Here is a 72089-nt window from a genome sequence, read left to right on the forward strand (position 1 = left end):
ATGTCCGACTAAATATCAACAAAATTTGGGGGGGAGGTCTTCGGATGCAAGTGGGTGTGAATATCCCACCATACAAGTATGGTGGAGAGGAAGCTGTGAATAGCCGACCATAGTTTGGAAAAAGCGGGTAAGAAAAGGTTTGAATGCCCGAACATACACCATCAAAAGAGGGAGCGGAGGTGTTCCGCTGTACGAAGGTGTGAATGTCCGACCATACTTGGTAAAAAGCGGGTAAGAAAAGGTTAAAATACCCGACTGTACACAATCAATAGCGGGAGCGGATGTGTTCGGCTACAAGAAGATGTGACAGTCCGACCATGGTTTGTAAAAAGCGGGTAAGAAAAGGTGCGAATGTCCGACAATGTATGATCAAAAGAGAGAGCGGAGGTTTTCGGATACAAGAAGGTTTGAATGTCCCACCATAGTTTGTAAAAAGCGGGTAAGAAAAGGTTCGAATGCCCGACTATACACCATCAAAAGCGGGAGCAGAGGTGTTCCGCTGTAAGACGGTGTGAATGTCCGACCATAGTTGGTAAAAAGCGGGTAAGAAAAGGTTAAAATACCCGACTGTACACAATCAATAGCGGGAGCGGAGTTGTTCGGCTACAAGAAGGTGTGAAAGTCCCACCATGGTTTGTAAAAACCGGAAAGAAAAGGCTCGAAAGCCCGACTATACACCATCAAAAAGAAGGTTTGAATGTCCATCAATAATTGCTTTAAAACAAGAAAGTAAATTTTCGAATATCAAACCGCACATGATCATAAGCGGGAGAGGAGGTGTTCGGCTGCAAGAAGGTGTGAATGTCCACCCATAATTCATGAAAAATGGGTAAAAAAAAGGTGCGAATGCCTACCAATACATTATCAAAAGCAGGTGTGAATGTCAGATCATAATTTGTAAAAAGCTGATGAGATAGGGTGAGAATGCCCGACTATACACCATCAAATGCGGGAGCGGAGGTGTTCGGCTCTGAGTAGGTGTGAATGTCCGACCATAATTGCTGAAGAATGTGTTAGAAAAGGTAAGAATGCTGGACCATACATCATCAAAAGCGGGAGAGGTGGTGTTCGGCTGCAAAAAGGTGTGACTGTTCGACTAAAGTTTGTAAAAAGTGGGTAAGACAAGGTGCGAATGCCTGACAATGTATGTTCAAAAGCGGGAGCGGAGGTGTTCAGCTGCAAGAAGGTCTACATGTCCATCAATAATTGCTAGAAAACATGAAAGAAACTTTTCGAAAATCAAACCGCACATGAGCATAAGTGGGATAGGAGGTGTTCAGCTGCAAGGTGTGAATGTCCACCCATAATTCCTGAAAAATGGGCAAAAAAAAGGTGTGAATGCCCAACCATACATCATCAAAAGCAGGAGCTGAAGTGTTCGGCTACAAGAAGGTGTGAACGTCCAACCAAAATATGTAAAAAGAAGTTAAGAAAAGGTTCGAATATCCAACCAAACATAATCAAAAGCGGGAGCAGAGCTGTTCGACTGCAAGTAGGTGTGAATGTCAGATCATAATTTGCAAAAAGCTGATGAGAAAGGGTGAGAATGCCCGACTATACATCATCAAATGCGAGAGAAATAAAAGGACACCTTTATTCAAACTCATTTTGACAGGTGACCTCTGACCTCTTATCGATCAATCAAATTAATATGACAGGTGACCTTTGTTTGACATCCGTTTGCTGACATCTGGGGATATGACTTTTGACCTCTTATCGATCGATCAAGCTATTTTGACGTGTGACCTCTGTTTGACATAGATTAGCCATCTGTTGAAGAGATCTAAGGAAGGAAGGGGGAGTTTATGGCTAGGGTTAAGAATGATTACAGCTAAAGTCAGGAGGTTGTGAGAAATATATTAGTTGAATGTTTAAATAAGAGAAAGGGTTAGGGTTAATAGAAAAGGTTAAGTTGTAGAAGCGGTCAGCATTTTAACAGCTTCAAAGACCAGTCCCTGTAAGGTAAAGATGGGAAAATAATTAGATGTGTGGGGTGGGGTATTGTTCGACCCCCAGGTTTGAGGGCCAATGGGTGGACAGGGGAGGTGTTTCGAGTAAAGGATAAAAACCCTGAGACAGTCAGTGTGTAGAGAACGACTTTGGGGTGAAAGATAGCTGATTCAAGATGCCGAGGACAAGAAGCAGAGTGAGTGTAGAGGATAAATCTACGCAGGCCCCGGAGAGGACGTGTGCTCTGCGGTCTCTCATTTGTGAGACTCCGGTAACGATAATTGAAGATCAGCCCTTGGTACCTAATGCTCCCAAGAAAAGGATGGTGTTTCTGTGCAGAACGCAGCAACCGCCGCCCGTGTCTCTACGGGAAGAATGGTCACTGGAGCCTTATGGACTGCGGGGAAGATGGGGCTATGTGTTCATGTATGAAACAGGTGACCTCTGTCTGTATCAGCTTGACGAGGGTGGTGAGAAGCCGGGACCTCTGACCACTGTGGGTATGCTAACTTCCAACGACTGGGGAGTGTTGAAACTAGCGATACCGCGTCATAGAGAAGGAGGCATGGGCTCGGCTGAGGAGGTGTTAACAGTGAAAGAAGAACCCGAAGAAATCCCGGCAACGTCTGCAGCCAAACGGCCGAGACTGGAGAGTCCGAGACTGAGGAATCCTCTGGATGATGCTGAGCTGGCCAAAACAAGGATGGTTTTCACTGCTGTGTGGCAATCGAAAACAGGCGTTACAGGCCGTTGGTTCTTCCGTGCAAGCCACCGGAAATCTAATGAGAATGAAGACGGGGATCTTTTTGTTCTTGAGTGCTATAACTCTGACTGTGGTGTGTTTAGGACGCTGTTAGCAATACCTCATGCAGCCTGGGTGGAGAAGATGAATGATATAGCGGATCGAGTTTCCACGCTGTTCCGCAGTTGCCAGAACTGGGGTGAGATTCTAGCAGTCAAGAAAACCCTGGCTGTGTAGACCTCCCTCCGCTGAGAACCCTCCTCCTCAACCTCAATAACCACACCCCCTTCAGGTTTATAAGGACACACTCCAGCACAGGTCATACACCGATCAACACGAGGAACAGGATGAGAACTAGCGTCCAGAAGACATTGTGCGAGGAGATCGCTGACCGCGATCTGGAGAATGCTTCTCCGTCGCTATTGGTGCATACAGGGAGTCCTTCTTCAACATCCACATCACCGCAGTTTGGATCACCAGACAGCGACAGATACTACCTGGAGCCGTATCACCCTCCTTCACCAGCGACTTCGTCTGAGTCTTTCTTCTCCTCCAACTCCTCCTCTTCTCTCGAGATCGAGTTCTCAAACTCGGCGCCTGATGACCGCTGCTTAACGCTCTACCCGATAGGATCCACCGTGGCCGTAACAACGGAGGAAGCTAAATCTAACGAAATGGAGGACTCTCAGCTTCCACCAGGCCAGGGGTCCCCTGCACACACTCAGGATGCCGGAGGAGAGGGTGAGGACGAGTTTGATGGATGGGTCCCCTCAGGTTTCATCAAAGTTGTGAAAACTGCAGTGATACACCTCTTGAACGAGACCATCAAAAAATTTATGATTGAATCATGCTACGGGTGTAGTGTCGATCACCCTAGTTTACGCCAACATCAGTGCAAGGATGTCCTCGAGGACGACTTTTTTCATGACCATTACTACACTCTGATGCGGAGACTTTATAATCAACGATTCGTTGCTTCCATTCAACATCTTCTAACTGCGCGTAACATTTGTGAAGATGATGCCAGAGTCAGGGCTGTGGCAGAAGCTTACTTGTACGAACTAACTCTGGTGAAACAAATCAACACTTCTATACACGATATGTACGAGCAGTTGATTGGAGATGATGTAAAGAAATTGCAGCAGCTTCAAACCATGACAAAGTTCTGGGAGGGTTAAAAGAGGGGTGTTACATTCCTTCTTTCCATCAGCCGGATGTGTTTAGACTAATATTGTATTCGTGTGATGTTTTTATAACATTTAACTTTTCTTAAATCCTATATTACTAGCATTCCTGCTTTTTGTGATCATTTGTATGTGTGTGTGTGTGTGTGTGTATTATTACACATTAGAGAAAAAATAAAAGGTTGAAATATACTTGCGTTTTGTGTTTTCTGTCATTACAAGCCAGAGTTTGTATAAGGTGAGATGGCTGAAACGAGATTAATGAAAAAGGTTTTCTACGATCCTATCCACCCTGGTAGTTTTGGGGGAGTAGAGAGGTTGCGTAAAGCTGTACAGGACGAAACGGGTAAGAAAGTCGCGTGCGAAAAAGTGCAAGACTTCTTATCAGAGCAAGATGCATATACTCTACATAAACCTGCAAGAATACATTTTCCGAGAAACAGAGTTTTTGTCACCAGCCCCTTAAAACAATTCCAAGCAGATCTCTGCGACATGCAGGCCTTGGCTGAGTACAATGACGGGTATAATTATCTATTAACCGTCATTGACGTGTTTTCAAAAAAGGCTTACGTTCGCACTATGAAGAGAAAAACAGCCGCAGAGGTCGTAAAGGCTTTTGAATCTGTTTTTAGAGAAAGCGAGACCCCTAAAAAACTTCAAACTGATGCCGGGAAAGAATTTTTTAACAAAAAATTTAAGGCATTATTAGAGAACCACAGAGTTGTGCATTTTGCTACTCCGAGCGAGGTAAAGGCATCTGTGATTGAGAGGTTTAACCGCACGTTAAAAACCAGGATGTGGAGATATTTTACTGCTAATAACACACGTCGATACGTCGACGTCCTGCAGGATCTCGTGGAAAGTTACAACCACAGTTACCACACGAGCATCAAAATGAAGCCTGTAGAAGTGACTCTAGAAAACACCTTTAAAGTTTTTCAGAACCTGTACGGCTCTGCACGCGATCGATGCTGCAAGGACTCAAGGATAAAGTTTAAAAAAGGAGATCTTGTAAGAATATCTAAACTGCGAGGTGTGTTTGACAAGAAATATGAACAAAGTTTTACAGACGAAGTGTTTACAGTGACCGAGCAGCTTGCACGATCTCCCCCTGTGTACAAACTCAAAGATTTTGATGGAGAAGCTATTGAAGGTTCATTTTACGCGGAGGAGATTCAAAAAGTTAAACTGAATAAAGACAAGATGTATCAAGTGGAGAAGATATTAAAACGACGCAACATCAGGGGTGTAAAACAGGTTTTTGTCCGTTGGAAAAACTGGCCTGAGAAATTCAACAGCTGGGTCAGAGCCAGTGACCTTCACGAGGTATAAAGGGGGCCATCGCTACTCCTAGCCCGCTACATTACACCATGAACCGAACGGTGGAGGATGAGGGGTTTTATATCACCCTGCCCTCCAACGCTAGTCTCAACGTCTTTAAGAATAATACCAGTTCCAGTTTCCGCGTGGATTTAGCCCAGCATATCGATTTGGAAGGTTCTTGGCAGGTTGCCTTGACGGAGATTTCTTATCCGTACACATGGCATAACGCCCCCAAGGACCAGGCTTTTTTTGAATGGAGGAAAGCGGGGCTGGAAAATTTCTACCGCCACAATATAGGATGGGGACATTTCAAGGATTTGAATCAGCTCAAAGCCGAGATTGAGGGTCACCTTAGAAAAATAGGTTCTGATATTTATTTAGTCGTGAACACGGTGGAAAATAGACTCGTGTATCAGGCAGGTGGCCAGTACCACCTGCGTTTTTATCCACCACTGAGCTACATGCTAGGTGTGGAGCCTGGCAAATGGATCGTGTTTGATAAAAGGAGTGCCCCTGGATTTAAAAGCAGGTTTCTACCAGCTTTACTGTTACAGCGATGTGGTTGCTCCTCAGATAGTCGGCGATGCTTATGCCCCGCTCTTGCGAACAGCTAGAGTAGAGGGTAAGTTTGGCGATATAATTACGCATACTTTTAACCCGGTCAACTATCTACCTGTAGCAAAGAGGCATATTGAAAACATCCACATAGAGATTAAAACGGATCAAAACACTCCGGTAAATTTTACTTATGGGAAAACCGTTGTGAGACTACACTTCCGACCCGTGATATCACAACGCGTAATGAAATGATGGTCATTCACTCTAATATCACAGAGAGAGTAAGAGGTAATATATATATATATATAAAAACGGGTTGATCACAGACTCATTAGTCACTATCAAACAAACGTTCAGTCAGAGGTCACCTCAGTGTCTGTGTCTGTGTCAGGAGGAGGACGACAAAACAAAGCAACATGGTTCAGATAAACATGAGGGATGATCCTCACCGCTTTGTAAACTATTACCAGAACCAGGTCGGAGGTACCCTGCCTGGTTTTTATGGAGCACCTGTAATGTACGGTCGTGGAATAGGTTCTATATTTTCAAAATTATTTCGCTTCGTAGCCCCCCTTGTTAAAAAAGGTTTTGCTATAGCTAAGCCTCATCTGAAAACAGCAGCTACAAACATTGCCTCAGATGTCATAGGCAAAACCATGAGAAGGATCTCTGGTCCTGCAGAGACGGGAGGACAAGAAGGATCGGGTATCATGGTTCTGTCACGAAGACCAAGAAAGCGGCCGCCGGGTGAACGTGTGAGGAGGTCACAAATAGTGAGGCCGCTCAAAAGAAAGAAGTCAGTTGGAAGGATCAAGCCTAAAGGGAGGAAGTCTGCACGGAGCAGGGATATATTCCACTGAATCATAAATAGAGAGAGAAAGAGAGTGAAACATGGCTCTTTTGCATCACAAATCCCCTGAGTGCACCCTGGCAGAACTGGACTTATTTTCAGTCCCTATGACCCAGCTTTCTATCGAGGATAAGATCTACACGGAAATTATGCCTCTATCCGCTATTACTGAGAATGGTCCGATTGAGTTTTTTATACCGGGAGATTGTGAAAAGTATCTGGATCTCAACGATACCTTGTTACATCTACGCGTGAAGATCACCAATGCAGACGGCACAAACTTGGCGAACGACGCACCTGTGGGTCTCATCAATTATCCTCTCAATACACTATTCAGTCAATGCGATGTTACTCTGGGTGATAGATTAATTTCACAGTCTAGTGCCACCCACCCATATAGAGCTATGATCGAGACTCTGCTAAACTTTTCTGAAGACACCTTAAAGAGTCAGTTCAGCGCTGGTCTTTATTGTAAAGACACAGCCGGCGCCATAGACTCTATAGTAACCAATAATGGGCCAAACAGAGGGCTAAACCAGAGGGCTCTCTGTACAGCTAATTCCAGAGAAGTACACCTATTGGGCCCCCTCCATGGGGATATCTTTTTCTGCGAAAGGCTCCTGCTGAACTCTGTGGATATGAGAGTTAAACTAACCAGAGCCAGTGAGGCCTTCTATCTCATGGGAACCAGAGACTCGACTTACCGATTAATGATATTAGGAGCCTCTCTTTTTATCAAAAAAGTTTCCGTCTCCCCCGCTGTTCGTTTAGGCCACACATCGGCCTTAATGAGAGGAAACGCTCTCTACCCACTGTCACGAGTGAATGTAAAAACATACTCCATCCCTGAAAATTCGAGGATATGCAATCAGGAGAATCTCTTTTTGGGAGCGATGCCTAAATATATTGTTTTAGGTATGGTGCACCACGAGGCATTCACGGGAAGAAGGGACTTGTCACCCTTCAACTTTAAACATATGGATATAGAGTATCTAGCTCTTTGTCAGGATGGTAAACAAGTTCCCGCCAAGGCGTTCCAGCCTCAGTTCAACCAAGGCATTTCAGTCCGGGAATTTTACAATTTGTTCACAGCGACAGGTCGTCATTTAAAAGATCTCCCTCTGAGTATCACACGTGAAGAATTTAACAACGGTTACTCGCTGTTTATCTTTAATCTCAATCCTGGTGAGGATAGCGACGCCTTGTCACCTGTTTCTAATGGGAATTTAAGACTGGAGGCGAGGTTTAGAGTTCCGCTACCTCACACCACAACCCTCATTGTCTACGCATGTTACGATTCCATTTTGGAGATCAACTCAAGAAGACAGGTGCTGGTGGACTATTATTAAAAGAGTAAGCATGAATAACCACCAACTGGAGAGCCTGTTGCACCATCTACTGGGTGACCTATTTTGTGGCGTGTGGGCTAGTGACCAACTCCCCTTGCTCACACAAACGTTTACAAAGCCGGCTTACTTCATTGTGAACACACATCCTTCTCACATGCCTGGGGAGCATTGGCTAGCTCTGACTCTGGAGGAGAACGGTCAAGCCACCTTTTTCGACTCTTACGGGCTACCGCCAGATTTTTCTCACTACCCCTCAGACATTGTGTCATTTCTGAAAGACCGATCCCTGAAGATAACGTACCATAATCGCCAACTTCAGAACACCTTGTCCACCGTGTGCGGTCAGCAGTGCGTTTATTACCTCTGCCACCGGGCGTGCGGAATGTCTCTGCAGCAAGTATTATCCTCCTACAGTGACGATGTTCTTAAAAATGATGTGATGGTATCTAACTTTGTGAAAAAATATCAGAGATGCATCAGAAAGCACAGTGCTACCTCATTTCATCACGGAGCCTGTTCTTTACAGATGTTCAAAGAGTGCTATAAATTGTGAATGCATGAAAGTGATGACTCTGTAGACTCTGAAAATTGGAATCAATAAAAATTTTTTATTGAGAACAAATGACGGTATCATTTTATTCATTTCTTACAGAAATTTATGGTGAAAAGGTAACCCAGCGCGGAGGTTTTATCTTTTTATGCAGACTATGTTCATCTACAGCCTCGTCTCGCTCACCATGTCCAGATCTTAAAAAATGTGGGGAGAGGGTTATCTTCTTCTTCGGTTTTACAGATGGTATTTTCTCTATTCCGCTCGACTCTGTTTTGAGACGACGATATTGTTCACGGGCTTGCGGATTATTCACAGAGGATAAAGGTATGTTCAGTTCATTCAGAACATTGAGAAAACTTGTCCAGCCTGCTGGTTGCATGGTTTGGGCTTTTCTTTTAAAAGGGAGCAGAAGGTTTTTAAGTAAATCAACCAAATGTGATCCTCTCACAACCTGCCCCTGATAAACAAATTCTCCTCTGGTGGTCCAGCCATTTCTCTCAGATAATTTCCTCAAGATGTATTCACCATTTCTGCGATCGCGCTTTGGAAGGATTTTTAATACCTCACTCGCCGTTGCATCCAATTCTAGCTGATCGGGCTCGTGAACACGATCCGTCTCACGGGAATCTGATTCAGGTATTGGATCATTAAGATTGTTTCGCTGAAGAGTCACAGTCATCCGCGGCTCCTCCATCTGACCTTGCTTGATTAGGGTGAGGTATCTTTGCAGCAGGGCGTCGTATTTCTTAATTTTTTCATAAGAGGTCATTCCTGACTCGTCGAGTATCGCTCTCATTTTACTATCCAAATCATCCTCCGCCGTCTGTCTGATAGAAGTCTCTGACTGACTCAAGTGTTTGAACTGATGAGGTGAGATGAGAAACATCTTTTGTGCTGTCCTGAGCGACATCTTATCTTCTAATGATTCCGGCCACTAGATCCCCAATTACGGGTGCAAGAGCCGTTAGGATGGGGAGAATAAACCCTCCTCCTTGACTTTTGAGAGCCAGCTGCTTACGTTTTAAACCGGTTCTCTTATCAGCCAGCAGTCTGATAACTTTCTTTTGCTTTTTCAAACTCCGATACTGGGGAGGGGATAGCTTAATGTTACCCTTTAAAATATTCAGAGCAATCTCACACAAAGCTTTAAGAAAGTCGGGTGAACAATGGCCGAGAATGTCCTTACGTTTCTGAGGTGTGGCGTGGTACAGAGCTCGGAGTAACGGAGCATTCCTTTTTATACGGGCTGACATGATAAATTACTATGCTTTCGGAACATAGACAACTGGCCACTGACTAGGAAGTAAACCCGTTCTCAGTCTGTATTGTTCTGGGCATGAGTGGGTCAGGTCGACGATTAAATACCCGTGCGGCTCTCTGGTGGCGTCCTCAAAGCTCTCCAGAAAAATAGCTTTCTCTGAGGGGAAGATTTGACGGGCTAGTATATTCACCTGCAATCTATCTCTGGGATTCTTAAACAGCACCAGGTAGTTACTGTTCAGGCTGATGGTGCGACTGTATTTCCCTTGATGAAATACATTTTGAGTCAACATCATGACACTCATATTTCTGTGATGTCTGTACTGAGTGAAAATTTTTACCACTTCAGGATGGTCTGAAGCCTGAAAAATGACATCGTCCAGAATAACCAAGTGCTTACGATCAGGAGGGAACAGATTTTCATCTTCAAAAGAATGAGGCAATCCTTCCACAAATTTGATGTTTTTATTCAACCGCTGCAGTTCAGCATACAGTGGTTGGAAAGAGGTATAAATCCAAACAATATTATCCGGTACAACATCCATCACATGGTTACACTTTTTTAAAACACTTTTAACAAAAAAATGATTTTCCACATCCGCTGGGCCCCACAATCAGACATGAAAAAGGAGTCTTTAGTCTGGGGTCAAAATCAATCTCCTTCATATCAGAAAATTGCGGCATTTTTATTTTTTATTTTTTTCCCTCTCTTAACCACCTTAATACCTTAATAACCGAAAGGCAGAGTTGTACCGTCAGGAAAAAGGCGTCTCTTGTCATACACCACCCGGAACTTTTTCTGGAATGTCACATTTTTTAACATAAACCCCTTTTTATCTCTTCTGATGGTACGCTGAGGGGTCTCGATCACTGTTTCTCTGGAGTCAGCCAAGTATCCCTCCACTAACTCTTTGACGCTGTCAAAGTTGACCTTCTCGCTGCATTCATGCGTCTTAGTGATGCCTTTAACGCGCATCGATACTTTTTTCTGATTTCTGGTCTGGTAGGCGTAACTCTTGGGTCCTGCTGCAACAAATTCCTGAATTGTGTCACCTCCCAGCTCGTCGGTCAAATCCCCCAGATAGTTTCCCAGTTTCAGTGGAGTCTCACCTTTTTTCACCACATAGATCAGACTGTCTGTGTCTATGTAGAGAATTTTGTCCTGCATTACTTCCAGACAGCTGTACAGTTTTAAACGTGCATATGCGGTGGTAAATGCTGCAATGAATACATTGTTTACCTTGTTGGGTGGAGCGATGCACCGTTTGTTGTAAGTCCACTGCAACATGCACATGTCAGGGTTTAGAAAGTGGAAGTAGGCTATCTTGTATTTACCCGAGAACATGAAATTAAAAAATTCATTCGGGTCTGTGACGATGGTGGTCTGATGGAGGTCGCTTCTCTGCGCAAATTTCCCCCAGAAACTGTTCAGACACAGTTTAGCCACCTGTCTTTTAGCAGGGTTCACCTCTATTTTGCTGGTATCCAACTGAATACCTTGATGGAGTTTGTAATCTCTGACGTACCTCTGCTTACTCTCCTCATCAACTGCGTCTGCGGGATATCCTGAAGCCTCTTGTTTACCCTTAAGAAATGTGTGTATGTAGTCTACAAAGATTGAGCTACTGGTCCTGTCAAAGTGCCACACCTCAGTGATTTTAGCAAGGCGATAACCAAGCTTTAACGCCTTGCTAAACTCCACACTCACCCACACACCTGTTAGTGCTCTCTCCTCATCGCTGTGGCTGCACGCACCTGCCTGGTTATTCATTTCAGCACAGGTGCGACAGAGAGTGAATACAAGTTTTCCGTGAGATGACTTGTAAGGTAAAACTGGGAAAAACAGCCCACGCGGAGGATAAACAACAGCTCTTATGAAACCAAAGTAGCTGTCAGGGTCATCAAAATCTCTGCAGATGATTCTGGGATGGCCGAGAGGGTAAGGAAAGCTGCAATTTACATAGGGGTAAAGAGATGTAAAGTCAGCGTAGTGCACAGTTTCATCTACCCCCGCACTGTACCTCAACCTGAGTGCGCAGGTCCGACCACCGTACAGTGCCTGTCTTGGAGAGAGAGGTTCAGGGGCGTTAAAGCTCTTGAGAAATTCAATCACCTCCGGATGGGACTTTTTCATCTCAGTCCACTCGTGCTCCCACATGATATGCAGACGAAGACCGTACACTGACTGAAGTTCTCTCTCTCTCTCATGGGTCTCTGCATAGAACTTTTCAAACGGCTCCTTCCTCAGCGGACATGTGTCTTGAGGCTGATAGCAGATGGGGCAGCCGTGAAAGAAACAGCCGTAAAACTCAAAAGCTACCCTCACACCGTCAATTTCCGCATACCCATCTACGTGATAAGGACCGATTCCTTTTTCCCCTGTGTTTAACGCATGGCTAATCTCAATCCCTCTGCTAAACGCTAACCACTCCAGCCACTGGATGGATGCGTTTGAGAAGGTCTTACTCTGCTGACTGTAATCAACGGGTGAAGGTATGGCCAGGGTTTTAGGCTGCAGAAAGTTGGCGGTAAAAACCTTCATACAGGCCGACGCGATCGTGATGCATTTCAGGGGGTCCACGCGCGTCTCGTTAAAGAATTGCTCGCGGAATTTGACACACCCCTTGAACAGTATATCTACATCATTTTTGCAATAAAGCATGCTCTGTTCACGAAAGTTAAAGGTGCCTTTACAAACTCCATCGTACCATCTGTAGAACTCTCCCTGCTCACTGGGGCTCATGAGTTCTACAGAGTAGTAACTCAGTGAAGGAAAAGGCCCCACATATTTCAAATTCTGCTCTGAAGAGAATCTGTGGGGAAAGAAACCTTTGGTATGATCACTGAAACCTAACGCTTTCGGCATCATACTCAGTTTCATAGCCAGGAAGGACAGACTATCGATGAATCTCAAACCATAATCACAGTCTGTAAAACAGAGAATTTTACTCCCCTGTGTGATGAGAGAGGGCTTCATACCTAGTTGCACCATGACGTTAAGGATTAGATAACTATCATAACCTCGTCCGTTGTGAGCAATAAACGTGTATCCACGGTAGCGTGGTCTCCTGAAACGGAGGAGGAATTTCTTGACACAATCCAACCCGTAGGCAGACCACTCCACACCTTTCAGCGTTTTTGCACAGACCAGAAAGGGGACATGCACATCGTTCTGACCGACTAAGGATTCAAAATCATAAAAGATCAGTTTTTCGTCAAGCCGTTCGTCGGTGCTGGTAGGCTGAATGTAACACTGATATCCACCGAGAGTTGGTGTAGAACCGAGGGTCAGTTTCTCACCACAGATTTTACATTTTAAACCTTCACACACGTGGGGGGTTTTTACCTTAGTCATCGCAACGCGATAAAATCTCTTACACGTCGGACACCTTTTAATCAGATCACAATGACTCACTTGCATTCTGGCTTGGGGTCTCTCACGAGGTTCTTTGTGTCTGTTGAAGCACGACGAGTTACGACAGCTTCTGTTGCAATCGCCACAAAATACAGGACTGAGCTCTTGATTTGTACATGACGAGTCGCAACACACAGGACAGTAACCAGGACAGTAGTGTGAGTGTGGCTCATTGTAACTGGTGTAGCAGTGCTCGCAAATGTACTTCGACCCTAAAAATCCTTTGAGGTTTTTTATTCCATAGTAATGGTTTTGGAGTAATAACAGAAAGAGAGGGCTTGATCGATCTCTGAAATCAGTCTCAAATTTACACAGAGCTCGATCACCCTTGGTTCTGTGAAACACCACAATTTTTCTGTTTAGGATTTTTTCGAATTTTCCAACATCACCGAAAGACACAGGCGTCTGATCAGTCAGCCCTGCCTGACGCTGCCACTCTCTCGCCTGGGCCGAAGCCTGACTATCGGTAAATTTAGAACCGGAGACGTGCGCGAGACTGATGGCGAAACAGAGCTGATTGTCACAGTTATCTGTAATGTACAAGTGACATTTTTTCTTATGGATTAATTCGCATTCTAAGGTTTTTGAAGCCTTCCGTTTGGCGCCCCCTGTAGGGTTTCTTACTACCTGGAGGACTAACTCCATGTTAGTATCAGAGGCAATCTCTGCGTTCGATTGAGTTAACTCGTCTAAAAAGTCCAGAAAGGCTTTCAGGATTACATCAGACTCATTTGTGACAGAAACGGTAATATGTTGAGAAATACTCTCACCTACTAATTCTAGCTGGACGACATCATTACATCTGGCGTGTGATCGCGCTGTTTCTGCCACTTCAATAAGATTGCTCATAACAGCTGAAGTGAACTCAGCGATGTTGGGCATTCTATCAGGGCACGGACGCGGTATTGTGACGGGACGTCTTATTTCAAGACAATTGTAGCGTTCCCGCTCAATCGGTTGAGGTGTAGCTCTCCGACTCGTTTCAGGGACGGCTACGTTCTCCTGATTCACCCCCCTACCATGCTGCAGAGTTTGTTCTGCTGCAGCTGGAGAAGGTAAAGAATTCAGATTTGATGAGGCTGTGTCTGATGCTGAAGATTGAGAAGCACTAATCGCTGAGGCTGTCTCTAGTGATGTGACACAAGGAGCTGGATTTGATGACTCATTTTGTAAACTCGGGCCGGGTGGCGGAGGCCCGTTTAAATTCAGGACTGACGATTCTAATTCAGGGACGGCTACGTTCTCCTGATTCACCCCCCTACCATGCTGCAGAGTTTGCTCTGCTGCAGCTGGAGAAGGTAAAGAATTCAGATTTGATGAGGCTGTGTCTGATGCTGAAGATTGAGAAGCACTAATCGCTGAGGCTGTCTCTAGTGATGTGACACAAGGAGCTGGTTTTGATGACTCATTTAATGACTGATGATTCTAATTCATGTAACACATCAATTTGACCATTTTCATCTTCTTCAATATTCATAGGAGATGATTGATAATCGATATTAAGGAGCGCATACTCCAGTGGTGTAAAGTAATCCCACACATGAACCGGTATGGGTATGTTTTCCAAATTTCCCACAGCCTCGGATATTACAGCCGGCACAGCTCTGCCTGCTTGATTATCCATCTTTACACAGAATTGAGAATGGCTAAGAGGGGTTAAGATATCTACTTATATATATATACACACATTTACTTTACTTCGAAATCACGGCCAAGTCACGGTTAATTCTCTGTATAAGAATCTCGCTACTTCTCATGAATGCCCGAGCTCTTGATCTTTCACGTCGGATGGTAGCGTTTCTTTTCCTCCACAGACGAGAGTCGGGCCGGCTTGGAGGATTTATCCGTTCTATTGACAGATCGGCCTCTGTGGTTGAAGGAGAAATAACCATAAAAGTATTTTGAATATACCTGGTTCAGTGATTGTGAATTTAAAAAAAATAAATAAATAAAAAAAATAAATAAATAAAAAAAAATTAAGAATTAAAAATTTAAATTAAAGTTTAAAAAAAAAAAAATTTAAATTAAAAATTAAAAATTTAAATTAAAATAAATGAAAAAAATTAAAGAAATTATATATAAAAAATTTTTAAAAAAAATTAATGATAATAATTTAAAATAATAATAATAATAATAATAATAATAATAATAATAATAATAATAATAGGCTGTACCTTTCATTAGCCCTTCGACAAGCGACAGTCTGTTGCGCACTCTATTGCACCGCCGATTCTACACCACGGACCTCACGGGAGCTATAACATCAGATTCTGTCAAATTGAAACACAGTTTAATAGCGTAAAATAGATAAATAAATAAATTTAAAAAAAAAAAAACCTTGCTTAAGTATACACTATGTGAAATTTGCATAGATGTTACCATGTAATGCTCCCGTTGAATGCAGCACGGATAAGTGGACAGAGCAGTAATAATATATCAACTGGCTTGTTTTACAGGCACCAGACATGAGTTCTACTGGAAAAAAAAAGGCTGCGCTCTTTTAACCCCTCTCACCCTTCACGCTCTCCCTATGCGTCACATCCGTGTTGATGACGTATGACGCTTACGCGCTCACGTGAGAAAACAAAAACAATGAGTGATGAGTTTTTTTTAAAAACTTACCCCGCTGATCAGGCTGTTTAGCGAGGGGTCCCTCCTCCCCGCGAGCAACGCTTGGCGCCTCTAATAGCTGCGCCGTTATGCAGCCTAGTAAACCGACAGCCCCTTCAGCCCCTGCAGCCGTGTCGGTATGGTAGCCGCTCACAGGCGACTCGGGTCGTTGGGTTTCTCGTGGGCTGTAAGGTATACTCGGTGGTGTGTGTAGAACAGATGTTTCCTGCCGTCCGTCCTCTGTACTAACACTCGGACACTCAGTTGAAAACTGGTTGTGTTGTACAGGGAGCAGTCTTCGTCGTAGCCGGGATTTATTCAGGGAAAGTCCGTTTCCCCCTCCCGGCGCGTTTAAAGTCAATTCACCTTCGAACACGGCTGGGTTCTTCTTTTTTCGGCCTTGCTCCACACTGTTTAGTAAATCTGTGAACAATTACATCTGTTGTTATTTCATTGAAACATTTCACTTGTTAAAGGTTATTAAAGTTAAAGTAACATTACCATAATCGGCTTGCGTCAATATGAAGTCATCCAAATCCTCTGCGTCCAACTCTGGAAATTAACACTCTGTCATGGTGTGGTAATATAATTATACACGCATTCATATGTTTATCATCAGATCTTTTTTACTTACCGTTGAATACTCCTAAGAGTGCCAAAGAACCGCCGGTTGGCTGTGTATGGATGTCAGCTCTTGTTTTCCGTCCTAAAAAAGTTGTTTGTTGTTGGTTTTTTTTTTTTTGGTTTTTTTTTTTTTTTTTTTTTTTTTTTTTAAGTTTTAAGGAGACTTTTTGCGTACCTGTGTCCATGGTTCCTATCCTGTCGGTTGAGCCCCTGACGTAAATGCCTGAACCATTTTATATAGTCTTACCCCCCTCCATAGAAATAAGGGAGTGTTTTAAAAATTTCTTGAAGTGCTAATTTCAACCCATTTGCTCTTCACACTTAGTTTATATCCACCCTACGGTTAGTAACAGATTGATTCTGTTTACTTGTGAAGTAAGACGTTGTCTCATTCCCACACAGCATGGTGCATCCTAGTGAACATCATATATGTTCATTTGTTTACTTGCGAACTAAGACAACGACATATACTGTTTACCACACTGTACTTTGCATTCTTAATGAACCCATTTGTCCTTACTGTTCAGTGCCACAGCATGATGCATTCTTACGACCCCCTGCAGTTGGCTCTCATAGTATCAGTCAGAGCGAGAACTACATGTAAACTTTATGGGCAACCTGTTCTATTAGTGAATTCTCTGTAGATTAGCCCATGATACCATATACAACATGTATGCAAACTAAGAGGGAAACCTTTTTCATGTAATTTAAACCTACCTCTATTTGCTATAAACAACCCATCCTCCGTTCAGTGTCACAGTATGGTGCAGCCAGAGACAACCAGATGTCTGTTAACAGACCCCACCCCACACATCTAATTATTTTCCCATCTTTACCTTACAGGGACCGGTCTTTGAAGCTGTTAAAATGCTGACCGCTTCTACAACTTAACCTTTTCTATTAACCCTAACCCTTTCTCTTATTTAAACATTCAACTAATATATTTCTCACAACCTCCTGACTTTAGCTGTAATAATTCTTAACCCTAGCCATAAACTCCCCCTTCCTTCCTTAGATCTCTTCAACAGATGGCTAATCTATGTCAAACAGAGGTCACACGTCAAAATAGCTTGATCGATCGATAAGAGGTCAAAAGTCATATCCCCAGATGTCAGCAAACGGATGTCAAACAAAGGTCACCTGTCATATTAATTTGATTGATCGATAAGATGTCAGAGGTCACCTGTCAAAATGAGTTTGAATAAAGGTGTCCTTTTATTTCTCTAATGCGGGAGCGGAGTTGTTCGGCTGTGAGTAGGTGTGAATCTCCGACCATAATTGCTGAAAAATGTGTTAGAAAAGGTAAAAATGCCGGTCCATACATCATCAAAGGCGAGAGAGGTTGTGTTCGGCTGCAAGTAGGTGTGAATGTCCAGCCATAATTACTCACAAACGGGTAAGAAAAGGTAGTAGCCAGACCATATATGATCAAAACAGGGAGCGGAGGTGGTTCAGCTGCAAGAAGGTTTGAATGTCAAACTAAAGTTCAAATATATTAACAAAAGTGGGAGGAGAGGTCTTCGGATGAGAGTGGTTGAAAATTTCCAACCATAATGTATAAAATGCGGTGAAAAAAAAGGTGTGATAGAACACTAAAAGGTGGAGCGGAAGTGTTCGGCTGCAAGAAGGTGTGAATGTCCGACTATATTTGGTGAAAAGCAGGTGAAGCAAGGTCTGAATGCCCAACCTTACATCATCAAAAGCAAGATCAGAGTTGTTTGGCTGCAAGAAGGCCATAGTTTGCCAAAAGCGGGTAAGGTGCGAATGTCCGACTAAATATCAACAAAATTTGGGGCGGAGGTCTTCGGATGCAAGTGGGTGTGAATATCCCACCATACAAGTATGGTGGAGAGGAAGCTGTGAATAGCCGACCATAGTTTGGAAAAAGCGGGTAAGAAAAGGTTGGAATGCCCGAACATACACCATCAAAAGAGGGAGCGGAGGTGTTCCGCTGTACGAAGGTGTGAATGTCCAACCATACTTGGTAAAAAGCGGGTAAGAAAAGGTTAATATACCCGACTGTACACAATCAATAGCGGGAGTGGATGTGTTCGGCTACAAGAAGGTGTGACAGTCCGACCATGGTTTGTAAAAAGCGGGTAAGAAAAGGTGCGAATGTCCGACAATGTATGATCAAAAGAGAGAGCGGAGGTTTTCGGATACACGAAAGTTTGAATGTCCTACCATAGTTTGTAAATAGCGGGTAAGAAAAGGTTCGAATGCCCGACTATACACCATAAAAAGCGGGAGCGGAGGTGTTCCGCTGTAAGACGGTGTGAATGTCCGACCATAGTTGGTAAAAAGCGGGTAAGAAAAGGTTAAAATACCCGACTGTACAAAATCAATAGCGGGAGTGGAGTTGTTCGGCTACAAGGTCTGAAAATCCGACCATGGTTTGTAAAAAGAAATTAAGAAAAGGTTCGAATATCCAACCAAACATAATCAAAAGCGGGAGCAGAGCTGTTCCACTGCAAGTAGGTGTGAATGTCCAGCCATAATTACTCCCAAACGGGGGAAGAAAAGGTAGTATTGCCAGACCATACATGATCAAAACAGGGAGCGGAGGTTCAGCTGCAAGGTGTGAATGTCTGACTATAGTTTGTAAAAAGCGGGTAAGACAAGGTGCGAATGCCCGACAATGTATGATCAAAAGAGAGAGCGGAGGTGTTCGGCTGCAAGGTCTGAATGTCCAACCATAATTTGTAAAAACCGGGTAAGAAAAGGCTCGAAAGCCCGACTATACATCATCAAAAGCGGGAGCGGAGGTGTTCAGCTGCAAGAAGGTGTGAATGTTCGACTAAAGTTTGTAAAAAGCTGTTAAGACAAGGAGCGATGTCCCGACATTGTATGATCAAAAGCGGGAGCGGAGGTGTCCAGCTGTGAGTAGGTGTGAATGTCCGACCATAATTGCTGAAAAATGTGTTAGAAAAGGTAAGAATACTGGACCATACATCATCAAAAGCGGGACAGGTGGTGTTCAGCTGCAAGAAGGTGTGAAAGTCCGACAATGGTTTGTAAAAAGCGGGTAATAAAAGGTTCGAATGCCCGAATATACATCATCAAAAGCGGAAGCGGAGGTGTTCGGATGCAAGAAGGTGTGAACGTCCAACAAAAATATGTAAAAAGAAGTTAAGAAAAGGTTCGAATATCCAACCAAACATAATCAAAAGCGGGAGCAGAGCTGTTCGACTGCAAGTAGGTGTGAATGTCAGATCATAATTTGCAAAAAGCTGATGAGAAAGGGTGAGAATGCCCGACTATACATCATTAAATGCGGGAGCGGAGTTGTTCGGCTGTGAGTAGGTGTGAATCTCCGACCATGATTGCTGAAAAATTTGTTAGAAAAGGTAAAAATGCCGGTCCATACATCATCAAAAGCGAGAGAGGTTGTGTTCGGCTGCAAGTAGGTGTGAATGTCCAGCCATAATTACTCACAAACGGGTAAGAAAAGGTAGTATTGCCAGACCATATATGATCAAAACAGGGAGCGGAGGTGGTTCAGCTGCAAGAAGGTTTGAATGTCAAACTAAAGTTCAAATATATTAACAAAAGCGGGAGGAGAGGTCTTCGGATGAAAGTGGTTGAAAATTTCCAACCATAATGTATAAAATGCGGTGAAAAAAAAGGTGTGATAGAACACTAAAAGGTGGAAGAAGACCATAGTTTGCCAAAAGCGGGTAAGGTGCGAATGTCCGACTAAATATCAACAAAATTTGGGGCGGAGGTTTTCGGATGCAATTGGGTGTGAATATCCCACCATACAAGTATGGTGGAGAGGAAGCTGTGAATAGCCGACCATAGTTTGGAAAAAGCGGGTAAGAAAAGGTTTGAATGCCCGAACATACACCATCAAAAGAGGGAGCGGAGGTGTTCCGCTGTACGAAGGTGTGAATGTCCGACCATACTTGGTAAAAAGCGGGTAAGAAAAGGTTAAAATACCCGACTGTACACAATCAATAGCGGGAGCGGATGTGTTCGGCTACAAGAAGATGTGAAAGTCCGACCATGGTTTGTAAAAAGCGGGTAAGAAAAGGTGCGAATGTCCGACAATGTATGATCAAAAGAGAGAGCGGAGGTTTTCGGATACACGAAAGTTTGAATGTCCGACCATAGTTTGTAAATAGCAGGTAAGAAAAGGTTCGAATGCCCGATTATACACCATAAAAAGCGGGAGCGGAGGTGTTCCGCTGTAAGACGGTGTGAATGTCCGACCATAGTTGGTAAAAAGCGGGTAAGAAAAGGTTAAAATACCCGACTGTACAAAATCAATAGCGGGAGCGGAGTTGTTCGGCTACAAAAAGGTGTGAAAGTCCGACCATGGTTTGTAAAAAGCAGTTAAGAAAAGGTTCGAATATCCAACCAAACATAATCAAAAGCGGGAGCAGAGCTGTTCGACTGCAAGTATGTGTGAATGTCCAGCCATAATTACTCACAAACGGGGGAAGAAAAGGTAGTATTGCCAGACCATACATGATCAAAACAGGGAGCGGAGGTTCAGCTGCAAGGTGTTAATGTCTGACTATAGTTTGTAAAAAGCGGGTAAGACAAGGTGCGAATGCCCGACAATGTATGATCAAAAGAGAGAGCGGAGGTGTTCGGCTGCAAGGTCTGAATGTCCAACCATAATTTGTAAAAACCGGGTAAGAAAAGGCTCGAAAGCCCGACTATACATCATCAAAAGCGGGAGCGGAGGTGTTCAGCTGCAAGAAGGTGTGAATGTTCGACTAAAGTTTGTAAAAAGCTGGTAAGACAAGGAGCGATGTCCCGACATTGTATGATCAAAAGCGGGAGCGGAGGTGTCCAGCTGTGAGTAGGTGTGAATGTCCGACCATAATTGCTGAAAAATGTGTTAGAAAAGGTAAGAATACTGGACCATACATCATCAAAAGCGGGAGAGGTGGTGTTCGGCTGCAAGAAGGTGTGAAAGTCCGACAATGGTTTGTAAAAAACGGGTAATAAAAGGTTCGAATGCCCGAATATACATCATCAAAAGCGGAAGCGGAGGTGTTCGGATGCAAGAAGGTGTGAACGTCCGACCAAAGTTTGTAAAAAGCAGTGAAAAGCGAGAAAATGCTTTTCGTGAGTTCTGCATGATTTGGGATTTTGCTTATAAAATGCATTACTTCACTCAAACTATATTAAAACTGATTTGTCCTTCATATTTACCATGTCTAGAAAGATTTAAACAAAAAAACAACGTTGTACTTTGCAGTAAAAGAAAGAGCAAATCTAAAGTTTCAGGAATCCGAGTATAAGCCTGCTTTCATGAGTTCTGCACGATTTCGGATTTTGCTATAAAATGAATTGCTTTGCTCAAACCAAGTTAAAACTGCGTTGTCCTTCCATATTCATCAATGTCTAGATCGACTTCAACAAAGAAAAACATTGGACTTTGCAGTAGAAGAAGTTGAAATCCATCTACACATTGATAAATATGAAGGACAAAGCAGTTCCCACTTGCCCATAAGAAAAGAAGCTTATTCTCGGATTCCTGGTCCTTCAGTTTTGCTCTTTCTTCTACTGCAAAATACAATGTTGTTCTTTGTTGAAGTCGATCTAGACATTGATAAATATGAATGAAAAAGCAGTTTTAACTTGGTTTGAGTGAATGAATTCATTTTATACATAAAATCCGAAATCGTGCAGAACTCATGAAAATAAGCTTATTCTCAGATTCCTAAAACTTTTGATTGGCTCTTTCTTTTACTGCAAAGTCCAACGTTGTTTTTTTTGTTTAAATCTATCGAGACATTGATAAATATGAAGGTAAAAGCCGTTTTAACATAGTTTGAGTGAAGGAATTGATTTTATAGATAAAATCCCAAATCATGCAGAACTCCTCAAAAGGGGCGTATGGCTTAATCACAAGTGTGGCTCTTTCTCATTCAGGGTAGTATGAGGAAGTTTATGCTTGAAATATATGTATAAATGGGTACATATGAAGGACAAAGTAGTGTTAACTTAGTTTGAGTGAAGGAATTCATTTTATACATTAAATCCCAAATCATGCAGAACGTATGAAAAGAAGCTTATTCTCGGATTCCTGATCCTTCAGTTTTGCTCTTTCTTCTACTGCAAAATACAATGTTGTTCTTTGTTGAAGTCGATCTAGACATTGATAAATATGAAGGAAAAAGCAGTTTTAACTTGGTTTGAGTGAATGAATTCATTTTATACATAAAATCCGAAATCGTGCAGAACTCATGAAAATAAGCTTATTCTCGGAATCCTAAAACTTTTGATTTGCTCTTTCTTTTATTGCAAAGTACAACGTTGTTTTTTTGTTTAAATCTATCGAGACATTGATAAATATGAAGGTAAAAGCCGTTTTAACATAGTTTGAGTGAAGGAATTAATTTTATAGATAAAATCCCAAACCATGCAGAACTCCTCAAAAGGGGCGTATGGCTTAATCACAAGTGTGGCTCTTTCTCATTCAGGGTAATATGAGGAAGTTTATGCTTGAAATATATGTAGAAATGGGTACATATGAAGGACAAAGCAGTGTTAACTTAGTTTGCGTGAAGGAATTCATTTTATACATAAAATCCGTAATCGTGCAGAACTCATGAAAATAAGCTTATTCTCGGATTCCTAAAACTTTTGATTTGCACTTTCTTTTACTGCAAAGTACAACGTTGTTTTTTGTTGAAATCTATCTAGACATTGATAAATACCAGCCGAAACTCTGCTGCCGCTTTTGATAATTTATGGTTGGGCATTCTTACCTTTTCTTACCCGCTTTTTACAAATTATGATCTTACATTCACACCTACTTGCAGTCGAACACCTTCTCATCCACTTATGATCATGTGCGGTTGGGCTTTCGCACCTTTTCTTACCCATTTTTCAGTAATTATGGGTGGACATTCAGACCTTCTTGCAGCCAAAAACCTCCGCTCCTCTTTTGATCATACATTGTCGGGCATTCACACCTTGTCTTACCCGCTTTTTACAAACTTTAGTCGGACATTCAAACCTTCTTGCAGCTGAACCACCTCCACTCCCTGTTTTGATCATATATGGTCTGGCATTCTTACCTTTTCTAACACATTTTTCTGCAATTATGGTCGGACATTCACACCTACTCACAGACGAACACCTCCGCTCCCACATTTGATAGTGTATAGTCGGGCATTGTCACCCTTTCTCAACAGCTTTTTGCAAATTATGATCTGATATTTACACCTACTTGCAGTCGAACAGCTCTGCTCCCGCTTTTGATTATGTTTGGTTGGATATTCGAACATTTTCTTAACTGCTTTTTACAAACCATGGTCGGACATTCAAACCTTCTTGTAGCCGAAAACATCCGCTCCTGCTTTTGATGATGTATGATTTGGCATTCGCACCTTTTCTTACCCATTTTTCAGTAATTTTTGGTCGGACATTCAGACCTTCTTGCACCTGAACACCTTTGCTCCCGCTTTTGATGGTGTATAGTCAGGCTTTCGAGCCTTTTCTTCCCCGATTTTTACAAATTGTGGTTGGACATTCAGACCTCGCAGCCGAAAACCTCCGCTCCCTCTTTTGATCATACATTGTCGGGCATTCGCCCCTTGTCTTACACGGTTTTTACAAACTTTAGTCAGACATTCACACCTTGCAGCTGAACCACCTCCATTCCCTGTTTTGATCATGTGTGGTCTGGAAATACTACCTTTTCTTCCCCCGTTTGAGAGTAATTATGGCTGGACATTCACACCTACTTGCAGTCGAACAGCTCTGCTCCCGCTTTTGATTATGTTCGGTTGGATATTCAAACCTTTTCTTAACTGCTTTTTACAAACTTTGGTCGGACGTTCACACCTTCTTGCAGCCGAACACCCCCGCTTCCGCTTTTGATGATTTATGGTTGGACATTCGCATCTTTTCCTACCCATTTTTCAGTAATTATGGGTGGATATTCACATCTTCTTGCAGCTGAACACCTCCTCTCCCGCTAATGATCATGTAAGGTTTGATATTCGAAAATTTTCTTTTATGTTTTAAAGCAATTATTAATGGACATTCACACCTACTTGCAGCCGAACACCACCTCTCCCGCTTTTGATGATGTATGGACCGGCATTCTTACCTTTTCTAACACATTTTTCAGCAATTATGGTTGGAGAATCACACCTACTCACAGCCGAACAACTCCGCTACCGCATTTGATGATGTATAGTCGGGATTTCTCACCCTTTCTCATCAGCTTTTTGCAAATTATTCTCTGACATTCACACCTACTTGCAGTCGAACAGCTCTGCTCCCGCTTTTGATTATGTTTGGTTAGATATTCGAACCTTTTCTTAACTGCTTTTTTACAAACTTTGGTCGGACGTTCACACCTTCTTGTAGCCGAACACCTACGCTTCCGGTTTTGATAGTGTATATTCGGGCATACGAACCTTTTCTTACCCGCTTTTTACAAACCATGGTCGGACTTTCACACCTTCTCTTAGCTGAACAACTCCGCTCCCTCTTTTGATTGTGTACAGTCGGGTATTTTAACCTTTTCTTACCTGCTTTTTACCAACTATGATCGGACATTCACACCGTCTTACAGCGGAACACCTCCGCTCCCTCTTTTGATGGTGTATGTTCGGGCATTCAAACCTTTTCTTACCCGCTTTTTACAAACCAGGGTCGGACTTTCACACCTTATAGTAGCCGAACAACTCCGCTCCCGCTATTGATTGTGTACAGTCGGGTATTTTAACCTTTTCTTACCCGCTTTTTACCAACTATGGTCGGACATTCACACCGTCTTACAGCGGAACACCTCCTCTCCCGCTTATGATCATGTACGGTTTGATATTCGAAAATTTACTTTTTTGTTTTAAAGCAGTTATTGATGGACATTCAAACCTTCTTTTTGATGGTGTATAGTCGGGCTTTCGAGCCTTTTCTTCCCTGTTTTTACAAACCATGGTCGGACTTTCACACCTTCTTGTAGCCGAACAACTCCGCTCCCGCTATTGATTGTGTACAATCGGGTATTTTAACTTTTCTTACCCGCTTTTTACCAACTATGGTCGGACATTCACACCGTCTTACAGCGGAACACCTCTGCTCCCGCTTTTGATGGTGTATAGTCGGGCATTCGAACCTTTTCTTACCCGCTTTTTACAAACTATGGTGGGACATTCAAACCTTCTTGTATCCGAAAACCTCCGCTCTCTCTTTTGATCATACATTGTCGGACATTCGCACCTTTTCTTACCCGCTTTTTACAAACCATGGTCGGACTTTCACACCTTCTTGTAGCCGAACACATCCGCTCCCGCTATTGATTGTGTACAGTCGGGTATTTTAACCTTTTCTTACCCGCTTTTTACCAACTATGGTCGGACATTCACACCTTCGTACAGCGGAACACCTCCGCTCCCTCTTTTGATGGTGTATGTTCGGGTATTCAAACCTTTTCTTACCCGCTTTTTCCAAACTATGGTCGGCTATTCACAGCTTCCTCTCCACCATACTTGTATGGTGGGATATTCAGACCTACTTGCATCCGAAGACCTCTGCCCCAAATTTTGTTGATATTTAGTCGGACATTCGCACCTTACCCGCTTTTGGCAAACTATGGCCTTCTTGCAGCCAAACACCTCTGATCTCGCTTTTGATGATGTAAGGTTGGGCATTCAGACCTTGCTTCACCTGCTTTTCACCAAATATAGTCGGACATTCACACCTTCTTGCAGCCGAACACTTCCGCTCCACCTTTTAGTGTTCTATCACACCTTTTTTTCACCGCATTTTATACATTATGGTCAGAAATTTTCAACCACTCTCATCCGAAGACCTCTCCTCCCGCTTTCATTAATATATTTGAACTTTAGTCGGACATTCAAACCTTCTTGCAGCTGAACCACCTCCGCTCCCTGTTTTGATCATATATGGTCTGGCAATACTACCTTTTCTTACCCGTTTGTGAGTAATTATGGCTGGACATTCACACCTACTTGCAGCCGAACACAACCTCTCTCGCTTTTGATGATGTATGGACCGGCATTTTTACCTTTTCTAACACATTTTTCAGCAATTATGGTCGGAGATTCACACCTACTCACAGCCGAACAACTCCGCTCCCGCATTTGATGATGTATAGTCGGGCATTCTCACCCTTTCTCATCAGCTATTTGCAAATTATGATCTGACATTCACACCTACTTGCAGTCGAAAAGCTCTGCTCCCCCTTTTGATTATGTTTGGTTCGATATTCGAACCTTTTCTTAACTGCTTTTTACATATTTTGGTTGGACGTTCACACCTTCTTGTAGCCGAACACTTCCACTCCTGCTTTTGATGATGTATGGTTGGGCATTCACACCTTTTTTTTGACCATTTTTCAGGAATTATGGGTGGACATTCACACCTTGCAGCTGAACACCTCCTATCCCACTTATGATCATGTGCGGTTTGATTTTCGAAAAGTTTCTTTCATGTTTTCTAGCAATTATTGATGGACATGTAGACCTTCTTGCAGCTGAACACCTCCGCTCCCGCTTTTGATCATACATTGTGAGGCATTCGCACCTTGTCTTACCCACTTTTTACAAACTTTAGTCGAACAGTCACACCTACTTGCAGCCGAACACAACCTCTCTCGCTTTTGATGATGTATGGACCGGCATTCTTACCTTTTCTAACACATTTTTCAGCAATTATGGTTGGAGATTCACACCTACTCACAGCCGAACAACTCCGCTACCGCATTTGATGGTGTATAGTCGGGCATTCTCACCCTTTCTCATCAGCTTTTTGCAAATTATGATCTGACATTCACACCTACTTGCAGTCGAACAGCTCTATTCCCGCTTTTGATTATGTATGGTTGGATATTCGAACCTTTTCTTAACTGCTTTTTACAAACTTTGGTTGGACGTTCACACCTTCTTGTAGCCGAACACATGCACTCCTGCTTTTGATGATGTATGGTTGGGCATTGGCACCTTTTTTTTACCCATTTTTCAGGTATTATGGGTGGACATTCACACCTTCTTGCAGCTGAACACCTCCTCTCCCACTTATGATCATGTGTGGTTTGATTTTCGAAATTTTTCTTTCATGTTTTCTAGCAATTATTGATGGACATTTAGACCTTCTTGCAGCTGAACACCACCTTTCCCGATTTTGATTATGTATGGACCGGCATTTTTACCTTTTCTAACACATTTTTCAGCAATTATGGTTGGAGATTCACACCTACTCACAGCCGAACAACTCCGCTACCGCATTTGATGGTGTATAGTCGGGCATTCTCACCCTTTCTCATCAGCTTTTTGCAAATTATAATCTGACATTCACACCTACTTCCAGTCGAACAGCTCTGCTCCCGCTTTTGATTATGTTTGGTTAGATATTCGAACCTTTTCTTAACTGCTTTTTACAAACTTTGGTCGGACGTTCACAATATCTTGTAGCCGAACACCTCCGCTTCCGCTTTTGATGGTGTATATTCGGGCATACGAACCTTTTCTTACCCGCTTTTTACAAACCAAGGTCGGACTTTCACACCTTCTCTTAGCTGAACAACTCCGCTCCCTCTTTTGATTGTGTACAGTCGGGTAATTTAACCTTTTCTTACCCGCTTTTTACCATCTATGGTCGGACATTCACACCGTCTTACAGCGGAACACCTCCGCTCCCTCTTTTGATGATGTATGGTTAGGCATTCGCACCTTTTCTTACCCATTTTTCAGTAATTATGGGTAGACATTCACACCTTCTTGCAGCTGAACACCTCCTCTCCCGCTTATGATCATGTGCAGTTTGATATTCGAAAATTTTCTTTCATGTTTTCTAGCAATTATTGATGGACATTCAGACCGTCTTGCAGCTGAACACCTCCGCTCCCACTTTTGATGGTGTATAGTCGGGCTTTCGAGCCTTTTCTACCCCGGTTTTTACAAATTATGGTTGGACATTCAGACCTTCTTGCAGCCGAAAACCTCCACTCCCTCTTTTGATCATACATTGTCGGGCATTCGCACCTTTTCTTACCCGCTTTTTACAAACCATGGTCGGATTTCACACCTTTTAGTAGCCGAACAACTCCGCTCCCGCTATTGATTGTGTACAGTCGGGTATTTTAACCTTTTCTTACCCGCTTTTTACCAACTATGGTTGGACATTCACACCTTCTTACAGCAGAACACCTCCGCTCCCTGTTTTGATTATGTATGGTTTGACATTCGCACCTTCTCTCACCCGCCTTTTACTATGGTCGGCCATTCACAGCTTCCTCTCCACCATACTTGTATGGTGGGATATTCACACCCACTTGCTTCCGAAGACCTCCGCCTCCACTTTTGTTGATATTTAGTCGGTCATTCGCACCTTACCCGCTTTTGGCAAACTATGGCCTTCTTGCAGCCAAACACCTCTGATCTCGCTTTTGATGATGTAAGGTTGGGCATTCAGACCTTGCTTCACCTGCTTTTCACCAAATATAGTCGGACATTCACACCCACTTGCATCCGAAGACCTCCGCCCCAAATTTTGTTGATATTTAGTCGGACATTCGCACCTTACCCGCTTTTGGCAAACTATGGCCTTCTTGCAGCCAAACACCTCTGATCTCGCTTTTGATGATGTAAGGTTGGCCATTCAGACCTTGCTTCACCTGCTTTTCACCAAATATAGTCGGACATTCACACCTTCTTGCAGCCGAACACTTCCGCTCCACCTTTTAGTGTTCTATCACACCTTTTTTTCACCGCATTTTATACATTATGGTTGGAAATTTTCAACCACTCTCATCCGAAGACCTCTCCTCCCGCTTTTGTTAATATATTTGAACTTTAGTCGGACATTCAAACCTTCTTGCAGCTGAACCACCTCCGCTCCCTGTTTTGATCATATATGGTCTGGCAATACTACCTTTTCTTACCCGTTTGTGAGTAATTATGGCTGGACATTCACACCTACTTGCAGTCGAACACAACCTCTCTCGCTTTTGATGATGTATGGACCGGCATTTTTACCTTTTCTAACACATTTTTCAGCAATTATGGTCGGAGATTCACACCTACTCACAGCCGAACAACTCCGCTCCCGCATTTGATGATGTATAGTCGGGCATTCTCACCCTTTCTCATCAGCTTTTTGCAAATTATGATCTGACATTCACACCTACTTGCAGTCGAACAGCTCTGCTCCCGCTTTTGATTATGTTTGGTTGGATATTCGAACCTTTTCTTAACTTCTTTTTACATATTTTGGTTGGACGTTCACACCTTCTTGTAGCCGAACACTTCCACTCCTGCTTTTGATGATGTATGGTTGGGCATTCACACCTTTTTTTTTCCCATTTTTCAGGAATTATGGGTGGACATTCACACCTTGCAGCTGAAAACCTCCTATCCCACTTATGATCATGTGCGGTTTGATTTTCGAAAAGTTTCTTTCATGTTTTCTAGCAATTATTGATGGACATGTAGACCTTCTTGCAGCTGAACACCTCCGCTCCCGCTTTTGATCATACATTGTCAGGCATTCGCACCTTGTCTTACCCACTTTTTACAAACTTTAGTCGAACAGTCACACCTTTTTGCAGCCGAACACCAACTCTCCCGCTTTTGATGATGTATGGTCCAGCATTCTTACCTTTTCTAACACATTCTTCAGCAATTATGGTCGGACATTCACACCTACTCAGAGCCGAACACCCCCGCTCCCGCATTTGATGGTGTATAGTCGGGCATTCTCACCCTTTCTCATCAGCTTTTTACAAATTATGATCTGACATTCACACCTGCTTTTGATAATGTATTGTTAGGCATTCGCACCTTTTTTTTTACCCATTTTTCATGAATTATGGGTGGACATTCAAACCTTCTTGCAGCCGAACACCTCCTCTCCCGCTTATGATCATGTGCGGTTTGATATTCGAAAATTTACTTTCTTGTTTTAAAGCAATTATTTATGGACATTCAAACCTTCTTTTTGATGGTGTATAGTCGGGCTTTCGAGCCTTTTCTTCCCGGTTTTTACAGACCATGGTCGGACTTTCACACCTTCTTGTAGCCGAACAACTCCGCTCCCGCTATTGATTGTGTACAGTCGGGTATTTTAACCTTTTCTTACCCGCTTTTTACCAACTATGGTCGGACATTCACACCGTCTTACAGCGGAACACCTCTGCTCCCGCTTTTGATGGTGTATAGTCGGGCATTCAAACCTTTTCTTACCCGCTTTTTCCAAACTATGGTCGGCTATTCACAGCTTCCTCTCCACCATACTTGTATGGTGGGATATTCACACCCACTTGCATCCGAAGACCTCCGCCCCAAATTTTGTTGATATTTAGTCGGACATTCGCACCTTACCCGCTTTTGGCAAACTATGGCCTTCTTGCAGCCAATCACCTCTGATCTCGCTTTTGATGATGTAAGGTTGGGCATTCAGACCTTGCTTCACCTGCTTTTAACCAAATATAGTCGGACATTCACACCTTCTTGCAGCCGAACACTTCCGCTCCACCTTTTAGTGTTCTATCACACCTTTTTTTCACCGCATTTTATACATTATGGTCGGAAATTTTCAACCACTCTCATCCGAAGACCTCTCCTCCCGCTTTTGTTAATATATTTGAACTTTAGTCGGACATTCAAACCTTCTTGCAGCTGAACCACCTCCGCTCCCTGTTTTGATCATATATGGTCTGGCAATACTACCTTTTCTTACCCGTTTGTGAGTAATTATGGCTGGACATTCACACCTACTTGCAGCCGAACACAACCTCTCTCGCTTTTGATGATGTATGGACCGGCATTCTTACCTTTTCTAACACATTTTTCAGCAATTATGGTCGGAGATTCACACCTACTCACAGCCGAACAACTCCGCTCCCGCATTTGATGGTGTATAGTCGGCCATTCTCACCCTTTCTCATCAGCTTTTTGCAAATTATGATCTGACATTCACACCTACTTGCAGTCGAACAGCTCTGCTCCCGCTTTTGATTATGTTTGGTTGGATATTCGAACCTTTTCTTAACTTCTTTTTACATATTTTGGTTGGACGTTCACACCTTCTTGTAGCCGAACACTTCCACTCCTGCTTTTGATGATGTATGGTTGGGCATTCACACCTTTTTTTTTCCCATTTTTCAGGAATTATGGGTGGACATTCACACCTTGCAGCTGAAAACCTCCTATCCCACTTATGATCATGTGCGGTTTGATTTTCGAAAAGTTTCTTTCATGTTTTCTAGCAATTATTGATGGACATGTAGACCTTCTTGCAGCTGAACACCTCCGCTCCCGCTTTTGATCATACATTGTCAGGCATTCGCACCTTGTCTTACCCACTTTTTACAAACTTTAGTCGAACAGTCACACCTTTTTGCAGCCGAACACCACCTCTCCCGCTTTTGATGATGTATGGTCCAGCATTCTTACCTTTTCTAACACATTCTTCAGCAATTATGGTCGGACATTCACACCTACTCAGAGCCGAACACCTCCGCTCCCGCATTTGATGGTGTATAGTCGGGCATTCTCACCCTTTCTCATCAGCTTTTTACAAATTATGATCTGACATTCACACCTGCTTTTGATAATGTATTGTTAGGCATTCGCACCTTTTTTTTTACCCATTTTTCATGAATTATGGGTGGACATTCAAACCTTCTTGCAGCCGAACACCTCCTCTCCCGCTTATGATCATGTGCGGTTTGATATTCGAAAATTTACTTTCTTGTTTTAAAGCAATTATTGATGGACATTCAAACCTTCTTTTTGATGGTGTATAGTCGGGCTTTCGAGCCTTTTCTTCCCGGTTTTTACAAACCATGGTGGGACTTTCACACCTTCTTGTAGCCGAACAACTCCGCTCCCGCTATTGATTGTGTACAGTCGGGTATTTTAACCTTTTCTTACCCGCTTTTTACCAACTATGGTCGGACATTCACACCGTCTTACAGCGGAACACCTCTGCTCCCGCTTTTGATGGTGTATAGTCGGGCATTCAAACCTTTTCTTACCCGCTTTTTCCAAACTATGGTCGGCTATTCACAGCTTCCTCTCCACCATACTTGTATGGTGGGATATTCACACCCACTTGCATCCGAAGACCTCCGCCCCAAATTTTGTTGATATTTAGTCGGACATTCGCACCTTACCCGCTTTTGGCAAACTATGGCCTTCTTGCAGCCAATCACCTCTGATCTCGCTTTTGATGATGTAAGGTTGGGCATTCAGACCTTGCTTCACCTGCTTTTAACCAAATATAGTCGGACATTCACACCTTCTTGCAGCCGAACACTTCCGCTCCACCTTTTAGTGTTCTATCACACCTTTTTTTCACCGCATTTTATACATTATGGTCGGAAATTTTCAACCACTCTCATCCGAAGACCTCTCCTCCCGCTTTTGTTAATATATTTGAACTTTAGTCGGACATTCAAACCTTCTTGCAGCTGAACCACCTCCGCTCCCTGTTTTGATCATATATGGTCTGGCAATACTACCTTTTCTTACCCGTTTGTGAGTAATTATGGCTGGACATTCACACCTACTTGCAGCCGAACACAACCTCTCTCGCTTTTGATGATGTATGGACCGGCATTCTTACCTTTTCTAAAACATTCTTCAGCAATTATGGTCGGACATTCACACCTACTCAGAGCAGAACACCTCCGCTCCCGCATTTGATGGTGTATAGTCGGGCATTCTCACCCTTTCTCATCAGCTTTTTACAAATTATGATCTGACATCCAAACCTGCTTTTGATAATGTATTGTTAGGCATTCGCACCTTTTTTTTAATACAAAGTTTGTTGTTTATTGTTGAAACTTCATCAGAAGTGAAGAAATAAATGAATGCCTATCAACAAATGTGGGATCTAAACTCTAGTGCTTCCTCTAAAATAATTTCCTTTCTCAATTTAGAAATGTGTGTGTGTAAGTCACAACACCCGTGACACCAAAACGGCTTTCTTTTCTCTACACTCTCCACTATGAGCACACACACCAAATCAGAAAGGCTTTTTTCTCTCTTTTCTACATTATGGACTGTGGGGACACAAAACCGCTCCCTCTCTTTTTTTTTTCATCGTGTGCCAGGGCGTTGTCTCATGTATTAGATTATGCTTAAGATACGAATGGGTTTATCAGTCACATCAGAATCCATACATACTGATCCTCCCGTAATAAAATGGTCGGATCTTATCAAACACACTTTGTTTCTTGTGACAATCAAGTCAGCGAAACAGCGTATACACGTCAAGACACTGAATCAAGTTTGCCACAAGAACTCATAAGTTTGGCAGTATTGCTCTGCCATCAGCAATGATGCACCCATTTTATTTTCGTGAGACATGTGCAAGCACCTGTTCATCTACTGTTCTATCACTATGAATTAGTGATCTATTATCAATATGGATACTTCTACAACTACTATCAAAGTATGTCCGGACTTCTTATGTTGTCAGTTGCTATATATGAATAAGTGGGTAGCTACTGACAAGCATTAAGCATGTCACACAGCCCAAACATATAACATTTCAGGACACACCACACAGTTAACAACCACAGTGAAGCGTGTCAAAGCCCAAACATGTAACATTCAACAGGACACTTACACAACACATTCAAATCAAACAGTCAGACAACATACAAGAACATATACCCCAGCCGGCATTGCTCCCTGCCTATTTTCGTACAGCACACTATGTGTGCGCACACCTTTATTCACAAACTCTTCAACTTATACTCTTTTACCGAAGCTGCTACAGCTCGATTGGCCGAATACCCTTTGATCCTATTTCGGTGAATTTGACATCTGCCTTACATATAACAGATTAGCGGTTTAGCAGTTTTAATTTAGTTTGAGTGATGGAATTCATTTTATAGCAAAATCCGAAATCGTGAAGAACTCATGAAAGTAAGCTTATTCTCGGATTCCTGAAACTTTAGATTTGCTCTTTCTTTTACTGCAAAGTACAACGTTGTTTCTTTTGTTTAAATCTTTCTAGACATGGTAAATATTAAGGACAAAGCAGTTTTCACATAGTTTGAGTGAAGGAATTCATTTTATAGATAAAATCCCAAGAGTCTGCTGAGAAAAGAGAGTGAATGCGAAGTAGACTTTAACACGGCTATGGGAGCGAGCCGAGTGTGGGCTAACCAGGAGAATTGCTTGAAAGAAACGCGACCCCGAATGAGCGGTCAGAACAAAGCCTCAATACGGGATTCTCGTGGTGTTTTTGTTGCTGCCTTGTCTTTTGCACAGAGTAAAAGACAAGGCAGCCATCGAATAGGGCCCGATTGTTCCTACTTGGTCAGCCGAGGAGCAAGGGGGGGGGAGCAAGCGTCTCAACCAAGCAAAGCTCACCATGGGGAAGGTGGCTATGCCAACTAGCCTGATGCCCTGCTCCCGCAGTGACGGATAATCGTACTCTGGTTTCTCTTCATAACGTACAAGTCTTTCGCCTTTTACTAAAGATTTCTGTGGAGAGCAGCACTAATGAGTTGTTTCTATTTTTGGCAGGCTTTACCTTTGCGGGTGAAGCCCTTTCTGTCTGTGCAAAAGAAATCTTGTTACTGTGAAGAGTGACTTCTCTGCGTAGAGTCGCCTTACTTGTTGCGACTGTGCCGATGTTCGAAGCTGGAGTGCAAAGTTGTTGCTTGAATGGTGCTTGCTGGAGCATGCGGGAGTGCAAAGTTATACCATTTAAAAGGGCTGAAGAGTGCTCAGTGCAGCGGGTGGGCGACACTCTGGCCACCTTGAAAACCGAGGTTACATCCACTACCAGGGGCAGCCCAAGTTCTGCCGCAAGTGTGGTGAGCATGGGCACCTGGTTGAGGCTTGTACCAAGGTGTTATGTGGGAAGAGCAGAGAAATTGGGCAAACTTTTGGAGAGTGTCCAAATGGCAGGAAATGTAATCTCTGTGGAGAATTAAATCACCTCTTCAGAGATTGCCCTAAATCTTTTGCCAACAAATTAAAGACGGTAAAGCCACAGTCAAGCCAACAAAGAGAAGGACCAAAGGTGGCAGTTGGTGAACAAAGTGAAGAGGTTGACCCAATAAATTCAAACTTCCCGCCAAAAGCTTGGATTGGAAGTGAGGAGCAAAAAGGGGAGGGGCCTGTAGAGGCCTCACCACTCAGTGTTGAAGTCTGTGAGAATTCAGTTAAATGCAACATTGCGTCAGAGGCCAACACCGAGAGTCCGAAAAGGAAATATAGATCACCCTACTCACTTTTCACCTAAAGAAATGAAGGAAGAGCTAGTTTCCCAAGAAATAACCTGAGTGTGTAATTTGTTTTGATAACTTAGAAAAACGAAAATGACATACCTACTTTCCTTTATGCTTTTAATGGTTCTCACCTTCTCAACACTAAATGTGAGAAGTGTGAAATCGAAGACAAGAGCCCAGAGTATTTTATTCTTCTTAGACTCCATAAAATCAGATGTGTTTTTAATACAAGAATGTGGACTACCTTTTTTAAAAAACCATAGACAATGGGAGGAAATGTGGCCCCATTTATCGATATGGAGTGGCTCAAATCAAAATAAAAATGATGGTGTGGCCATTCTAATTAAAAATCCGCATGTTCTGGTGAAAGGTAGCACAGTGGTGAGAGACGGATGGGCACTTTTAGCACACTTGAATTTTATGGGGCAAGACTTTAACCTCTTCAATATTTATGGTTTCAATGGAAAAAATTAAAGGTATGACCTTTTAGAAGATATACAGCTTTACATGCTAGGGCAAGTACCTTTAGTTGTAGGAGGGGATTTTAACTGTATCTTGAGCAGGAAAGATAGAAAAAGAGCAGGGGTAGATTTTAAAGTGGATAAGACTTCGATTTTACTTCAGGGCATATGCAGGGATTTTAAGCTTACTGACTGTTTTAAAACCATGCATCCCAGAGAGGAGGGCTTCACCTGGTTTAGTCATGATGGCACCAGAGCCTCTCGCATTGATTATTTCTTTACTAGAGATTGCCCACCCACTGATGTTAGATTAACCCCTGTTTTCTTTTCAGCCCACCTTATGCTCTCCTGCACCCTTTCACCCCCTTCTGGTGTGACGGTAGGAAGTGGTCTGTGGAAACTCAACTGTTCCCTGTTGGAGGATGAAATCATAGTCAGTCAGTACAGGGAATGTTATAAAGAGTGGCATACACTTCAAGACCTCTACGAAACACATGCACAATGGTGGGAAATGGTGAAGGAAACGACCCAGACTTTTTTTAAACAGCAAGGTAAACGTAAAAAAAGGAAAGAGAATCGATGTATGATGGGACTACATAAACGCTTACAGCGCTACTTTAAACTAAATCAGTGTGGCATAGACTTTAAAGAAGAAATCAAAGATGTCAAAAAGGAAATGTCAGTTTTAGCAGAAATAAAGAGTAAAGGAATTTTTGTAAGAAGCAGGGAGCAGGAAATTGAGGAAGGTGAAAAAAAAAGAAAGTTATAAATAAAAAGGAGTGTATTCAAAATCTAAAAAGAGAAGATGGGTTTTTAACAAAATCCACACAAGAGATGATTGAAACTGTACATACCTTTTATAATAACATGTACAAAGAGAAACCAGTGCACTTGGAAACATCGGCAGAAATTTTAAAATTCGTTGACAAAACCGTAAAAGAGAATGCACACTTGACACAGGATTTTACTGCTTTAGAGTTAAAAAAATGCCTAACAGGTTTTAAGAGAAGTCGAGCTCCAGGTTTAGACGGGCTTCCTGCAGAATTCTATCTGACCTATTGGGACCTTTTATCATCAGACGTTTTAGATGTTTTTAAAGATTTTGAAAAACTCGACCGACTGCCTGACAGTTTTAGAGTGGGAATAGTGACTCTACTTTATAAAAAAAATGATAAGACTGACCTAAAGAATTGGAGGCACATCACACTTTTAAACTTTGACTGTAAACTTTTTAGCAAGGTTTTAGCGACACGGATGTCCTCTGTTTTAGAGGAGGTAATTCACCCAGACCAAGCTTGTGCCATCTCAGGGAGACAACTCAACGACAGCCTCGTACTGATTCGAGACATCATTGATTACGCTAGAGACAGAAACACCCGGCTTGTCATCTTAAATTTAGACTTTGAAAAAGCATTTGATCGGGTCTCGCATCAATATCTCTTTCAGGTGTTGCAGCCATCGAATAGGGCCTGATTGTTCCTACTTGGTGAGCTTTGCTTGGTTGAGACGCTTGCCCCCCCCCCTGCTCCTCGGCTGACCAAGTAGGAACAATCGGGCCCTATTTGATGGCTGCCTTGTCTTTTACTCTGTGCAAAAGACAAGGCAGCCACAAACACCACGGGAACACCGTATTGAGGCTTTGTTCTGACCACTCATTCGGTGTCGCGTTTCTTTCAAGCAATTCTCCCGGTTAGCCCGCACTCGGCTCGCTCCCAGAGCCGTGTTAAAGTCTACTTCGCATTCACTCTCTTTTCTCAGCAGATTAAAAGAAAGTTTCATCTTGGGCTCCCTGAAACTTCCATCCTGCACCGCTGTTTGCTTTTTCACAAGAGCAGAGGAGAGTGCACCGTTCCCAGCGGCACTGCAGTACCGGGTCGAGGCTTGGAGTGAACGGAGCAAGCTTCTTTTTCAACTCCTATTCTTAAAAATCCATTTAATATGTAGTCCTCGTATAGAGGACATATCAGATATTAAACTGATAAGAACAGATACTACACTTGATCTTAGCCAAAAGGCCGAGAAGCGACAACTGTCCACTGGTTCACGTCCGAGGGCCCTTCCTGGCACAATGCGCACTTGTAGCGGTGTTCTTTTTATGGCCATAGGTGGCCAGAGTGTCACTATGCACCTCCGCCCACCTGCTGCACTGAGCACTCTTCAGCCCTTTTAAATGGTATAACTTTGCACCCCCGCACGCTCCAGCAAGCACCATTCAAGCAACAACTTTGCACTCCAGCTTCGAACATCGGCACAGTCGCAACAAGTAAGGCGACTCTACTCAGAGAAGTCACTCTGCACAGTAAGAAGATTTCTTTTGCACAGACAGAAAGGGCTTCACCCGCAAAGGTAAAGCCTGCCAAAAATAGAAACAACTCATTAGTGCTGCTCTCCACAGAAGTCTTTAGTAAAAGGCGAAAGACTTGTACGTTATGAAGAGAAACCAGAGTACGATTATCCGTCACTGCGGGAGCAGGGCATCAGGCTAGTTGGCATAGCCACCTTCCCCATGGTGAGCTTTGCTTGGTTGAGACGCTTGCTCCCCCCCCCCCTTGCTCCTCGGCTGACCAAGTAGGAACAATCGGGCCCTATTCGATGGCTGCCTTGTCTTTTACTCTGTGCAAAAGACAAGGCAGCAACAAAAACACCACGGGAAAACTGTATTGAGGCTTTGTTCTGACCGCTCATTCAGTGTCGCGTTTCTTTCAAGCAATTCTCCCGGTTAGCCCGCACTCGGCTCGCTCCCAGAGCCGTGTTAAAGTCTACTTCGCATTCACTCTCTTTTCTCAGCAGACTCTTGGGATTTTAATCTATAAAATGAATTCCTTCACTCAAACTATGTGAAAACTGCTTTGTCGTTCATATTTACCATGTCTAGAAAGATTTAAACAAAAAAAACAACGTTGTACTTTGCAGTAAAAGAAAGAGCAAATCTAAAGTTTCAGGAATCCGAGAATAAGCTTACTTTCATGAGTTCTTCACGATTTCGGATTTTGCTATAAAATGAATTCCTTCACTCAAACTAAATTAAAACTGCTAAACCGCTAATCTGTTACATGTAAGGCAGATGTCAAATTCACCGAAATAGGATCTAAGGGTATTCGGCCAATCGAGCTGTAGCAGCTTCGGTAAAAGAGTATAAGTTGAAGAGTTTGTGAATAAAGGTGTGCGCACACATAGTGAGCTGTAGGAAAATAGGCAGGGAGCAATGTCGGCTGGGGTATATGTTCTTGTATGTTGTCTGACTGTTTGATTTGAATGTGTGTAAGTGTCCTGTTGAATGTTTGGGCTTTGACACTTCACTGTGGTTGTTAACTGTGTGGTGTGTCCTGAAATGTTATATGTTTGGGCTGTGTGACATGCTTAATGCTTGTCAGTAGCTACCCACTTATTCATATATAGCAACTGACAACATAAGAAGTCTGGACATACTTTGATAGTAGTTGTAGAAGTATCCTTATTGATAATAGATCACTAATTCATAGTGATAGAACAGTAGATGAACAGGTGCTTGCACATGTCTCACGAAAATAAAATGGGTGTATCATTGCTGATGGCAGAGCAATACTGCCAAACTTATGAGTTCTTGTGGCAAACTTGATTCAGTGTCTTGACGTGTATACGCTGTTTCGCTGACTTGATTGTCACAAGAAACAAAGTGTGTTTGATAAGATCCGACCATTTTATTACGGGAGGATCAGTATGTATGGATTCTGATGTGACTGATAAACCCATTCGTATCTTAAGCATAATCTAATACATGAGACAACGCCCTGGCACACGATAAAAAAAAAAAGAGAGAGAGCGGTTTTGTGTCCCCACAGTCCATAATGTAGAAAAGAGAGAAAAAAGCCTTTCTGATTTGGTGTGTGTGCTCATAGTGCAGAGTGTAGAGAAAAGAAAGCCGTTTTGGTGTCACGGGTGTTGTGACTTACACACACACATTTCTAAATTGAGAAAGGAAATTATTTTAGAGGAAGCACTAGAGTTTAGATCCCACATTTGTTGATAGGCATTCATTTATTTCTTCACTTCTGATGAAGTTTCAACAATAAACAACAAACTTTGTATTATGAGAAAGAACCAGAATCATTCTTCAGGAATCCGAAAATAAGCTCTATTTTATGAGTTATGCACGAATTCGGATTCTCCTATAAAACGAATTCCTTAACTCAAACCAAGTTAAGACTGCTTTGTCCTTCATATTTATTAATGTCTAATCAAGTTTCAACGATAAACAACGTTGTACTTTGTAGAATGAGAAAGAACTTCTTCAGCAATAAGCATCTCTCGACATATGACGAAGTACAGATTTTGCTATAAAATTAATTCCTTCTATCAGCCTGACTTAAAACTGTTTGTCCTCCTTATTTATCCACTTCAAATCAAGTTTCAACAAATAAAAAAATGTTATAGTTTGAGAAAGTACAACTTAATCTTCAGCAATCAGTATAAAAAGAGGTGCAAATGCCAACCATACATACCTAAAAGGTGGAGCGGAAGTATTCAGCTGCAAGTAGGTGTGAATGTTCGACTATAATTTGTAAAAAGCGGGTAAGAAAAGGTTCGAATGCCCGACTATATATTAACAAAAGCGGGAGGAGAGGTCTTCGGATGAGAGTGGGTGAGAATTTCCAACCATAATCTATAAAATACGGTGAAAAAAAATTTGTGAATGCCTCATAGAACACTAAAAGCGGAAGTGTTCGGCTGCAAGAAGGTGTGAATGTCCGACTATATTTGGTGAAAAGCAGGTGAAGCAAGGTCTGAATGCCCAACCCAACATCATCAAAAGCGAGATCAGAGGTGTTTGGCTGCAAGAAGGCCATAGTTTTCCAAAAGCGGGTAAGGTGCGAATGTCCGACTAAATATCAACAAAATTTGGGGCGGAGGTCTTCGGATGCAAGTGGGTGGAGAGGAAGCTGTGAATAGCCGACCATAGTTTGGAAAAAGCGGGTAAGAAAAGGTTTGAATGCCCGAACATACACCATCAAAAGAGGGAGCGGAGGTGTTCCGCTGTACGAAGGTGTGAATGTCCGACCATAGTTGGTGAAAAGCGGGTAAGAAAAGGTTTAAATACCCGACTGTACACAATCAATAGCGGGAGCGGATGTGTTCGGCTACAAGAAGGTGTGACAGTCCGACCATGGTTTGTAAAAAGCGGGTAAGAAAAGATGCGAATGTCCGACAATGTATGATCAAAAGAGACAGCGGAGGTTTTCGGATACACGAAAGTTTGAATGTCCTACCATAGTTTGTAAATAGCGGGTAAGAAAAGGTTCGAATGCCCGACTATACACCATAAAAAGCGGGAGCGGAGGTGTTCCGCTGTAAGACGGTGTGAATGTCCGACTATAGTTGGTAAAAAGCGGGTAAGAAAAGGTTAAAATACCCGACTGTACAAAATCAATAGCGGGAGCGGAGTTGTTCGGCTACAAGAAGGTGTGAAAGTCCGACCATGCTTTGTAAAAAGCAGTTAAGAAAAGGTTCGAATATCCAACCAAACATAATCAAAAGCGGGAGCAGAGCTGTTCGACTGCAAGTAGGTGTGAATGTCCAGCCATAATTACTCACAAACGGGGGAAGAAAGGGTAGTATTGCCAGACCATACATGATCAAAACAGGGAGCGGAGGTTCAGCTGCAAGGTGTGAATGTCTGACTATAGTTTGTAAAAAGCGGGTAAGACAAGGTGCGAATGCCCGACAATGTATGATCAAAAGAGAGAGTGGAGGTGTTCGGCTGCAAGGTCTGAATGTCCAACCATAATTTGTAAAAACCGGGTAAGAAAAGGCTCGAAAGCCCGACTATACATCATCAAAAGCGGGAGCGGAGGTGTTCAGCTGCAAGAAGGTGTGAATGTTCGACTAAAGTTTGTAAAAAGCTGGTAAGACAAGGAGCGATGTCCCGACATTGTATGATCAAAAGCGGGAGCGGAGGTGTCCAGCTGTGAGTAGGTGTGAATGTCCGACCATAATTGCTGAAAAATGTGTTAGAAAAGGTAAGAATACTGGACCATACATCATCAAAAGCGGGAGAGGTGGTGTTCGGCTGCAAGAAGGTGTGAAAGTCCGACAATGGTTTGTAAAAAGTGGGTAATAAAAGGTTCGAATGCCCGAATATACATCATCAAAAGCGGAAGCGGAGGTGTTCGGATGCAAGAAGGTGTGAACGTCCGACCAAAGTTTGTAAAAAGCAGTGAAAAGCGAGAAAAAGCTTTTCGTGAGTTCTGCATGATTTGGGATTTTGTATGGGATTTTTTATAAAATGCATTCCTTCACTCAAACTATGTTAAAACTGATTTGTCCTTCATATTTACCATGTCTAGAAAGATTTAAACAAAAAAAACAACGTTGTACTTTGCAGTAAAAGAAAACATTGGACTTTGCAGTAGAGGAAGAAGTTGAAATCCATCTACACATTGATAAATATGAAGGACAAAGCAGTTCCCACTTGCCCATAAGAAAAAAAGCTTATTCTCGGATTCCTAAACCTTCAGTTTTGCTCTTTCTTCTACTGCAAAATACAATGTTGTTCTTTGTTGAAGTCGATCTAGACATTGATAAATATGAAGGAAAAAGCAGTTTTAACTTGGTTTGAGTGAATGAATTCATTCTATACATAAAATCCGAAATCGTGCAGAACTCATGAAAATAAGCTTATTCTCGGATTTCTAAAACTTTTGATTGGCTCTTTCTTTTACTGCAAAGTACAACGTTGTTTTTTTGTTTAAATCTATCGAGACATTGATAAATATGAAGGTAAAAGCCGTTTTAACATAGTTTGAGTGAAGGAATTAATTTTATAGATAAAATCCCAAATCATGCAGAACTCCTCAAAAGGGGCGTATGGCTTAATCACAAGTGTGGTTCTTTCTCATTCAGGGTAGTATGAGGAAGTTTATGCTTGAAATATATGTAGAAATGGGTACATATGAAGGAAAAAGCAGTTTTAACTTGGTTTGAGTGAATGAATTCATTTTATACATAAAATCCGAAATCGTGCAGAACTCATGAAAATAAGCTTATTCTCGGATTCCTAAAACTTTTGATTTGCACTTTCTTTTACTGCAAAGTACAACGTTGTTTTTTGTTGAAATCTATCTAGACATTGATAAATACCAGCCGAAACTCTGCTGCCGCTTTTGATAATTTATGGTTGGGCATTCTTACCTTTTCTTACCCGCTTTTTACAAATTATGATCTTACATTCACACCTACTTGCGAACACCTTCTCATCCACTTATGATCATGTGCGGTTGGGCTTTCGCACCTTTTCTTACCCATTTTTCAGTAATTATGGGTGGACATTCAGACCTTCTTACAGCCGAATACCTCCGCTGCCGCTTTTGATGGTGTATAGTCGGGCTTTCGAGCCTTTTCTTCCCCGATTTTTACAAATTATGGTTGGACATTCAAACCTTCTTGCAGCCAAAAACCTCCGCTCCTCTTTTGATCATACATTGTTGGGCATTCACACCTTGTCTTACCCGCTTTTTACAAACTTTAGTCGGACATTCAAACCTTCTTGCAGCTGAACCATCTCCGCTCCCTGTTTTGATCATATATGGTCTGGCAATAGTACCTTTTCTTACCCATTTGTGAGTAATTATGGCTGGACATTCACACCTTCTTGCAGCCGAACACAACCTCTCCCGCTTTTGATGATATATGGTCCGGCATTCTTACCTTTTCTAACACATTTTTCAGCAATTATGGTCGGACATTCACACCTACTCACAGACGAACACCTCCGCTCCAACATTTGATAGTGTATAGTCGGGCATTCTCACCCTTTCTCATCAGCTTTTTGCAAATTATGATCTGATATTCACACCTACTTGCAGTCGAACAGCTCTGCTCCCGCTTTTGATTATGTTTGGTTGGATATTCGAACCTTTTCTTAACTGCTTTTTACAAACCATGGTCAGACTTTCACACCTTCTTGTAGCCGAACAACTCTGCTCCCGCTATTGATTGTGTACAGTCGGGTATTTTAACCTTTTCTTACCCGCTTTTTACCAACTATGGTTGGACATTCACACCGTCTTACAGCGGAACACCTCCGCTCCCGCTTTTTATGGTGTATAGTCGGGCATTCGAACCTTTTCTTACCCGCTTTTTCCAAACTATGGTCGGCCATTCACAGCTTCCTCTCCACCATACTTGTATGGTGGGATATTCACACCCACTTGCATCCGAAGACCTCCGCCCCCACTTTTGTTGATATTTAGTCGGTCATTCGCACCTTACCCGCTTTTGGCAAACTATGGCCTTCTTGCAGCCAAACACCTCTGATCTCGCTTTTGATGATGTAAGGTTGGGCATTCAGACCTTGCTTCACCTGCTTTTCACCAAATATAGTCGGACATTCACACCTTCTTGCAGCCGAACACTTCCGCTCCACCTTTTAGTGTTCTATGGGGCATTCCCATATTTTTTTTCACCGCTTTTTATAGATTATGGTTGGGTATTCTCACCCACTCTCATCCGAAGACCTCTCCTCCCGCTTTTGTTAATATATAGTCGGGCATTCGAACCTTTTCTTACCCACTTTTTACAAATTATGGTCGGACATTCACACCTACTTGCAGCCGAATACTTCCGCTCCACCTTTTAGGTATGTATGGTTAGCATTTGCACCTTTTTTATACTGATTGCTGAAGATTAAGTTGTACTTTCTGAAACTACAACATTTTTTTAATTGTTGAAAATTGATTTGAAGTGGATAAATTACGAGGACAAACAGTTTTAAGTCAGGCTGATAGAAGTAATTAATTTTATAGAAAAATCTGTACTTCGTCATATGTCGAGAGATGCTTATTGCTGAAGAAGTTCTTTCTCATTCTACAAAGTACAACGTTGTTTATCGTTTAAACTTGATTAGACATGAATAAATATGAAGGACAAAGCAGTCTTAACTTGGTTTGAGTTAAGGAATTCGTTTTATAGGAGAATCCGAATTCGTGCATAACTCGTAAAATAGAGCTTATTTTCGGATTCCTGAAGAATGAGTCTGGTTCTTTCTCATAATACAAAGTTTGTTGTTTATTGTTGAAACTTCATCAGAAGTGAAGAAATAAATGAATGCCTATCAACAAATGTGGGATCTAAACTCTACTGCTTCCTCTAAAATAATTTCTTTTCTCAATTCAGAAATGTGTGTGTGTAAGTCACAACACCCGTGACACCAAAACGGCTTTCTTTTCTCTACACTCTGCACTATGAGCACACACACCAAATCAGAAATTCTCTCTTTTCTACATTATGGACTGTGGGGACACAAAACCGCTCTCTCTTTTTTTTTTTATCGTGTGCCAGGGCGTTGTCTCACGTATTAGATTATGCTTAAGATACGAATGGGTTTATCAGTCACATCAGAATCCATACATAGTGATCCTCCCGTAATAAAATGGTCGGATCTTATCAAACACACTTTGTTTCTTGTGACAATCAAGTCAGCGAAACAGCGTATACACGTCAAGACACTGAATCAAGTTTGCCACAAGAACTCATAAGTTTGGCAGTATTGCTCTGCCGTCAGAAATAATACATCCATTTTATTTTCGTGAGACATGTGCAGGCACATGTTCATCTACTGTTCTATCACTATGAATTAGTTTATCTATTATCAATAAGGATACTTCTACAACTACTCTATCAAAGTATGTCCGGACTTCTTATGTTGTCAGTTGCTATATATGAATAAGTGGGTAGCTACTGACAAGCATTAAGCATGTCACACAGCCCAAACATATAACATTTCAGGACACACCACACAGTTAACAACCACAGTGAAGCGTGTCAAAGCCCAAACATGTAACATTCAACAGGACACTTACACAACACATTCAAATCAAACAGTCAGACAACATACAAGAACATATACCCCAGCCGGCATTGCTCCCTGCCTATTTTCCTACAGCTCACTATGTGTGCGCACACCTTTATTCACAAACTCTTCAACTTATACTCTTTTACCGAAGCTGCTACAGCTCGATTGGCCGAATACCGAATAATCCTATTTCAGTGAATTTGACATCTGCCTTACATGTAACAGATTAGCGGTTTAGCAGTTTTAATTTAGTTTGAGTGAAGGAATTCATTTTATAGCAAAATCCGAAATCGTGAAGAACTCATGAAACTAAGCTTATTCTCGGATTCCTGAAACTTTAGATTTGCTCTTTCTTTTACTGCAAAGTACAACGTTGGTTTTTTTGTTTAAATCTTTCAAGGCATGGTAAATATGAAGGACAAAGCAGTTTTAACATAGTTTGAGTGAAGGAATTAATTTTATAGATAAAATCCCAAGAGTCTGCTGAGAAAAGAGAGTGAATGCGAAGTAGACTTTAACACGGCTCTGGGAGCGAGCCGAGTGCGGGCTAACCGGGAGAATTGCTTGAAAGAAACGCCACACCGAATGAGCGGGCTGAAGAGTGCTCAGTGCAAAGTGACACTCTGGCCACCTATGGCCATAAAACGAACACCGCTACAAGTGCGCATTGTGCCATGAAGGGCCCTCGGACGTGAACCAGTGGACAGTTATCGCTTCTCGGCCTTTTGGCTAAGATCAAGTGTAGTATCTGTTCTTATCAGTTTAATATCTGATATGTCCTCTATACGAGGACTACATATTAAATGGATTTTTAGCAATAGGAGTTGAAAAAGTAGCTTGCTTCGTTCACTCCAAGCATTGACCCGGTACTGCAGTGCCGCTGGGAACGGTGCGCTCTTCTCTACTCTTGTGAAAAAGCAAACAGCGGTGCAGGATGCAAGTTTCAGGGAGCCCAAGATGAAACTTTCTTTTAGTCTGCTGAGAAAAGAGAGTGAATGCGAAGTAGACTTTAACACGGCTCTGGGAGCGAGCTGAGTGCGGGCTAACCGGGAGAATTGCTTGAAAGAAACGCCATACCAAATGAGCGGTCAGAACAAAGCCTCAATACGGTGTTCCCGTGGTGTTTTTAATGCTGCCGCTGTTTGCTTTTTCACAAGAGCGCACCTGTGTAGAGGGGGCCTGGGTGATGGTGGGTCTCAGGCCCGGGCTGCTGCGACTGGTGTGACCGGGTGGTTTGTTTGTTTGTTTTTTGTTGTTGTTTGTTTGTTTTTTTAGAGGTCCTCCGGAGTGGGGTTGGGTTGAGTGGGGTGGGGCGGGATGGGTACCTTCTGGGGGTACAGTAGCTCCCGGAATATGGTCGCTGCAGGCCCCGAGCCTGGTGGACATCAGGCCCTCCTGTCCTATGTTGGCTCCCTGGTAGCGGGGATGCCTGTTGCAGCCAGTCCCTGGCTGCCCTCTCTGGGGGAGAGTAGCTCCCCCGGCGTATATCCCCATACCCCTCTCCCTTCTGGCTCCTGTACACAGCACACACTCACACATGAAGGGTTTTGGGGGCGTGTGTGTTCGGTGGGGTGTAGTGGACTCTGCAGTAGTTGCACTCTGCAGTTCCCCGCCCCTGTTCTAATTACACCTTAGACATTACTACTTATCAAACACACTCACACACACACATTAGGTCTTGGGGGGTGGTTACACTGAGTGGCATCTGGTGGGCGGGGCTCTCTGGGTATGTAGGCTGCCCAGAGGGCCACGCTCCCAATTCTACAAGTTTGGCTGCCCCTCAATTTTAATTGCTCACTATTAGAAAATATTGAAGAGCCAGAAGGGTGAGGGGAGGGGTCTTCTTCGCACACCCCTGCTTCCTGGTTGCTGCTCGGGGCGGGAGTGGCCAGGAGGATTAATTAATTGTTCTGCTGGTTTGGGGTCTGTGGTGGCTGGGGGGCTGCTGGCCCCCTGGTGTGCCCGCTGCACTACACCCCAGCGGAGTCGAGGGAAGGAGGACGTGTGGATGTATGGGACATAAAAGTGTGTGTGGTAATGATTGGGCCTGGATCTTGGACTTGCTGTCGCCTGGCCTGCCTGTGCTTCTCCCGATGGGGGGGCGGCGTGGCCTCTCCCCGCTGCTCGTGACTTCACCCACCTGTGGGCACGTCTTGACTCCCAGGGCACTTGGCCAGGGCTGCTGGGGCAGGCGCTGATCCACTGTGTGGCTGTCTGGGGCGCTTGGCCCTCCTGGGTATTGGGTGGGGCCTCTGCCGGGGGGTTTGGGGGCGCTCGGGCTCCTGGGGCCCGGATCCAGTGCACGGCCCATGTCTGGGCGGCTGGGGCCTGGCGACGTCGGTGGGCTGTTGCCCCTGGCTCCCGGAGGGCCTCTGCCCTATGCTTATGGGGGCTTCCTCTGCAGTCTTCTGGGTGGATGCGTGGTTGCCCCTGCGGTGGGCTTCCTGGGTTCTGTGCTCTGTGGGGGCTGCTGGTGGCCTGGGTCTTGTGGCCCTCTCTGCCTGCTTCTGATTGCTTGGGGGGGCTGTGGATTGTGGCCCTGTACGCTTATACACTCATAACTAAGCACGGTTTATCATGTAGGTCCTGTGCCATGGGTGTTGCATGTTCTCACACACACACAACCACATTCATTAGTCCAGTAGCATGGTCGCTAAGAAGTTGATGTATTATCATGTCGTCATGATTGTTGTCTGTTTTGTTTTTTACAGGTGTAGCAGCTGGTTGTCTGGATTTTGTTTCTATTTTTGTTCTGTTTCCTCTTCTTTCTTCTTCTTCTTTCCTTGTCCCCCGGTCCGGTTCAGTTCTATTACATGTCATATATTGTAAACAGAAATAAATAAATGGGCATTAAGGGGAGCTTTACATTTATAAATCTTCCCTTGGCAAAGCAAATCTGTTTGGCATCAAAGGTATTCAGACTACAATTCTGCTGCCATAATGCTGAACATGATAAGGGGAAAAAAAAAAAAAGTAAAGAAGACAGTTCTGCCGAAAGCCAGGGACTAGACCTGTTCTAAGTTCTATACTTTTTAAAAGGGGCGTGTTTATCAACTATGGAATTAGAAGATTTACAAAAAGTATAACTATTCAACAGATCAGTCAAAAAAAAAACCTGCTCATGGAGATGTTTCAGGATCTGGATACCAAGCGTGGATGTAATGTTTTCATTTTTGCAATTCTGATACAGGCTATTGAGCAGTGATAACTAACACCAAGTTCAGATACTGCGGATTTTCTACCTTTGATTTGTTAAGATTGAGCCAATCAGGGACAACCTTGAAGGATCTCTTAAGTTTGGTTTTGTAGGATCAGTAATTACCTGAGAAAGGTTGATATTGGTACACATCTTTTTTAAATGATCAGAGGCAGAGTTCAACTTGTTTAAATTAAAATTGCCACACAGAGATTGGGTTAGGCCCCATGCACACAGAATGACATCAACAAATATAAGAAATATTAAACATTTACACATAGATTTTTGAATACATGTAGAGGAATGATACTTTGAAATGCGCTCATTGCGGAGTTATGATCAGTTGAGTAATGAAGGTTGAACTATTCTGGGAAAGAGGTTCTATTCCCAGCATCATGATGGACACTCCTGATATAGAAGGTTTCGCTAACGCATTGGAATTGTTTTACTATTTTCATATGGATGTGCAATGAAGAATTGCTTGCTGCTGATAAATGCAAAGAAGAACAGCTTACACATAGATGCTCACATATAGGCTGCTGAATGCAATGAAGACCTGCTTATCCAGTAAAGTTCAATGTCAATGTGTAATATTCAATTAGGATTTGCAAAACAGTGAAGTTAAACAATGAATGGGTCCATAGTCGGTATGAGAAGACTACAGGAATATTTACCTGGGTGTACGTTCAAACAGAGATTAGAAAATTGCGATAAATAATTGTTTGTTTGTTTGTTAGTATGTATATTAATGTTATGTGTATAAACTGTGTTGATTTGTAGTTTCTCAGTAGTGTCTCAGTGAAACAACCGACAGGGGAAGCCTTACGGTGACAACAAAAGCAGTGTTTTACTGATCAGTCAAGTTGCTCCAGAATACTTGTTTTAAAGCAAACAAGGAATTAGATGGGAAAAATACATGTTTTAACGGGACCCAGACAATATTAAATACTCAGACAGATGGGAGAAGAAATGTAGTTTTGTAGGAAATCACAAAATTATTACATAAATTTAGTGAAATCAATTGAAGAATGCCTTTCTGAAGAGCTGTTTACCACAGATGAGCAGCTTTGCGACCAAGCACATTGTAGATCGCTTTAGTGCCAAAATTATCTAATTTAATGGATTGGTTTTAGACATGCATAACAGCATTTTAAGAACAAAGAGAGAAACAAAAAGGGACAACGCTTCATGGTGGAAGGTGATGTATAAATAACTGTGTATATGATGAAGGAGAGACCATTTGAGCAGCACAGCCATTTCGCAGCACAGGGACAGCAGTCCAAGTTAAAGGATCTCCCACGTGGTATCACCTGTCACACTGTGTCAAGGCATAAAAAGAAGAAAAAATCACCAAACTCAAGGACAAAGAGACGAAGACTCCAGTGAATGAAGAGAGAGGACTGACAAACCAGAAATACAAAAGGATGCTCGATGTCAAGATCCAGAAGAAGAGGCTAACAATGCCACGAACACTTACGATGCTGGGAATGATGCCAGCAATGAACAGAGAAGAAGATTCAGTGTCATCAATCTGCAACACGTGCCTCTAATGAGGGGGTGAATATAGAATCCTCAACGATTACAACGTCTCTGGGAACTGTGACAACAACAAGGTTTAAACCATTTTGATATATATTGTAACCTATTGGCTAAGGAATAGTGCTGAAAATGAGGTATATCTAATCCACCACTGTCTGTAGGGTTTTTAAACTAATACGTGGTGGTTTGTTTTTCCACAGAAATTTGGAGATGCATGAATCTAGTGACTTAAACCAAGTAGCAGATGGTTTTATGGGGATCATTGTGAACATATAGTTAACTTTTGGTAGTATCATCATTTTAATGGTTGTAACTCTCCCCATAAGTGATATAGGTAAGGACTTCCAATGAGAGAGATCGTCCTCTACTCTCTTTAATAATTGCACTTAATTTAGCTTTGTTAGCTCTGAGAGCCTGGAGGAAATGTTTATGCCTAAATATCTAATATTTCCTGACTGTAAAGTGATCGCAGGTATATTCTGGACCCTACAGTTAATGGGCAGAACTGTGGTCTTAGACCAGTTGATAGAGTAGTCAGAAAGTGCTGAGAATTTATTTATGAGTGTGATCGTGTGAGTGAGAGACGTCTGTTAGTTCTGAAGGAAAAGTAATACATCATCAGCATAAAGACTTATTTTATGCTCAATATTTTGGGATTGGATGCCTTTAATATTTCTATCTTGTCTGATAGAAGCTGCTAAAGGTTTGATGAAAATAGCAAAAAGTGAGGGAGAAAGTGGGCAACCCTATTGTGTACCTCTCTGCAGACTGAAGCTTGGAGAAGTTTGATCATTTGTCCTGACACATGTATTTGGGGAGCTATTTAATATCCTTATCCATTTGATAAAGTGTGACCCAAACCCGAATTTGTTTAATGCTGCGAATAAAAATTTCCAGTTCACTCCATCAAATGCTTTTTCTGCATCTAGAGAGTCGATTGTGGTTTCCAAGTTGTTGATGGTAGAATAGTCTATGAGATTAATGATCCGGTTTGTGCCTGTACGAACTGTTGTGCCTACTGCTCTTCAGCCTGTCAAATGAAACGTAGAATTTGAAAAGTGACAAATGAACGAAGACCCAAGGAGTTGAGTCGTAAACGAATCAATACTGTTTCCTGTGCGAGGACCCGTCAGCTGAGGAGTTGAGTCATGAACGAATCAATACTTTTTCCTGTGCGAGGACCCGTCACCCGAGGACTTGAGTCGTGAACGAATCAATACTTTTTCCTGTCCTGCTGACTGAGCTTATGAAGCTGCCGCCTGCCATGTGGTGAGGAAGGGTACTAAATGAAAATGAACAAATCATTCACTGAGACAACTCGTTACTCCCGAGTCATATAAAAAATTAGTTCATATCGAACGAATCGCTCACGAACGACACATCACTATCTATTGACGAGTTATGCATGAATTCGGATTTTGCAATAAAATTAATCCTTCTCTCAAACCAAGTTCAAACTGCTTTGTTCTTTATATTTATCAACTTCTAATCTAATTTCAACAATAAACAACACTGTATTTTGTAGTATGAAAAAGAACAAGACCTAATTTTCAGCAATAAGCTTCTCTCGAGGAGATATGAAGGAATAAAGATTTTGCTATAAAATTAAATCCTTCTATCAAACTGACTTAAAATTTCTTCACTTCTGATGAAGTTTCAACAATAAACAACAAACTTTGTATTATGAGAAAGAACCAGACTCATTCTTCAGGAATCCGAAAATAAGCTCTATTTTACGAGTTATGCACGAATTCGGATTCTCCTATAAAACGAATTCCTTAACTCAAACCAAGTTAAGACTGCTTTGTCCTTCATATTTATTCATGTCTAATCAAGTTTCAACGATAAACAACGTTGTACTTTGTAGAATGAGAAAGAACTTCTTCAGCAATAAGCATCTCTATCGACATATGACGAAATACAGATTTTGCTATAAAATTCCTTCTATCAGCCTGACTTAAAACTTTTTGTCCTCCTTATTTATCCACTTAATCTTAAGCAATCAGTATAAAAAGAGGGTAAGAAAAGGTGCAAATGCCAACCAAACATCACTAAAAGGTGGAGCGGAAGTATTCGGCTGCAAGTAGGTGCGAATGCCTGACAATGTATGATCAAAAGAGGGAGCGGAGGTTTTCGGCTGAAAGAAGGTCTGAATGTCCATCCATATTTTGTAAAAATCCGGGAAGAAAAGGCTCGAAAGCCCGACTATACACCATCAACAGCTGGAGCGGAGGTGTTCAGCTTCAAGAAAGTCTGAATGTCCATCAATAATTGCTAGAAAACATGGAAGAGAATTTTCGAATATCAAACCGCACATGATCATAAGTGGGAGAGGAGGTGTTCAAATGCAAGAAGGTGTGAATGTCCACCCATAATTACTGCAAAATGAGTAAGAAAAGGTACGAATGCCCAACCATACATCATCAAAAGCAGGAGTGGATGTGTTCGGCTACAAGAAGGTTTTAATTTCCGACCATAGTTCGTAAAAGCGGGTAAGAAAAGGTTCGAATGCCCGAACATACACCATCAAAAGAGGGAGCGGAGGTGTTCCGCTGTAAGAAGGTGTGAATGTCCGACCATAGTTGGTAAAAAGCAGGTAAGAAAAGGTGAAAATACCCGACTGTACACAATCAATAGCGGGAGCGGAGTTGTTCGGCTACTAAAAGGTGTGAAAGTCCGACCCTGGTTTGTAAAAAGCGGGTAAGACAAGGTGCGAATGCCCAACAATGTATGATCAAAAGAGGGAGCGGAGGTTTTCGGCTGCAAGAAGGTCTGAATGTCCACCCATAATTCCTGAAAAATGGGTAAAAAAAGGTTGTGAATGCCCAACCATACATCATCAAAAGCAGGAGTGGATGTGTTCGGTTACAAGAACGTTTGAATGTCCATCAATAATTGCTTTAAAACATGAAAGAAAATTTTCGAATATCAAACCTTATATGATCATTAGCGGGAGAGGAGGTGTTCAGCAGCAAGAAGGTGTGAATGTCCACCCACAATTACTGAAAAATGGGTAGGAAAAGGTGCGAATGTCCAAACATACATCATCAAATGCAGGAGTGGAGTTGTTCAGCTACAAGTAGGTATGAAAGTCCAACCATGGTTTGTAAAAAGCGGGTAAGAAAAGGTTCGAATACCCGAATATATACCATCAAAAGCGGAAGCGGAGGTGTTCGGCTGCAAGAAGGTGTGAATGTCCGACCAAAGTTTGTAAAAAGCAGTTAAGAAAAGGTTCGAATATCCAACCGAACATAATCAAAACCGGGAGCAGACGTGTTCGACTGCAAGTAGGTGTGATTGTCAGATCATAATTGCTGAAAAATGTGATAGAAAAGACTAGAATGCCGGACAATACATCATCAAAAGCGGGAGAGGTGGTTTTTCGGCTGCAAGTAGGTGTGATTGTCCAGCCATAATTACTCACAAACGGGGGAAGAAAAGGTAGTATTAACAGACCACACATGATCAAAACAGGGAGTGGAGGTGGTTCAGCTTCAAGGTGTGAATGTCTGACTAAAGTTTGTAAAAAGTGTGTAAGACAAGGTGTGAATGCCCAACAATGTATGATCAAAAGAGGGAGCGGAGGTTTTCGGCTGCAAGGTCTGAATGTCCAACCATAATTTGTAAAAACCGGGGAAGAAAAGGCTCGAAAGCCCGACTATACAATATCAAAAGCAGGAGCGGAGGTGTTCAGGTGCAAGAAGGTCTGAATGTCCGACCAATAATTACTGAAAAATGGGTAAGAAAAGGTGCGAATGCCCAACCATACATCATCAAAAGCAGGAGTGAATGTGTTCGGCTACAAGAAGGTTTGAATGTCCGACCATAGTAAGTAAAAGGCGGGTAAGAAAAGGTTTGAATGCTCGAACATACACCATCAAAAGAGGGAGCGGAGGTGTTCCGCTATAAGAAGGTGTGAATGTCCGACCATAGTTGGTAAAAAGCGGGTAAGAAAAGGTTAAAATTCCCAACTGTACACAATAAAAAGAGGGAGCGGAGTTGTTCAGCTACAAGAAGGTGTGAAAGTCCCACCATGGTTTGTAAAAAGCGGGTAAGAAAAGTCTTGTATGCCCGAATATACACCATCAAAAGCGGAAGCGGAGGTGTTCGGCTTCAAGAAGACGTGAACGTCCGTCCAAAGTTTGTAAAAAGCAGTTAAGAAAAGGTTCGAATATCCAACCATACATCATCAAAAGCAGGAGTGGAGTTGTTCAGCTACAAGTAGGTGGGAATGTCCAGCCATAATTACTCACAAACGGGTAAGAAAAGGTAGTATTGCCAGACCATACATGATCAAACCAGGGAGCGGAGGTGGTTCAGCTGCAAGAAGGTGTGAATGTCCGACTAAAGTTTATAAAAAGCGGTTAAGACAAGGTGCGAATGCTCGACAATGTATGATCAAAAGAGGGAGCGGAGGTTTTCGGCTGCAAGAAGGTCTGAATGTCCACCCATAATTCCTGAAAAATGGGTAAAAAAAGGGTGTGAATGCCCAATCATACATCATCAAAAGCAGGAGTGGATGTGTTCGGCTGCAAGAAGTTCTGAATGTCCAACCATAATTTGTAAAAAACGGGGAACAAAAAGCTTGAAAGGCCAACTATACACCATCAAAACTGGGAGCGGAGGTGTTTGGCTACAAGATGGTGCGAATGTCAGATCATAATTTGTAAAAAGCGGGTAAGAAAAGGTAAGAATGCCCAACCATAAATTATCAAAAGCGGCGGCACAGATGTTCGGCTGGTATTTATCAATGTCTAGATAGATTTCAACAAAAAACAACGTTGTACTTTGTAGTAAAAGAAAGAGCAAATCTAAAGTTTCAGGAATGCGAGTATAAGCTTGCTTTCATGAGTTCTGCACGATTTCGGATTTTGTGTATAAAATGAATTCCTTCACTCAAACTAAGTTAAAACTGCTTTGTCCTTCATATGTACCCATTTCTACATATATTTCAAGCATAAACTTCCTCATATTACCCTGAATGAGAAAGAACCACACTTGTGATTAAGCCATACGCCCCTTTTGAGGAGTTCTGCATGATTTGGGATCTATAAAAGTAATTCCTTCACTCAAACTATGTTAAAACGGCTTTTACCTTCATATTTATCAATGTCTCGATAGATTTAAACAAAAAAAACAACGTTGTACTTTGCAGTAAAAGAAAGAGCAAATCAAAAGTTTTAGGAATCCGAGAATAAGCTTATTTTCATGAGTTCTGCACGATTTCGGATTTTATGTATAAAATGAATTCATTCACTCAAACCAAGTTAAAACTGCTTTTTCATTCATATTTATCAATGTCTAGATCGACTTCAACAAAGAGCAACATTGTATTTTGCAGTAGAAGAAAGAGCAACACTGAAGGATCAGGAATCCGAGAATAAGCTTATTTTCATACGTTCTGCATGATTTGGGGTTTTATGTATAAAATGAATTCCTTCACTCAAACCGAGTGAAAACTGCTTTGTCCTTCCATATTTATCAATGTCTAGATCGACTTCAACAAAGAACAACATTGTATTTTGCAGTAGAAGAAAGAGCAACACTGAAGGATCAGGAATCCGAGAATAAGCTTATTTTCTTATGGGCAAGTGGGAACTGCTTTGTCCTTCATATTTATCAATGTGTAGATGGATTTCAACTTCTTCTACTGCAAAGTCCAATGTTTTTCTTTGTTGAAGTCGATCTAGACATTGATGAATATGGAAGGACAAAGCAGTTTTAACTTGGTTTGAGCAAAGCAATATTCTAACCTTTTCTTAACTGCTTTTTACATATTTTGGTTGGACGTTCACACCTTCTTGTAGCCGAACACATCCACTCCTGCTTTTGATGATGTATGGTTGGGCATTCACACCTTTTTTTTGCCAATTTTTCAGGAATTATGGGTGGATATTAACACCGTCTTGCAGCTGAACACCTCCGCTCCCGCTTTTGATGATGTATAGTCAGGCTTTCGAGCCTTTTCTTACCCGGTTGTTACAAATTATGGTTGGACATTCAGACCTTGCAGCCGAACACCTCCGCTCCCTCTTTTGATCATACATTGTCGGGCATTCGCACCTTGTCTTACCCGCTTTTTACAAACTATAGTCAGACATTCACAACTTGCAGCTGAACCACCTCCGCTCCCTGTTCTGATCATGTATGGTCTGGCAATACTACCTTTTCTTACCCGTTTGTGAGTAATTATGGCTGGACATTCACACCTACTTGCAGTCGAACAGCTCTGCTCCCGCTTTTGATTATGTTTGGTTGGATATTCGAACCTTTTCTTACCCGCTTTTTACAAACTTTGTCGGACGTTCACACCTTCTTGCAGCCGAACACCTCCGCTTCCGCTTTTTATGGTATATGATCGGGCATTCGAACCTTTTCTTACCCACTTTTTACAAACATGGTCAGACTTTCACACCTTCTTGTAGCCGAACAACTCCGCTCCCGCTATTGATTGTGTACAGTCGGGTATTTTAACCTTTTCTTACCCGCTTTTTACCAACTATGGTCGGACATTCACACCTTCTTGTAGCCGAACACATCCGCTCCCGCTATTGATTGTGTACAGTCGGGTATTTTAACCTTTTCTTACCCGCTTTTTACAAACTATGGTCAGACATTCAAACCTTCTTGTAGCTGAACACATCCACTCCTGCTTTTGATGATGTATGGTTGGGCATTCAAACCTACTTGTTGCCCACTTTTCATTAATTATGGGTGGACATTCACACCTTGTCGCAGCCAAACACCTCCGCTCCCTGTTTTGATCATGTATGGTTGGACATTCGAACCTTTTCTCACCCGCTGTTTGCAAACTATGGTCGGCTATTCACAGCTTCCTCTCCACCATACTTGTATGGTGGGATATTCACACCCACTTGCATCCGAAGACCTCCGCCCCAAATTTTGTTGTAATTTAGTCGGACATTCGCACCTTACCCGCTTTTGGCAAACTATGGCCTTCTTGCAGCCAAACACCTCTGATCTCGCTTTTGATGATGTAAGGTTGGGCATTCAGACCTTGCTTCACCTGCTTTTCACCAAATATAGTCGAACATTCACACCTTCTTGTAGCCGAACACTTCCGCTCCACCTTTTAGTGTTCTATCACACCTTTTTTTTCACGGCATTTTATACATTATGGTTGGAAATTTTCAACCACTCTTATCCGAAGACCTCTCCTCCCGCTTTTGTTAATATATTTGAACTTTAGTGGGACATTCAAACCTTCTTGCAGCTGAACCACCTCCGCTCCCTGTTTTGATCATATATGGTCCGGCAATACTGCGTTTTCTTATCCGTTTGTGAGTAATTATGGCTGGACATTCACACCTACTTGCAGCCGAACACAACCTCTCTCGCTTTTGATGATATATGGACCGGCATTCTTACCTTTTCTTACATTTTTCAGCAATTATGGTTGGGCATTCGCACCTTTTTTTACCCATTTTTCAGGTATTATGGGTGGACATTCATACCTTCTTGCAGCTGAACACCTCCTCTCCCACTTATGATCATGTGCGGTTTGATTTTCGAAAATTTTCTTTCATGTTTTCTAAAAATTATTGATGGACATTTAGACCTTCTTGCAGCTGAACACCACCTCTCCCGCTTTTGATGATGTATGGACCGGCATTCTTACCTTTTCTAACACATTTTTCAGCAATTATGGTCGGAGATTCACACCTACTCACAGCTGAACAACTCCGCTACCGCATTTGATGGTGTATAGTCGGGCATTCTCACCCTTTCTCATCAGCTTTTTGCAAATTATGATCTGACATTCACACCTACTTGCAGTCGAACAGCTCTGCTCCAGCTTTTGATTATGTTTGGTTAGATATTCGAACCTTTTCTTAACTGCTTTTTACAAACTTTGGTCGGACGTTCACAATATCTTGCAGCCGAACACCTCCGCTTCCGCTTTTGATGGTGTATATTCGGGCATACGAACCTTTTCTTACCCGCTTTTTACAAACCATGGTCGGACTTTCACACCTTCTCTTAGCTGAACAACTCCGCTCCCTCTTTTGATTGACAAACTTTGGTCGGACGTTCACAATATCTTGCAGCCGAACACCTCCACTTCCGCTTTTGATGGTGTATATTCGGGCATACGAACCTTTTTTTACCCGCTTTTTACCAACTATGGTCGGACATTCTCAACGTCTTACAGCGGAAAACCTCCGCTCCCTCTTTTGATGATGTATGGTTAGGCATTGGCACCTTTTCATACCCATTTTTCAGTAATTATGGGTGGACTTTCACACCTTCTTGCAGCTGAACACCTACTCTCCCGCTTATGATCATGTGCGGTTTGATATTCGAAAATTTCCTTTCATGTTTTCTAGCAATTATTGATGGACATTCAGACCTTCTTGCAGCTGAACACCTCCGCTCCCGCTTTTGATGGTGTATAGTTGGGCTTTCGAGCCTTTTCTTCCCCGGTTTTTGCAAATTATGGTTGGACATTCAGACCTTCTTGCAGCCGAAAAATTCCACTCCCTCTTTTGATCATACATTGTCGGGCATTCGCATCTTTTCTTACCCACTTTTTACAAACCATTGTTGGACTTTCACACCTTTTACTAGCCGAACAACTCCGCTCCCGCTATTAATTGTGTACAGTCGGGTATTTTAACCTTTTCTTACCCGCTTTTTACCAACTATGGTCTGACATTCACACCTTCTTACAGCGGAAAACCTCCGCTCCCTGTTTTGATTATGTATGGTTTGACATTCGCACCTTCTCTCACCCGCCTTTTACTATGGTCGGCCATTCACAGCTTCCTCTCCACCATACTTGTATGGTGGAATATTCACATCCACTTGCATCCGAAGACCTCCGCCCCCACTTTTGTTGATATTTAGTCGGTCATTCGCACCTTACCCGCTTTTGGCAGATTATGGCCTTCTTGCAGCCAAACACCTCTGATCTCGCTTTTGATGATGTAAGGTTGGGCATTCAGACCTCTCTTCACCTGCTTTTCACCAAATATAGTCGGACATTCACACCTTCTTGCAGCCGAACACTTCCGCTCCACCTTTTAGTGTTCTATGGGGTATTCACACCTTTTTTTTCACCGCATTTTATCGATTATGGTTGGAAATTCTCACCCACTCTCATCCGAAGACCTCTCCTCCCGCTTTTGTTAATATATAGTCGGGCATTCGAACCTTTTCTTACCCACTTTTTACAAATTATGGTCGGACATTCACACCTACTTGCAGACGAATACTTCCGCTCCACCTTTTAGGTATGTATGGTTGGCATTTGCACCTTTTCTTACCATCTTTTTATACTGATTGCTGAAGATTAAGTTGTACTTTCTGAAACCACAACATTTTTTTAATTGTTGAAAATTGATTTGAAGTGGATAAATTACGAGGACAAACAGTTTTAAGTCAGGCTGATAGAAGGAATTAATTTTATAGAAAAATCTGTACTTCGTCATATGTCGAGAGATGCTTATTGCTGAAGAAGTTCTTTCTCATTCTACAAAGTACAACGTTGTTTATCGTTGAAACATGATTAGACATGAATAAATATGAAGGACAAAGCAGTCTTAACTTGGTTTGAGTTAAGGAATTCGTTTTACAGGAGAATCCGAATTCGTGCATAACTCGTAAAATAGAGCTTATTTTCGGATTCCTGAAGAATGAGTCTGGTTCTTTCTCATAATACAAAGTTTGTTGTTTATTGTTGAAACTTCATCAGAAGTGAAGAAATAAATGAATGCCTATCAACAAATGTGGGATCTAAACTCTAGTGCTTCCTCTAAAATAATTTCCTTTCTCAATTTAGAAATGTGTGTGTGTAAGTCACAACACCCGTGACACCAAAACGGCTTTCTTTTCTCTACACTCTGCACTATGAGCACACACACCAAATCAGAAAGGCTTTTTTCTCTCTTTTCTACATTATGGACTGTGGGGACACAAAACCACTCTCTCTCTTTTTTTTTTTTTAACGTGTGCCAGGGCGTTGTCTCACGTATTAGATTATGCTTAAGATACGAATGGGTTAATCAGTCACATCAGAATCCATACATACTGATCCTCCCGTAATAAAATGGTCGGATCTTATCAAACACACTTTGTTTCTTGTGACAATCAAGTCAGCGAAACAGCGTATACACGTCAAGACACTGAATCAAGTTTGCCACAAGAACTCATAAGTTTGGCAGTATTGCTCTGCCGTCAGCAATCATACACCCATTTTATTTTCGTGAGACATGTGCAGGCACCTGTTCATCTACTGTTCTATCACTATGAATTAGTTTATCTATTATCAGTAAGAATACTTCTACAACTACTATCAAAGTATGTCCAGACTTCTTATGTTGTCAGTTGCTATATATGAATAAGTGGGTAGCTACTGACAAGCATTAAGCATGTCACACAGCCCAAACATATAACATTTCAGGACACACCACACAGTTAACAACCACAGTGAAGCGTGTCAAAGCCCAAACATGTAACATTCAACAGGACACTTACACAACACATTCAAATCAAACAGTCAGACACCTTTATTCACAAACTCTTCAACTTATACTCTTTTACCGAAGCTGCTACAGCTCGATTGGCCGAATACCGAATAATCCTATTTCGGTGAATTTGACATCCTCCTTACATGTAACAGATTAGCAGTTTAGCAGTTTTAATTTAGTTTGAGTGAAGGAATTCATTTTATAGCAAAATCTGAAATCGTGAAGAACTCATGAAACTAAGCTTATTCTCGGATTCCTGAAACTTTAGATTTGCTCTTTCTTTTACTGCAAAGTACAACGTTGGTTTATTTGTTTAAATCTTTCAAGACATGGTAAATATGAAGGACAAAGCAGTTTTAACATAGTTTGAGTGAAGGAATTCATTTTATAGATAAAATCCCAAGAGTCTGCTGAGAAAAGAGAGTGAATGCGAAGTAGACTTTAACACGGCTCTGGGAGCGAGCCGAGTGCGGGCTAACCAGGAGAATTGCTTGAAAGAAACGCGACACCGAATTAGCGGTCAGAACAAAGCCTCAATACGGTGTTCCCGTGGTGTTTTTGTTGCTGCCGCTGTTTGCTTTTTCACAAGAGCGCACCTGTTGAGGGGGGGCCTGGGTGATGGTGGGTCTCAGGCCCGGGCTGCTGCGACTGGTGTGACCGGGTGGTTTGTTTGTTTGTTTTTTGTTGTTGTTTGTTTGTTTTTTTTAGAGGTCCTCCGGGGTGGGGTTGGTTTGAGTGGGGTGGGGCGGGATGGCTACCTTCTGGGGGTACAGTAGCTCCCGGAATATGGTCGCTGCAGGCCCCGAGCCTGGTGGACATCAGGCCCTCCTGTCCTGTGTTGGCTCCCTGGTAGCGGGGATGCCTATTGCAGCCAGTCCCTGGCTGCCCTCTCTGGGGGAGAGTAGCTCCCCCGTTGTATATCCCCATACCCCTCTCCCTTCTGGCTCCTGTACACAGCACACACGCACACATGAAGGGTTTTGGGGGCGTGTGTGTTCGGTGGGGTGTAGTGGACTCTGCAGTAGTTGCACTCTGCAGTTCCCCGCCCCTGTTTTAATTACACCTTAGACATTACTACTTATCAAACACACTCACACACACACATTAGGTCTTGGGGGGTGGTTACACTGAGTGGCATCTGGTGGGCGGGGCTCTTTGGGTATGTAGGCTGCCCAGAGGGCCACGCTCCCAGTTCTATAAGTTTGGCTGCCCCTCAATTTTAATTGCTCACTATTAGAAAATATTGAAGAGCCAGAAGGGTGAGGGGAGGGGTCTTCTTCGCACACCCCTGCTTCCTGGTTGCTGCTCGGGGCGGGAGGGGCCAGGAGGATTAATTAATTGTTCTGCTGGTTTGGGGTCTGTGGTGGCTGTGGGGCTGCTGGCCCCCTGGTGTGCCCGCTGCACTACACCCCAGCGGAGTCGAGGGAAGGAGGACGTGTGGATGTATGGGACATGAAAGTGTGTGTGGTAATGATTGGGCCTGGATCTTGGACTTGCTGTCGCCTGGCCTGCCTGTGCTTCTCCCGATGGGGGGGCGGCGTGGCCTCTCCCCGCTGCTCGCGACTTCACCCACCTGTGGGCACGTCTTGACTCCCAGGGCACTTGGCCAGGGGTGATGGGGCAGGCGCTGCTCCACTGTGTGGCTGTCTGGGGCGCTTGGCCCTCCTGGGTATTGGGTGGGGCCTCTGCCGGGGGGTTTGGGGGCGCTCGGGCTCCTGGGGCACGGATCCAGTGCACGGCCCATGTCTGGGCGGCTGGTGCCTGTCGACGTCGGTGGGCTGTTGCCCCTGGCTCCCGGAGGGGGCTTCCTCTGCAGTCTTCTGGGTGGATGCGTGGTTGCCCCTGCGGTGGGCTTCCTGGGTTCTGTGCTCAGTGGGGGCTGCTGGTGGCCTGGGTCTTGTGGCCCTCTCTGCCTGCTTCTGATTGCTTGGGGGGGCTGTGGATTGTGGCCCTGTACGCTCATACACTCATAACTAAGCACGGTTATCATGTAGGTCCTGTGCCATGGGTGTTGCATGTTCTCACACACACACAACCACATTCATTAGTCCAGTAGCATGGTCGCTAAGCAGTTGATGTATTATCATGTCGTCTCAGGTCATCTATATCCACACACACACACCTTTTTTAAATGATCAGAGGCAGAGTTCAACTTGTTTAAATTAAAATTGCTCACATTTTAATGGTTGTAACTCTCCCCATAAGTGATATAGGTAAGGACTTCCAACGAGAGAGATTGTCCTCTACTCTCTTTAATAATCGCACTTAATTTAGCTTTGTTAGCTCTGAGATTCTGGAGGAAATGTTTATGCCTAAATATCTAATATTTCCTGACTGTAAAGTGATCGCAGGTATATTCTGGACCCTACAGTTAATGGGCAGAACTGTGGTCTTAGACCAGTTGATAGAGTAGTCAGAAAGTGCTGAGAATTTATTTATGAGTGTGATCGTGTGAGTGAGAGACGTCTGTGAGTTCTGAAGGAAAAGTAATACATCATCAGCATAAAGACTTATTTTATGCTCAATATTTTGGGATTGGATGCCTTTAATATTTCTATCTTGTCTGATAGAAGCTGCTAAAGGTTTGATGAAAATAGCAAAAAGTGAGGGAGAAAGTGGGCAACCCTATCGTGTACCTCTCTGCAGACTGAAGCAGACTGATCATTTGTCCTGACACATGTATTTGGGGAGCTATTTAATATCCTTATCCAGTTGATAAAGTGTGACCCAAACCCGAATTTGTTTAATGCTGCGAATAAAAATTTCCAGTTCACTCCATCAAATGCTTTTTCTGCATCTAGAGAGTCGATTGTGGTTTCCAAGTTGTTGATGGTAGAATAGTCTATGAGATTAATGATCCGGTTTGTGAACGAACTGTTGTGCCTACTGCTCTTCAGCCTGTCAAATGATACGTAGAATTTGAAAAGTGACAAATGAACGAAGACCCAAGGAGTTGAGTCGTAAACGAATCAATACTGTTTCCTGTGCGAGGACCCGTCAGCTGAGGAGTTGAGTCATGAACGAATCAATACTGTTTCCTGTGCGAGGACCCGTCACCCGAGGAGTTGAGTCGTGAACGAATCAATACTGTTTCCTGTCCTGCTGACTGAGCTTATGAAGCTGCCGCCTGCCATGTGGTGAGGAAGGGTACTAAATGAAAATGAATGAATCACTCACTGAGACAACTCGTTACTCCCGAGTCATATAAAAAATTAGTTCATATCAAACGAATCGCTCACGAACGACACATCACTATCTATTTGACGAGTTATGCATGAATTCGGATTTTGCAATAAAATTAATTCCTTCTCTCAAACCAAGTTCAAACTGCTTTGTTCTTCATATTTATCTACTTCTAATCTAGTTTCAACAATAAACAACACTGTATTTTGTAGTATGAAAAAGAACAAGACTAATTTTCAGCAATAAGCTTCTCTCGAGGAGATATGAAGGAATACAGATTTTGCTATAAAATTAAATCCCTCTATCAAACTGACTTAAAATTTCTTCACTTCTGATGAAGTTTCAACAATAAACAACAAACTTTGTATTATGAGAAAGAACCAGACTCATTCTTCAGGAATCCGAAAATAAGCTCTATTTTACGAGTTATGCACGAATTCGGATTCTCCTATAAAACGAATTCCTTAACTCAAACCAAGTTAAGACTGCTTTGTCCTTCATATTTATTCATGTCTAATCAAGTTTCAACGATAAACAACGTTGTACTTTGTAGAATGAGAAAGAACTTCTTCAGCAATAAGCATCTCTCGACATATGACGAAATACAGATTTTGCTATAAAATTAATTCCTTCTATCAGCCTGACTTAAAACTGTTTGTCCTCCTTATTTATCCACTTCAAATCAAGTTTCAACAATTAAAAAAAAATTGTAGTTTGAGAAAGAACCACTGAATCTTCAGCAATCAGTATAAAAAGAGGGTAAGAAAAGGTGCAAATGCCAACCATACATCACTAAAAGGTGGAGCGGAAGTATTCGGCTGCAAGTAGGTGTGAATGTTCGACCATAATTTGTAAAAAGCGGGTAAGAAAAGGTTCGAATGCCCGACTATATATAAACAAAAGCGGGAGGAGAGGTCTTCGGATGAGAGTGGGTGAGAATTTCCAACCATAATCTATAAAATGCGGTGAAAAAAAAGGTGTGAATACCTCATAGAACACTGAAAGGTGGAGCGGAGGTGTTCGGCTGCAAGATATTGTGAACGTCCGACCAAAGTTTGTAAAAAGCAGTTAAGAAAAGGTTCGAATATCTAACCAAACATAATCAAAAGCGGGAGCAGAGCATTTCGACTGGAAGTAGGTGTGAATGTCAGATCATAATTTGCAAAAAGCTGATGAGAAAGGATGAGAATGCCCGACTATACACCATCAAATGCGGTAGCGGAGTTGTTCGGCTGTGAGTAGGTGTGAATCTCCAACCATAATTGCTGAAAAATGTGTTAGAAAAGGTAAAAATGCCGGTCCATACATCATCAAAATCGGGAGAGGTGGTGTTCAGCTGCAAGGTCTAAATGTCCATCAATAATTGCTAGAAAACATGAAAGAAAATTTTTGAAAATCAAACCAAACATGATCATAAGTGGGAGAGGAGGTGTTCAGCTGCAAGAATGTGTGAATGTCCACCCATAATACCTGAAAAATGGGTAAAAAAAAGGTGCGAATGCCCAACCATACATCATCAAAAGAAGGAGTGCATGTGTTCGGCTACAAGAAGGTGTGAACGTCCAACCAAAGTTTGTAAAAAGCAGTTAAGAAAAGGTTTGAATATCCAACCAAACATAATCAAAAGCGGGAGCAGAGCTGTTCGACTGCAAGTAGGTGTGAATGTCAGATCATAATTTGCAAAAAGCTGATGAGAAAGGATGAGAATGCCCGACTATACACCATCAAATGCGGGAGCCGAGTTGTTCGGCTGTGAGTAGATGTGAATCTCCGACCATAATTACTGAAAAAAGTGTTAGAAAAGGTAAGAATGCCGGTCCATACATCATCAAAAGCGAGAGAGGTTGTGTTCGGCTGCAAGTAGGTGTGAATGTCCAGCCATAATTACTCACAAACGGGTAAGAAAAGGTAGTATTGCCAGACCACATATGATCAAAACAGGGAGCGGAGGTGGTTCAGCTGCAAGAAGGTTTGAATGTCCGACTAAAGTTCAAATATATTAACAAAAGCGGGAGGAGAGGTCTTCGGATGAGAGTGGTTGAAAATTTCCAACCATAATGTATAAAATGCGGTGAAAAAAAGGTGTGATAGAACACTAAAAGGTGGAGCGGAAGTGTTCGGCTGCAAGAAGGTGTGAATGTCCGACTATATTTGGTGAAAAGCAGGTGAAGCAAGGTCTGAATGCCCAACCTTACATCATCAAAAGCGAGATCAGAGGTGTTTGGCTGCAAGAAGGCCATAGTTTTCCAAAAGCGGGTAAGGTGCGAATGTCCGACTAAATATCAACAAAATCTGGGGCGGAGGTCTTCGGATGCAAGTGGGTGTGAATATCCCACCATACAAGTATGGTGGAGAGGAAGCTGTGAATAGCCGACCATAGTTTGGAAAAAGCGGGTAAGAAAAGGTTTGAATGCCCGAACATACACCATCAAAAGAGGGAGCGGAGGTGTTCCGCCGTACGAAGGTGTGAATTTCCGACCATAGTTGGTAAAATGCGGGTAAGAAAAGGTTAAAATACCCGACTGTACACAATCAATAGCGGGAGCGGATGTGTTCGGCTACAAGAAGGTGTGAAAGTCCGACCATGGTTTGTAAAAAGCGGGTAAGAAAAGGTGCGAATGTCCGACAATGTATGATCAAAAGAGAGAGCGGAGGTTTGCGGATACAAGAAGGTTTGAATGTCCTACCATAGTTTGTAAAAAGCGGGTAAGAAAAGGTTCGAATGCCCGACTATACACCATCAAAAGCGGGAGCAGAGGTGTTCCGCTGTAAGACGGTGTGAATGTCCGACCATAGTTGGTAAAAAGCGGGTAAGAAAAGGTTAAAATACCCGACTGTACACAATCAATAGCGGGAGCGGAGTTGTTCGGCTACAAGAAGGTGTGAAAGTCCGACCATGGTTTGTAAAAAGCAGTTAAGAAAAGGTTCGAATATCCAACTAAACATAATCAAAAGCGGGAGCAGAGCTGTTCGACTGCAAGTAGGTGTGAATGTCCAGCCATAATTACTCACAAACAGGTAATAAAAGGTAGTATTGCCAGACCATACATGATCAAAACCGGGAGCGGAGGTTCAGCTGCAAGGTGTGAATGTCTGACTATAGTTTGTAAAAAGCGGGTAAGACAAGGTGCGAATGCCCAACAATGTATGATCAAAAGAGAGAGCGGAGGTGTTCGGCTGCAAGGTGTGAATGTCCAGCCATAATTTGTAAAAACCGGGTAAGAAAAGGCTCGAAAGCCCGACTATACATCATCAAAAGCGGGAGCGGAGGTGTTCAGCTGCAAGAAGGTGTGAATGTTTGACTAAAGTTTGTAAAAAGCTGGTAAGACAAGGAGCGATGTCCCGACATTGTATGATCAAAAGCGGGAGCGGAGGTGTCCAGCTGTGAGTAGGTGTGAATGTCCGACCATAATTGCTGAAAATGTGTTAGAAAAGGTAAGAATGCTGGACCATACATCATCAAAAGCGGGAGAGGTGGTGTTCGGCTGCAAAAAGGTGTGACTGTTCGACTAAAGTTTGTAAAAAGCGGGTAAGAAAAGGTTCGAATGCCCGAATATACATCATCAAAAGCGGAAGCGGAGGTGTTCGGATGCAAGAAGGTGTGAACGTCCGACCAAAGTTTGTAAAAAGCAGTGAAAAGCGAGAAAAAGCTTTTCGTGAGTTCTGCATGATTTTGGATTTTGCTTATAAAATGCATTCCTTCACTCAAACTATGTTAAAACTGATTTTTCCTTCATATTTACCATGTCTAGAAATATTTAAACAAAAAAAACAACGTTGTACTTTGCAGTAAAAGAAAGAGCAAATCTAAAGTTTCAGGAATCCGAGTATAAGCCTGCTTTCATGAGTTCTGCACGATTTCGGATTTTGCTATAAAATGAATTGCTTTGCTCAAACCAAGTTAAAACTGCTTTGTCCTTCCATATTTATCAATGTCTAGATCGACTTCAACAAAGAAAAACATTGGACTTTGCAGTAGAAGAAGTTGAAATCCATCAACACATTGATAAATCTGAAGGACAAAGCAGTTCCCACTTGCCCATAAGAAAATAAGCTTATTCTCGGATTCCTGATCCTTCAGTGTTGCTCTTTCTTCTACTGCAAAATACAATGTTGTTCTTTGTTGAAGTCGATCTAGACATTGATAAATATGAAGGAAAAAGCAGTTTTAACTTGGTTTGAGTGAATGAATTCATTTTATACATAAAATCCGAAATCGTGCAGAACTCATGAAAATAAGCTTATTCTCGGATTCCTAAAACTTTTGATTGGCTCTTTCTTTTACTGCAAAGTACAACGTTGTTTTTTTTTGTTTAAATCTATCGAGACATTGATAAATATGAAGGTAAAAGCCGTTTTAACATAGTTTGAGTGAAGGAATTAATTTTATAGATAAAATCCCAAATCATGCACAACTCCTCAAAAGGGGCGTATGGCTTAATCACAAGTGTGGTTCTTTCTCATTCAGGGTAGTATGAGGAAGTTTATGCTTGAAATATATGTAGAAATGGGTACATATGAAGGACAAAGCAGTGTTAACTTAGTTTGAGTGAAGGAATTCATTTTATACATAAAATCCCAAATCATGCAGAACGTATGAAAAGAAGCTTATTCTCGGATTCCTGATCCTTCAGTTTTGCTCTTTCTTCTACTGCAAAATACAATGTTGTTCTTTGTTGAAGTCGATCTAGACATTGATAAATATGAAGGTAAAAGCCGTTTTAACATAGTTTGAGTGAAGGAATTAATTTTATAGATAAAATCCCAAATCATGCACAACTCCTCAAAAGGGGCGTATGGCTTAATCACAAGTGTGGCTCTTTCTCATTCAGGGTAGTATGAGGAAGTTTATGCTTGAAATATATGTAGAAATGGGTACATATGAAGGACAAAGCAGTGTTAACTTAGTTTGCGTGAAGGAATTAATTTTATACATAAAATCCGAAATCGTGCAGAACTCATGAAAATAAGCTTATTCTCGGATTCCTAAAACTTTTGATTTGCACTTTCTTTTACTGCAAATTACAACGTTTTTTTGTTGAAATCTATCTAGACATTGATAAATACCAGCCGAACATCTCTGCTGCCGCTTTTGATAATTTATGGTTGGGCATTCTTACCTTTTCTTACCCGCTTTTTACAAATTATGATCTTACATTCACACCTACTTGCAGTCGAACACCTTCTCATCCACTTATGATCATGTGCGGTTGGGCTTTCGCACCTTTTCTTACCCATTTTTCAATAATTATGGGTGGACATTCAGACCTTCTTGTAGCCGAACACATCCGCTCCTGCTTTTGATGATGTATGATTGGGCATTCGCACCTTTTCTTACCCAATTTTCAGTAATTATTGGTCGGACATTCAGACCTTCTTGCACCTGAACACCTCTGCTCCCGCTTTTGATGGTGTATAGTCGGGCTTTCGAGCCTTTTCTTCCCCGATTTTTACAAATTATGGTTGGACATTCAGACCTTGCAGCCGAAAACCTCCGCTCCCTCTTTTGATCATACATTGTCGGGCATTCGCCCCTTGTCTTACACGGTTTTTACAAACTTTAGTCAGACATTCACACCTTGCAGCTGAACCACCTCCATTCCCTGTTTTGATCATGTGTGGTCTGGAAATACTACCTTTTCTTCCCCCGTTTGTGAGTAATTATGGCTGGACATTCACACCTACTTGCAGCCGAAAAACCACCTCTCCCGCTTTTGATGAAGTATTGTCCGGCATTCTAGTCTTTTCTATCACATTTTTCATTAATTATGATCTGACATTCACACCTACTTGCAGTCGAACAGCTCTGCTCCCGCTTTTGATTATATTCGGTTGGATATTCAAACCTTTTCTTAACTGCTTTTTACAAACTTTGGTCGGACGTTCACACCTTCTTGCAGCCGAACACCTCCGCTTCCGCTTTTGATGGTATATATTCGGGTATTCGAACCTTCTCTTACCCGCTTTTTACAAACTATGGTCGGACATTCAAACCTTCTTGTAGCCGAACACATCCACTCCTGCTTTTGATGATGTATGGTTGGGCATTCGCACCTTTTCATACCCATTTTTCAGTAATTATGAGTGGATATTCACACCTTCTTGCAGCGGAACACCTCCTCTCCCGCTTATGATTATGTGCGGTTTGATATTCGAAAATTTTCTTTCATGTTTTATAGCAATTATTGATGGACATTCATACCTTTTTGTAGCCGAACACATCCACTCCTGCTTTTGATGATGTATGGTTGGGCATTCGAACCTACTTGTTGCCCGTTTTTCATTAATTATGGGTGGACATTCACACCTTGTCGCAGCCAAACACCTCCGCTCCCTGTTTTGATCATGTATGTTTTGACATTCGTACATTCTCACCCGCTTTTTACTATTGTCAGCCAATCACAGCTTCCTCTCCACCATACTTGTATGGTAGGAAATTCTCACCCACTCTCATCTGAAGACCTCTCCTCCCGCTTTTGTTAATATTTAGTCGGGCATTCGAACCTTTTCTTACCCACTTTTTACAAATTATGGTCGAACATTCACACCTACTTGCAGCCGAATACTTCCGCTCCACCTTTTAGTGATGTATGGTTGGCATTTGCACCTTTTCTTACACTCTTTTTATACTGATTGCTGAAGATTAAGTTGTTCTTTCTCAAACTACAAAATTTCTTTTAATTGTTGAAACTTGATTTGAAGTGGATAGATAAGGAGGACAAACAGTTTTAAGTCAGGCTGATAGAAGGAATTAATTTTATAGCAAAATCTATATTTTGTCATATGTCGAGAGATGCTTACTGCTGAAGAAGTTCTTTCTCATTCTACAAAGTACAATGTTGTTTATCGTTGAAACTTGATTAGACATGAATAAATATGAAGGACAAAGCAGTCTTAACTTGGTTTGAGTTAATGAATTCGTTTTATAGGAGAATCCGAATTCGTGCATAACTCGTAAAATAGAGCTTATTTTCGGATTCCTGAAGAATGAGTCTGGTTCTTTCTCATAATACAAAGTTTGTTGTTTATTGTTGAAACTTCATCAGAAGTGAAGAAATAAATGAATGCCTATCAACAAATGTGGGATCTAAACTCTACTGCTTCCTCTAAAATAATTTATTTTCTCAATTCAGAAATGTGTGTGTGTAAGTCACAACACCCGTGACACCAAAACGGCTTTCTTTTCTCTCTTTTCTCTACACTCTGCACTATGAGCACACACACCAAATCAGAAAGGCTTTTTTCTCTCTTTTCTACATTATGGACTGTGGGGACACAAAACCGCTCACTCTTTTTTTTTTTTGATTGTGTGCTAGGGCGTTGTCTCACGTATTAGATTATGCTTAAGATACGAATGGGTTTATCAGTCACATCAGAATCCATACATACTGATCCTCCCGTAATAAAATGGTCGGATCTTATCAAACACACTTTGTTTCTTCTGACGATCAAGTCAGCGAAACAGCGTATACACGTCAAGACACTTAATCAAGTTTGCCACAAGAACTCATAAGTTTGGCAGTATTGCTCTGCCGTCAGCAATCATACACCCATTTTATTTTCGTGAGACGTGCAGGCACCTGTTCATCTACTGTTCTATCACTATGAATTAGTTTATCTATTATCAATAAGGATACTTCTACAACTACTATCAAAGTATGTCCAGACTTCTTATGTTGTCAGTTGCTATATATGAATAAGTGGGTAGCTACTGACAAGCATTAATCATGTCACACAGCCCAAACATATAACATTTCAGGACACACAACACAGTTAACAACCAC

The 72089-nt window shown here is 42.3% G+C and overlaps 4 non-coding genes across 4 annotated transcripts; 2 read left to right on the forward strand and 2 right to left on the reverse strand.

Moving 5' to 3' along the window:
* The first annotated feature begins 34801 nt into the window (after positions 1-34801).
* Positions 34802-34915, forward strand: LOC140310641 (U5 spliceosomal RNA). Its single transcript, XR_011916692.1, has one exon. It is a non-coding gene; the product is annotated as a U5 spliceosomal RNA (small nuclear RNA).
* A 2989-nt stretch (positions 34916-37904) lies between these two features.
* LOC140310468 (U2 spliceosomal RNA) lies at positions 37905-38095 on the reverse strand. Its single transcript, XR_011916536.1, has one exon. It is a non-coding gene; the product is annotated as a U2 spliceosomal RNA (small nuclear RNA).
* Positions 38096-38403: 308 nt separating this feature from the next.
* Positions 38404-38517, reverse strand: LOC140310504 (U5 spliceosomal RNA). Its single transcript, XR_011916566.1, has one exon. It is a non-coding gene; the product is annotated as a U5 spliceosomal RNA (small nuclear RNA).
* An 8089-nt stretch (positions 38518-46606) lies between these two features.
* LOC140310719 (U2 spliceosomal RNA) lies at positions 46607-46797 on the forward strand. Its single transcript, XR_011916763.1, has one exon. It is a non-coding gene; the product is annotated as a U2 spliceosomal RNA (small nuclear RNA).
* Positions 46798-72089: the final 25292 nt, after the last annotated feature.

This window comes from Leuresthes tenuis, unplaced genomic scaffold, assembly GCF_036924035.1.
Source record: "Leuresthes tenuis unplaced genomic scaffold, fLeuTen1.0.hap1 SCAF_6, whole genome shotgun sequence".
Classification (NCBI taxonomy): domain Eukaryota; kingdom Metazoa; phylum Chordata; class Actinopteri; order Atheriniformes; family Atherinopsidae; genus Leuresthes; species Leuresthes tenuis.